The sequence below is a fragment of the Ailuropoda melanoleuca genome, chromosome 17, assembly GCF_002007445.2.
Source record: "Ailuropoda melanoleuca isolate Jingjing chromosome 17, ASM200744v2, whole genome shotgun sequence".
Lineage (NCBI taxonomy): Eukaryota > Metazoa > Chordata > Mammalia > Carnivora > Ursidae > Ailuropoda > Ailuropoda melanoleuca.
In genome coordinates, this window is record NC_048234.1 from 9,925,379 (window position 1) to 9,996,805 (window position 71,427).

General features: G+C 44.8%; 1 protein-coding gene and 1 long non-coding RNA gene across 8 annotated transcripts in view; one reads left to right on the top strand and one right to left on the bottom strand.

The window, feature by feature from the left end:
• The first annotated feature begins 23,297 nt into the window (after positions 1-23,297).
• ZNF287 (zinc finger protein 287) lies at positions 23,298-42,031 on the top strand. Of its 5 annotated transcripts, none has more exons than XM_034647359.1 (7): positions 23,307-23,561; positions 24,315-24,418; positions 24,532-25,135; positions 25,763-25,863; positions 27,690-27,816; positions 28,302-28,388; positions 35,931-42,031. In XM_034647359.1, exons 3-7 carry the CDS (start codon positions 24,730-24,732, stop codon positions 37,496-37,498), a joined length of 2,289 nt encoding a protein of 762 aa, XP_034503250.1. In that variant the 5' UTR covers positions 23,307-23,561; positions 24,315-24,418; positions 24,532-24,729; the 3' UTR covers positions 37,499-42,031. The 5 variants fall into 5 exon arrangements, with proteins under 5 accessions (XP_034503252.1, XP_034503250.1, XP_034503249.1 ...); XM_034647358.1 differs by having other exon boundaries at positions 24,315-24,399; XM_034647361.1 differs by lacking the exon at positions 24,315-24,418 and having other exon boundaries at positions 23,298-23,346.
• Positions 42,032-44,990: 2,959 nt separating this feature from the next.
• LOC109489888 overlaps positions 44,991-71,427 on the bottom strand; it is a 31,076-nt gene continuing 4,639 nt past the window's right edge. Inside the window, exons 2-5 of one of the 3 annotated variants that reach the window (XR_004621820.1) lie at positions 62,338-62,620; positions 54,823-54,964; positions 52,206-52,435; positions 44,991-47,203 (exon numbers count right to left, since the gene is read on the bottom strand). This is a non-coding gene — a long non-coding RNA (uncharacterized LOC109489888). Of the gene's footprint in view, positions 47,204-52,205; positions 52,436-54,822; positions 54,965-62,337; positions 62,621-63,567; positions 64,221-71,427 lie in introns of those variants that run through there. The other 2 variants (XR_004621819.1, XR_002143047.2) reach the window with 2 other exon arrangements.

Genomic DNA, 71,427 nt, shown 5'->3' on the forward strand with positions numbered 1-71,427 from the left:
CCTGAAACCTATCAGTGCCTGGGTCTGTAGATCAGAAACACCAGGCCAGGGGCTGCCTGGCTGGTTCAGTCAGTAGAGCGTGTGACTCTTGATCTTGGGGTTGTGAGTTGAGCCCCACACTGGGTATAGAGATTACTTAAAAATAAAATCTTTTAAAAAAATGAAAAGAAACTCCAGGCCAACAGGTGCATTGACTTCACAGACCTGGCTAAGAGGTTGGAGCCAAAGACGGCACACGCATTCTTCATACCTGTGGGAATGTCTCATCAGTCTGCAAATGCCAGATGTTGATTTAAAGTTGTTGGTGCAACAGGTCTCAGCACATTTCAGTAGGTTTGTTTTGTGTAGTGTTAAAGGTGAAGAAAATTCAAAACCATTTTAGGTGCATTGAAGGATTGAGCAAATCGGTAATGCAATTTTGTTGGGAGCCATGGGTGTCACTGAGAAGACAAATATGGAATGAATGAAGGCAGGAAAAGACTCTAGGGTGCAGAACATTTAGAAGAATTTGTATGGGGGATGCCTGGGTGGCTCAGTCGGTTAAGTGTCTGCCTTCAGCTCAGGTCATGATCTCAGGATCCTGGGATCGAGCCCTGCGTCGGGCTCCTGCTTGGCAGGGAGTGTGCTTCTCCTTCTCCCTTTGCCCTCCCAACTCATGCTTTCTCACTGTCTTTCAAGTAAATGTATAAAATCTTTAATAATATGTATTTGTATGACTCTGACGTTAAAGAGGTGTGTATATGCAGATACAGCTGTACAAACCTAGGGAAATGTGTGGTTGACATATACATGTGTGCATCTACACAAATCATCTACACAAATACACATCTGCTTCGATGCGTGAATATTTGTATATGTGCGTGCGTATGTATTTCCTAGCTCTGCCCACGCTCACTCTAAGGAAAGACACCCCACTGGCAATGAGCACACCTAGCGACCAGATTATGGTCTCTAATATTCTCCACGAATAAGTCAAGGCTCTTAGCTCAAGGGGCCAGCAGGATCGAATCTTCGAGTGCAGACTGTCTTCCTGGCTTTCTGAAACTGCCTTCTCATGTCCTCACATGGCCTTTCCTTTGTGCATGCACAGAGAGAGAGAGAAAGATCTGGTGTCTCTTCCTCTTCTTACAAGGACACCACAAGGTCACCCTTATGACCTCATTTAACCTTCATTACCTCCTTAAATATAGTCTCTCTGGGGTTAGGGCTTCAACCGTGAATTGGGGGGACGCAACTCAGTAATGCAGCATGTGGCTAATTTCAGGACTGGATCACAGTAGATACTAGACAGCCCTGGAATGTCTTCTTCAGGGAAAAGGCAAAAAACTATAAGGAAAAAAACTACTGGGTAGGTCACAAGGAAGCCATCCAGCTTAAAGTGACAGGTAGTAGCCACAGCTAGAACAATCTGAACATAAAAATAATACTGATGATTATAAGATGATACATGATAGATAGATTGACAGATAGATAGGAGACCTGGAGTGACTCCCACATAAAGGAAAATACCAAAGGCCAACTTGTAAAGTCGAAGAGATCACTAGTGTTGGAAAATTATCATTCTGCCATCATCCTAGTAAACCTGGATCATGCAAGAATCATCCACGAATCTTAAACATCAGGGAACTAGGGGGAAATTATACTGAGCAGCAGGTTGTTTCTATCGTCTTGAAGTATCTCCCCTGCACACTTCTTATTAGTTTTGGGTGAAAAGACATTGTATCATATAGATAGGGGATAAAACCTTCACTGGGTAATCAAAATTATGAGCAAGAATTTTTTTTCTTTTTACCAACTACTGCGAGGGACAGATGGACATGTGGACATCTGTAGGGGAGGCAAAACTTTATCTCTACCTTCTTAGGGTCTTTGGATAGGCCTGAGAATTAATTTTACAGAAGACAGATTAACAGAGAAAAAACCCCATAGATTCATGCAGTGTAAGTTTTGCATGGCCTCCAAGCTCTCATAAGGAAATGAAGACCCAAAGAAGGGGAAAACCCAAGTCTTATGTAACGAGGTTGAACAAAGCAATTGTGGGAAGGTAGCTAAAATATACTGGGAGGCTAAGGAAAGATAAGAATTGTGGGGCGCCTGGGTGGCACAGCGGTTAAGGGTCTGCCTTCGGCTCAGGGCGTGATCCCGGCATTATGGGATCGAGCCCCACATCAGGCTCCTCCGCTATGAGCCTGCTTCTTCCTCTCCAACTCCCCTGCTTGTGTTCCCTCTCTCGCTGGCTGTCTCTATCTCTGTCAAATAAATAAATAAAATCTTAAAAAAAAAAAAAGAATTGTAACAAAGTCTGTTTGCACAGAATTCTCTCAGCCTTGACTCCCAGTCTCTGGTGATAAAAATGTTTCTTTCCTCCCAATATAGGGAGGATATCTTTCACCTGGGATTTATAGATTAATTCCAGGGAGAAAAGGAGAGGGGAGGTGTCAGTCTTTTACCTGCTGTTTTTTCGGTGTCTTTAGCTCAAAATATGCCAAAGCAATCTAATTTGGGTGGCGTAATCTGCCACCCTTCACCTCTAGTTGTCAAACCCTGAGAAAGTCATAGGGTCACCCCGTAGCCTTTTAACTAAGAATGAATAAACTGAATCAAATTATGAATGACATAAAATAAATCTTCTTTTAAAAAATGGGGAGAGGGTTATGTGTTATTAAAATAGGTCCATGTCATCACTGACACCAAAAAGCTACAGAAATACTCCAGACTAAAGAAAACAGGGGCGCCTGGGTGGCACAGTGGTTAAGTGTCTGCCTTCGGCTCAGGGCGTGATCCCGGCGTTATGGGATCGAGCCCCACATCAGGCTCTTCTGCTATGAGCCTGCTTCTTCCTCTCCCACTCCCCCTGCTTGTGTTCCCTCTCTCGCTGGCTGTCTCTCTCTCTGTCAAATAAATAAATAAAATCTAAAAAAAAAAAAAAAAAAGTAGAGTAGGTCCTGTACTATAGAGAGGGGGAGAAAAGGTATCTGAAGTCATTTAATAAGATTACAATATGGACAATAGGATTTATGAAACTGTTTTGTCAAGGTCAAATATGTGGTTAACAAGTCTATCAACCTCACATATTTACTGTGTGTGTGTGTGTGTGTGTGTGTGTGTGTGTGTGTACCCTTGGGTTCTAGGCTCTTAGCAAAATTCAATTATATGATATAGTATTGTCAACTATAGTCACCGTGTCATGGGGTAGGTCCTGAAACCTTATTCATCTTATAACTGAAAATGTGTATCCTTTTACCAGCCTTTCCCTATTTCCCCACCTCCAGCCCAGGCGCCACCATTCTATTCTTGGGTTCTCTGAGCTCAATTGTTAGTTTCTAAAGATTCTGGGTATAAGTGATACCAGGCAATAGTCTTTGTCTTTCTCTGTCTGGCTAATTTCACTTAGAGTAATGCCCTTAAGTTTCATTCATATTGTTGCAAATGGCAGAATTCCCTTCTTTTTGAAGGCTGAATAATGTTCCATTTCTGTATATATGCCACATTTTCTTTCTCCATTCATCCATGAGTGGACACATGGCTGTCTCTGTTGGTTGTCAATTGCCGATAATGTCGTAATGCGCATGAAACTGCAGGTATGTCATCTATAGAGTGATTTTGTTTCCTTCGGATGTATACCCAGAAGTGGGATTGCTGAATCTTATGATAGTTCCATTTTTAACTTTTTGAGGAACCTCCAGAGTGTTTTCCAGAATGACTGCACCAATTTACTTTCTCTTTTCCCTACACTGCCACCAGCATTTGCTATCCTTTGTCTTTATGGTCATAGACATCCTAACAGGTGTAAAGTGATATCTCATTGTGGTTTTGATTTGCGTTTCCCTGATGACTCTGACCATCTTTTCGGGACCCTGTTGGCCATTTGTACGTCTTCTTTGGAAAAATGTCTGTTCAGATCCTTTTGCCATTTATTTTTAGTATAGTTGGCACACAATGTTACAGGTATACAACATAGTGATTCGACAGGCAATAATTTCTCTGACAGCGGCTGTAGCAACATTTTTCTAGCTATGTCTCCTAAGGCAAAGGAAAGTAAAGCAAAAATTAACTATTGGGACTACATCAAAATAAAAAGCTTTTGCACAGCAAAGGAAACCATCAAGAAACCCAAAAGGCAACCTGCTGGATGAGAGAAGATATTTGCAAATGATACATCCAATAAGGGGTTAATATCCAAATGTGTTAAGTACTTATACAACTCAGCATTCATCCTCTGCAAATAATAATCTGATTTAAAAATGGGCAGAGGATCTGAATAGACATTTTTCCAAAGAAGACATACAGATGGTCAACAGACGCATGAAAAGATGTCTTCCCATTTTTTGAGTTATTTGTTTTTCTGCAATTGAATTGCATGAGTTCCTTGTCTATTTCGGGTCCCTTATTGGAAACACGGTTTGCAAACATTTCCTCCCATTCTGCACATTGCCTCTTCAGTTTGTGGGTGGTTTCCTTTGAGAAGCTTCTTAGTTTAATGTAGTTCTGCCTGTGTATTTTTCCTTCTGTTGGTTTTGCTTTTGGTGTCAAATCCAAAAAAATCATCACCAAGATCAATGTCAAGGAGGTTACCCCTATGTTTTCTTCTAGGAGTTTCATGGTTTCTGGTCTTATGTTCAAGTCTTTGATCCATGTTGTGTTGATTGTTGTATACGGTGAAAGGTTAGGTAGGGTCCAGTGTCATTCTTTTGCATGGGGAGTTTCCATTTGTGTTTGGGCTTCTAGTCAAATCCATTTCTCCTGACCTGGCACCTGTTTTCCATACATAGTCACAGAGTTAGATATACTCTAAAATAAATTTTAGATACTCCATATGAGGGGACTTACACAGTATTTTTCCAAAACTGGCTTATTCACTTAGTATAATGTTTTCAAGGTTCATTCATGTTGTCACAAATGATAGGATTTCCTTCCTTTTCAAGACTGAATAATATTCCCTCCTGTATCTACCCATGTTCTTTATGCATTCATCCGTTAATGGACATTTGGGTTGTTTCCATATCTGGGATATTGTGACTAGGCAAGTGGGACTATATCAAACTACGAAACATCTGCACAGCAAAGGAAACCTTCAGAAGAGTGACAAGGCAACCTACAGCATGGAGAAAATATTTGCAAACCACTTATCTGACAAGAGATATACTCCTTCAACTCAGAAGCATAAAGAAACCAAATGACCCAATTTTAAAAAGGCAAAGGATTTGAATAGCCATGTCTTTAAAAAGGAAAGAAGAGGGGCGCCTGGGTGGCACAGCGGTTAAGCGTCTGCCTTCAGCTCAGGGCGTGATCCCAGCGATCTGGGATCGAGCCCCACATCAGGCTCTTCCGCTATGAGCCTGCTTCTTCCTCTCCCACTCCCCCTGCTTGTGTTCCCTCTCTCGCTGGCTGTCTCTCTCTCTGTCGAATAAATAAATAAATAAAATCTTTTAAAAAAAAAGGAAAGAAGAAAGAAAGAAAGAAAGAAAGAAAGAAAGAAAGAAAGAAAGAAAGAAAAAGAAAGAAAGAAAGAAAGAGGAAGGGAAGGAAGGGAAGGGAAGGGGAGAAAAAAGACATACAGGGGCTCCTGGCTGCCTCAGTTGGTAAAGCACACAACTCTTGATCTTGGGGTCATGAGTTCAAGCCCCGCATAGAGCTTACTTTAAAAAAAAGAGAGAGAGAGACATATACATCACAATTTATCAAGAAAATGCAAATCAAACCTCAATATCACCTCACACCCGCCGGGGTGGATACTGACCCCCCAAAAAAGACAAAAAACAAGAGATAACGTGTTGGCGAGGATGTGGAGAAACTGGAGCCCTCATACCCTGTTGGCGGGAGTGTAAAATGGGGCAGCCTCTGCGGAAAACAGGATGGAGTCTCCTTCAAAAATTAAAAATAAAACTCCCGTAAAAGCCAGCAATTCCCCCTCTGTGTATATATCCAAAAGAATTGCAATCAAGATCTCAAAAGCCCACATTCACTGCAGTGTTATTCATAGTAGCTTAGGAGAATTCCATTTGTCTTTTTTATTTTCAGAGATTTCATAAGGATCATATATATTCCATCAAAAGTGCAACACATTTAAAACTGGAAAAGAGGGGTGACGGGTGGCTCAGTCGGTGAAGCGTCTGCCTTTGCCTCGGGTGATGATCCCAGGGCCCTGGGATCGAGACCCCCATCAGGTTCTCTGCTCATTGGGGAGCCTGCTTCTCCCTCTCCCTCTGCCTGCTGTTCCACCTACCTGTGCTCTCTCTCTGTCAAATAAATAAATAAAATCTTTAAAAAAATAAAATAAATTCGGGGCGCCTGGGTAGTGCAGTCGTTAAGCGTCTGCCTTCGGCTCAGCACGTGATCCAGTCCCACATCAGGCTCCTCCGCTGGAAGCCTGCTTCTTCCTCTCCCACTCCCCTGCTGTGTTCCCTCTCTCGCTGGCTGTCTCTCTGTCACATAAATAAATAAATAAAATCTTTAAAAATAAATAAATAAAATAGGAAAAGAAATTCACGGTTATCTTCTCTGGCCCCATCCTAGAGTCTCGCATCTGCCCTCCCTCGAGCTCTCATTGCTCTCTCCCTACAGAAGACTCACGCCAGCTCCTGACCCTGAGTTGATGGGCACTCCTTCTGAAAGGTCACTTCCCCACTAGACCTGGACACTCTCTTCACTCACCCCTGTCCCCTGCGTGTATCACACCCCAGGTCAATTGCACCCACAATTTGGTTACTTAAGGAAGTTTTCCCTCACCAAACCTGGTCTACGAGGCAAAAAGTCAATACTCTTAACCTTTCTTCTGTTCAAGACAGCCTTAATCGAGCTTGGAACAAAGCAGAGTCATGTGGGGAAGGAGACTGGTTTTTGATCGATGTTTGACCCATTACATATCCGAGGGTCCTGGGGAAACGTAACGGAACCTCAAATGCTTGAGCACCTCTAGGGGCCACTCTGAAGGCCAAGAGGAGAAACATGCTCACCGTTCACAACAGAGATGTCCTTTAGAAGCAAGAAAAGGTCCCTACTCACCTGGGGATTCACGGTCAGAAGCTCAGCCACCAGCTGCCTTTCTCAATTCTCACTTAGAGAAAGTTTGAGCTCTAAGAGGGCAAAGCTGAGCAAGGAGCCCCCGTGAGAGTCAGTCTTGCCCGCAGTGCCCAGACACACCAACCAGGAATCCCCAAAGCTCCATCTGAGGGAGACCCCCCTCCTTCTTAGGGTCAAAATTCAGAAGGGTTTGGCAACTGGTGTTCATAAAGAGTATATTAATATCCCCATTTTACAGATATGAGAATGAAAATCACAGTTTTGTGCTGTCATGTTCTCTGTTGTCAGAGGTATTATTCAATTTTCTCCCTGACCCCATATTCTAGGAGACGGCGACACACGCCCCCTATAGATACTGCCCTCCAGACACAAGAAACCATTCTCGAATTTCTCAGGTTTAACTGTTCCTGCTTTGGCCCATGAACACTGGTTCTCTAATGTCCTTCGGATGTTCCGGAGCCCCCCCATATCCCCCACCGTGTGCTGCTCCAGTCCTCTGAGCTCAACAGACCCCAGTCATCCTGGCTGCCCCCCCATGAAGGAATCAGACAATATCAATGCCTCAGTCCTGACCCCCAGCTCTGCCCCCATGGATTAGAATTTCTGCCCAAGCCGCGGTGGGATCTCCTTTAGGATTCATCCCGTGTCTCGGGATTCAGGGATTCCCATAGCTCCAGGATCCCTAGCACAGGAAAGTGGCACGTAGATCCAGGTCATAATGCTTCTGGGGTGTTCCCACAATCTCCAAATGGCAGCAAGTTCATAAATCACAGAGTGAGGAAGGAGTTCGGGGGACATTAAGTTGGCACCCCCTGATACCTTAGTAGTAGATGAAATCCTGCCCCATCGGCAGCAACACCCCACATTTCATAGTTTATATATGTGAAATATTTGCAAACTGCAGTCCCTCCCTAATACATTAAGAATGACCTAAACCAGGGAGCTTGGGTGGCCCAGTGGGTTAAGCAGTTAAGCATCTGCCTTTGGCCCGGGTCATGATCTTGGGGTCCCGGGATCATCCTGCGTTGGGCTCCCTGCTCAGCGGGGTCTGCTTCTTCCTCTGCCCCTCCCCGCCCCCGCTCGTGCCCGCTCTCTCTCTCTCAAAAATAAATAAATAAATAAATAAATAAATAAATAAAATCTTTTAAAAATCTTAAAAAAAGAAAGAATTACAGAAACCACATGGGTGAACTGATAACCAGGTACCACAGTAAGAAGTAGGGAGGATTGGGGCGCCAGGGTGGCGCAGTCGTTAAGCGCCTGCCTTAGGCTCAGGGCATGATCCCAGCGTTTTGGGATCAAGCCCCACATCAGGCTCCTCTGCTGGGAGCCTGCTTCTTCCTCTCCCACTCCCCCTGCTTGTGTTCCCTCTCTCGCTGACTGTCTCTCTCTCTGTCAAATTAATAAGTAAAATCTTAAAAAAAAAAAAAAAAAGAAGCAGGAAGGATTAAGTCAGCCCTTTGAAGCCGAGATGCACCAAAGAGGAGAAAAAAAAAAAAAACCCTAACAATTCATATTGATTGAGACTATGTTCATGAAGATTTTATATGCATTTGTTTATTTAACCCTCAAAGTAAACCTGCCACTTAGGGATTAGCTACTCATTTCCAAACGATGAGAAGAACACAGTTCAGAGAGGTTTAATAACAGAATTACATGGCTAAATTATGACGTGGCTAGAGTTAGGATCTCACTCTGTCTTTTTCTGAGGCTGAAATTCTTTTTTTTTCTTTTTTTTTTCTTTTTTAAGATTTTATTTATTTGACAGAGAGAGACAGTGTGAGAGGGAACACAAGCAGGGGGAGTGGGAGAGGAAGACGCAGGCTTCCCGCTGAGCAGGGAGCCCGAGGCGGGGCTCGATTCCAGGACCCTGGGATCATGACCTGAGCCGAAGGCAGATGCTTAAAGACTGAGCCACCCAGGCGCCCCTAAGGCTCAAATTCTTAAACACGGGCGTCTTCACCGTGTACAGCTAATCCAGGTTATGCTGGGTTTTCACCTCTCCCATCAACCATCTTCGATCCGTTCTTCTTTCCGTAACCTCCTTCCAGCTTATTCCCACAATCACAGGTTCTCTGACCACGTGGGAACTCCCAGGGCATTGAGCCCCCACCTCTCCTCATTTTTTAAAAAAGATTTTATTTACTTATATGACAGCGAGAGGGAGAGAGACAGAACAAGCAGGGGGAGCAGCAGAGGGAGAGGGAGAAGCAGGATCTCCCCCAGCAGGGAGCCTGATGAAGGGCTCCATCCCAGGACCCTCGGACCAAGACCAGAGCCAAAGCAGTCGCGTAACAGCTGAGTCGCTTAACAGCGCTCCGTCCGTGATCTCCTTTCGAGATCGTTCTATTTCCCAGGCTCCTCTGACATTGCAGGCTCCTGACCGTGTTCAAGCTACCATAAACAATTCCTGCCAGTGTCCTCCATGAGGTCTGCCTCAGAAGGACTAGTTGAACCATTCCGAGATTGCCTCCACCCCTGCGCTCTGCCCTGACCGTACAGGGTCTTGGAAATCTCGAGCATGTCTTCAATGGCTTCGTGTCTTGCATTGTTAGCTCTGTGCCGGCAGTGTCTAAAAACTCATGTCTCTGTTTCATTCCTGCGCTATTGTCTCCACTATGTGCTACAGGAAGTTAAAAGGAAATGCATCTCAAACCGAAACCCTCAAACTTTCTCCGCAAATAAAAGTGACTTTTCCTCTTGTCTCCAATCTCAAATAATGGCTGCACAAGAGGTCCAGTAAATTAACCCCTGACCAGCCTCTCAAACTGCACAAACAATGCGGCACTGCGGTTATGTCTACACAAAGCTCTATTATCAGCCGTTCATTTCCACAAGGACACCCACACTGCACTCCCACCCATACCCGTAAGCTTCCGCCTTGGCGTCAATGTCAATTCCTCGAACAATGCAACGGTTGGTATTGAAATTTAAAAGGTGCTGTTTCAATCTCCAAACACCAATTGACAAATGTCGCTGACTTCTTTATTCCATTAAGAAGTGGACTTAATAATGTAATTTCGAGGGGCGCCTGGCTGGCTCAGTTGGTTAAGGGTCTGCCTTCGGCTCAGGTCATGATCCCAAAGTCCTGGGACCGAGTCCCGCGTGGGGCTCCCTGCTCAGCGGGGAGTCTGCTTCTTCCTCTGCCTCTGCCGCTCCCCCTGCTTGTGCTCTTTCTCTCCCTCTTTCTGCCAAATAAATAAATAAAATCTTAAAAAAAAAAAATCTAAATTCTACCCACCACCCGTCGCCTTGGGGCCCTGCAAGAGAGAAAGCTGAAATGAATGAACAAGCTTCTAAGACTGTTACGGGGTCATGAGCCTTTGTCAAACATGTCAATTATCTCAAATGAAAATGAGATCAGGTGAGAAGCCGATTTTTAAAGTATTAATTGATGACTGCTTCCATTAAAGCCAGGAGGGTCCATTATATAATCCAATTTCTTTTGGTATAAGCTGAACTTAAAATAATGTGATTTTTAACACGCCGCCTTTGCAGTGTTTCAATCCGTTTCCGACCACCACAGCGTTCCATGGCCTGCTAGGTTCCCCTCTGGCCCCAGGGCTCCCGTGGGACGCGAAGGCACAGACACTTCGCCGGCTCCCTCCTCTGCCTTTTGCAAACACTTCCTCACTTCAAATGCCTCCGTGAACTGCTTGCTGTTGGAAAGCAAGATTTGCTAAACATTACGCGGGAAAGTCAACAATAGGACTCATGGGGACACTCCGGACAATAAAAGCTTCTGCATTCGCTATTTAAGAAAAACGTCCCTGGAGACGCTGGGGACAAAGCCCCCAGCTGGGCCGCGGGGGTCCGGGACACTCAGCGCTTTCCTCCCCGCCACCCGCACCCCGCGCCAAGTCCCGGGCGGAACACGCAGGCCCTACGCCGTTCAGAAAGGGAGGGTTCGCGCGCCCTCTTAGGGCCCTCAGGGGGCAGCGCACGGAGTTTTGCGGCGTTGACGTGTGCCCCCTGCTGGCCGTCTGCCGAATCACTGGAACCGAATTTTTCATTTCCCCTGGATTACCTCATTTGTGGGTGTGCATGGCTCACACTATTCTCTAGATAATCCCTTTTCTTTTTGTAAGGTGGATAGCAGTGTTTTCACTTTCAATTCTTATTTTACTACTTTGTGTCTTCCCTCTTTTTGCTTTGGTCCGTCAAGGTAAATTTTGTCCATTTTGTTGAACTTTTCAAACGTTTGATTTTGTGGATTTTACCTACTGTTTTCCTATTCTCTATTTCATTTACCTGCCCTTTAATCTTTATTATTTCCTTCTTTCTTCTAACTGTGGGTTTAGTTCTTTTTCTAGTTCCTAAATGTGTAAATTAAGATGTTGATTTGAGGGCACCTGGGTGGCTCAGTCACTGAATTGTCTGCATTTGCTCAGGTCATGATCCCAGGGTCCTGGGACTGAGTCACCCATCCGGCTCTCTGCTCAGCGGGGAGTCTGCTTCTCTCTCTAGTGCTCACTCTCAAAGATAAATAATAAATAAAATCTTTTTAAATTTTTTTTAAATGTTTAAAAAGATGTTGATTTGAGAGCTTTCTTTCTTGAAGAGAATATACAGAATCCAATAAGCAAATGAAAAGACGTTGAAGATCATTAGCCATTAGGGACAAATTACAACAACAATAAGGTACCACTCCACATCCATCCGAATGGCTAAAATTAGAAAGTCACCACTCCAAAAGCTGACACAGAGGGAGAAAACCTGGACCACTGACACTTTGCTGGAGCGAATGTAAAATGGCGCAGCCACTATGGGAAACAGCTTAGCAATTTCTCAAACACGAAACATGCAACTATCATTTAACAGCTTCTAGGAAGTTGTTCAGAGAAAAGAAGACATTAATGTTCACGGAGAAAAAAAAACAACTTATACTCAATTTTTTATATCAGTTTTATTTGTAGTAGCCAAGAACTGAAAACGACCCAAAGGTCCATTTGTAGGTGATTAGACAGACATCCATACTAATGGGACACTACTCAGGAATGAAAACAAATGAAAATTGACACAAGCAACAACCCTGGATGAAACTCCAGAGAATTATCCTGAGAGAAGAAAGGCCAATCACCAATGATTGCATACTGCATTTTTCAGTTGATGTACAATTTATTAAATTATAGAGACATGGCAATGGGAGAACAAATTAGTGGTTGGCAGAGGTGAAGGGGGGGTGGCAGGAGGGAAGTGGGTGTGGCTATGAAAGGACACGAGTGGGTTCCTTGCAGTGATGTTGATGTTCTATATCCTGATTGTATCAGTGTCGGTCTCCCTGCTGCCATATTGAACTATAGTTTTGGAGGTTGTTCCCATTGGGGGGAACTGGGTAAAGGATGCATGGGATCTCTCTATTATTTTTCACAACTGGGTGTGAAAGAAAAGAATACAAATAGAAACAACACAAATATCTAGCAGTAAGGTAATTGCTTATTTACGTCACCTCAGTAAGGTGTGTTTTCTTGTGCATATACCTGAAAAATTCTAAAGGAAAATACATAAAAATAATGAGAATGGCATGACTATAGGTGATTTCTACTTTTTATTTCAATTTTTTTTTAAGTAAGCTCTATGCAGGACTCGAACTCACAACTCCCAGATCAAGAGTCACTTGCTCTATGGACTGAGCCGGCCAGGTGCCCCTTGATTTCACTTTCTAAGTTATCGCCAAATTTAGGGGTGCCTGGGTGGCTCAGTTGGTTAGGCGTCTGCCTTTGGCTCAGGTCATGATCCAGGGTCCTGGGATTGAGCCCTACATCAGGCTCTCTGCTCAGCGGGGAGCCTGCTTCTCCCTCTCCCTCTGCCACTCTCCTTGCCTGTGCTCTCTCTCTCTCTCTCTCAAATAAATATATTCTTTAAAAATTTAAATTATTACCAAATTTAGTTTTATTAACACACACAGCTTTTCCTCATTGTGATTTTGCAAAAAAAAAAAAAAAAAAAAAGGAAAGAAAGAAAGAAAGAAAAGAAAAGAAAATGCTGAAAATACAAACAGCAGGAATTAAGAATCCTCACCAGGGGAACTGGATATCTCCCGCGCTGTTGGTGGGAGTGCAAAATGACACAACCCCTTTGGGCAACAGTTTGACAGTGCCTTAAAAAGTTGAACATACACTTACTGTATGATCTGGCCATTCCAGACCAAGGTATTAACCAAGAGAAATGAAAGTGTGTCCCCACACAGTGACTTTTTCAGGAATGTCCGTAGCAATTTTATTTCAAACACACAACTGGAAATAAGCCAGATATCTGTTGGTAGATGAATGTGTGAACAAACTGTAACGTATAAGGCCATCAAGGCCAAACCAGTGACATAGGAACAAACATACATGCTGAATAAAAGAGGCTAGACATAGTACATACTATATGCTTATATCTACTTTTTTACACGTGATCTCCACAAAACGGCCAAGAAGCTATATATAGCTACTTTTTAAAATTCTAGTAAATGCAAGTTAATCACAGTGTTGGAAGATGAGTGGTCACCTGGGGAAAGGGGGAGGACACAGGGACAGAAAGAGACTATGAAAGACCCTTATATAAAGGATAAGTCAAATAATTATTCTCAAACAAAAAGCAAGATGAAGAAAGAGAATTTTATAGGATGCAGGCAATTCCGACCCCTGGTGCCCTCCCCTGAGCCCCCCGGGGCAGCCTGAACTCCCTGACAGGCAGTTCCTTCTCCACAGCTGTGGGCACTTGGAGGGATTTTCTATAAAGGAAGTGTTGCTATTTGAGCTGACTTTTTTTTTTTTTTAAAGATTTTATTTCTTTATTCGACAGAGATAGAGACAGCCAGCGAGAGAGGGAACACAAGCAGGGGGAGTGGGAGAGGAATAAGCAGGCTCATAGTGAAGGAGCCCGATGTGGGGCTCGTTCCCGTAACGCCGGGATCACGCCCTGAGCCGAAGGCAGACGCTTTAACCGCTATGCCACCCAGGCGCCCCTGAGCTGACTTTCTTGAACTTAGTCTTTATAAAGCAGCATAAGGCAGCCTCTCCTAGGAAAACAAATTTCAACACCATCACTGCACAGACGGGGGCTGAGAGCACTAAGGATATCTTAATTCTTCTCCTTTTCCTGTTTCAGGCTGAATCTGTTAGCCCCTGGATCCTGGTTATCCAGAAACATCCCTGCCCCACCCCCCACTCCCGTGGCCGTACACAGCTGGAGAAGGACAATGGGTCCAGACACCCCCAGCCTAGATGCTGGCCTTGCCCCTGCTGCTGTGTGACTGTGGGAAAGTTCTCAACCTCTCTGGGCCTCCTGTATAAAATGGGGATCATTCCATCTACGTTGTGGGGTTGATGTCAGAATAGAAAAAAACATGAGTGAGGATTTGGTAGAGGCACACTGCCCCCAGGTTGATGCTGATCACCCAATATAATAAAACACATTTTTGTTTCTCAGTTTCCATTGACACGGGCAGAGAAACTGAAGCTATGAAAGATGGGTCTCTTGCACAGTCGAGGGCAGGAGCCAGGCCTTGGGGTTCCTAGGAGAGAAGCAGGACTGGAGAAGACTGACTGGTTCACCGACTTCCAGGGAGGGAATATTTCCATTTTCCATCACCACAGTTGGGAATTTTCCAGACCCCCCTGAATTTTTAAAAATTTGCTATGTAAGCATCCTAGCATCTCCTCTGACCCATCTTCTAATGAGTGCAATTAATTTACCTCCCCTTCCAGCAGAAGACATGATGGCCAGGTGTGAAGATTCCAAGGCCACCGTGTTTGTGGGTACGGGTAAGCAAAAACAGAACAGGGCTATGCTAGGCAGTACTGCGGGGTTCAAGGCTAGCCTCTGCCCCTAACCACTGGAGGCCTTGGCTAAGTCACATTCTCTCTCTGAGTGTCCCTTTCCTCATCTATAAATGGGACAAATGCCCTTAGCCTACAGCATGGAAGAAAATGCATGGACTGAATCAGTCACATTACTGTGCAGACCTCACACCTCAGCAGAGGAGTGGAAAGGGTTTGTGCCCATGTATCCTCGCCCCCCTGGTCTCTCGCTTCCCGTCTGGGAGGTGGCCTTGGGTCCTGGTGCTTCTGGGAGGTTGGCTAAGGCTGCATCCCATTTCTACCAGACCTCCATCCAATCACATCGTATGAAGTCTCTGCTGAAATACGTGCACATGATCCCTGAAGACAAACGCTACAGAGCAAAGGGACTGAAGACTTCCTATTGGGGAAACACTGCCGTCCTACTGAGACAGTTAGGGATCAGGGCAACGAGCCTCAAGCGGTAAACATCAGGAGCGCTCTCCGCAGGCTGTTGCTAAAGAGCGACTCTTACAGAGCAGAAGCGGATTGCGGTCAAGGCCATGCACACACCGGACCTAAAACGGAGGACGAGGCTCCAAAAAGCACCAATGAGCAGCCGGAGTGGCTTGGCAATCTCAACCAATCAGAGAGAGACCCTTCTGACCAATCAGGACGAGGCCCTTCCAGCCAATCAGGATGAGGCATTTTTCTCTTATCAGCATATTGAACCCTTCGCGGGGACCTGAGCGGGGGACTTCGTTGTAAGCTGAGTCTCAGGTTTGTGCAGGGGGGTCAACTTCACTCTGTGTGACTCCTGTGTCTCCTGCAGCTTTGAGCTGTAGCCCCAATAAGGCCTTGCCTGTGCCTTTGATTTTGGGGTCCAGCCTCGTTTCTGTCGTTGGGCACAAGAACGTGAGTCCGGTCACGCTACCCTAAAACTTTTATGTTCACAGCCTTTGTGTGAGGCTGGGAAGGTTTGGGTTATAATTTCTCTGTGTTGTTCTGATGAACTAAGGGGCTCATTAAAATACCATACAGGCTTTGCTCTCCATTATTTAGATAATACTTTTTTTTTTTCTTTCAGATTTTATTTATTGAATTGAGAGAGAGCACGAGGTGGGAGGAGAGGGAGAAGTAGGCTCCCACTGAGCAGGGAGCCTGATGGGGGACTCGATCCTGGGACCCCGGGACCCCTGGGACCCGGGGCCATGACCCGAGCGGAAGACAGACTTAACCGACTGATCCACTCAGGCGCCCCTATTTAGATGCTCTAATGCTTTTTAAAATCGTTGGCCGATTTTCTCCATTAAGTGTTTGCCCAGAGTTCCTAGGTTCCTATTTTTGTTCTCGTTCTTTAACTTTTTCTTTGGCTCTAAGATTGAAATTCTTTCCTAGGGAAAGATAATGAGAAAAAAAACATTGGAGTATCTAGGAATGCATTAGCAAGATATCATGCAGTGTAAAGTTTGCAAGAATAAGGATAGTACAAGGAATACTAATATAATCTTTACCCTGATCCAATCATTTGTAATATTTTTATCTTTTTTTCCTTTTTAATGAAAGCTTCACACCCAGCAGAGCCCAATGCAGGGCTTGAACTCCCGACCTGAGATCAAGACCTGGGCCCCTATTTTTCTCCGTTTTCTTTGTTATTTGTGTCTGTTTAATTTCTCCTTCAGGATATAGGTACAGACACACACGCACAGTATTGTCCCCTGAATTATTTGAGGTTAAATTATATATGTTCTGGCCTTTAACCCCTAAATGCTTAGGAGAGATTTTCCTAAGAGCTGAAATACTCTCTCACATAAAGTTCTGCCACTTTAGTCTCCATACAATACTTTGATCTATTCTACTGTCTCTCATGTAATTTGTCAAATGATCTGAACGTCCTTTTTGCCCCTCAGTTACAGGTCGGGTTTATAGTCACTTTCACCAGTTAATTACAAAGTGACCTTTACCTTCCTTTAATCTGGAACATTTTCATGCCTTTCTCTGGGGTTTATGATATTGGCATTTTTCTAGAATACCGATTCCCCTACACTCCTCATTTTGTAAAAGAATGTTCCACGGTCATTTATCATTTTCTCATGCATAGATTCAAGTTATTCTCTCTCAGCTGAAATACCAGATCATCCTAAATCCTGTTCAGGATTTCATATTTGGAGGCACAGAATATCCGTCCATCCCCCACTGAATGTCAATTTTGGTCAATCAAGATTTGATCTGATTTCTCAAATGAGTAATCCCTGTTTGCCTCCCTGTAACTAATAAGCTATCTATGGGACACGCACAAACAGAGAGCGGCCATCTGTGAGCCAGGAAGCAGGTTTTTCCTCATCAGGCACCCAATCTGCTGGTGCCTTGATCTTAGAATTCCAGCGTCCAGAGCTGTGAGAAGTAAGTATGTTGCTTACAAACCCCCCAGTGCTTGAGTTGGAAAACCAGCATTTGCCATCATCATAGCAAAGATACTATTGCCCGATCGGTCTTCACTGCGATGGTGGCTTCCAGCCCATCTACTCCCAATACTGCAAGATGGTCCCAGTGGCAGGGCTGTTGCTGAGCCTTTCTCCAGCCCCGGGCTCCACGCAGAGCTGACAGCCTTCCGTTCCATGTAGTAGATGGGTTGGAACAGCTTGCCCAGTGGGAACATTCTGCTTTCGGATCCCAGAGAGTCCTGTAGGTATTGTGTTTCCTGCTTAAGAGATGGGAGTGAGAGATAAAGTAGTCCGTCCTTACGTCGGAGGGAATTCCTGACATGCCCCATACCCCTGGACCCAGAAAAATTTTACCTCTGTGGCAGTCCCCTGAAACTTCAGAGATTAATCGCCACCTCTGTGGTGTGTGTCTCACCAAGGATCCAACGTGCCTGCCCCTTCTTGCTCACATTTGCCAGAACCGTGGCTGAATGCTATCTACTTGATGCTGTCTTAATCTGCTCTAGCAAAGCAATCGGAGGGACTTTTTTACTGTATAAGTGTATATTATGTATTTATAAGATGTATTTTAATAACCCACTGTCATCCTCTCAGATCCATCCGGCTTTTGGAGGGGGGATGACTGTTGAATTAAATGGCAACATGATGAGGACCTCACCCTGTACCCTTTAGGTGATTAAGCGAGGCACGAATCTCTGCTGTTCCTTCCGGGAAGGGATGCTCTTTTTGATTTCTGTCTTAGTCAGGGATGGGGTAGGGAGGCAGTTTCAGAGCATTCCCCTTGGCCTTCCCAATTTGTAGAGCTCTTACCTACAAGCCAAGGAGTTAATTTGACTTGCCAACTACGAGTACATTTAATGCAGTTACATATTTATTCAGTGCTTGGAGAACCTGTTGCTGGATGGGACAGTGAATCCTGCAGACCTGCTGTGAGGCGGACCTCATCCTTATGCTCCAGGTCCCTAAATCTAGCCCTGAAACCTGTGGGAACTCCCCTTTTCCCAGTGTACCTGAGTAAATAGCCATAGGTCCCTTTGGGAGGAGGGCTGGAAAAATCATTACCAAGCCTCTTCATCACCCACCCTGTATTTCATTTGATCGTGTGGATTGAACACCAGCCCCCTCTTATCTGCCCATATGTCTCAGGCCTGTAGAGACACCACATCCCATTGTCTCCACAGCTCTCTCGGAAGATAGAGCACGCCCTCCACTCTTCCCCCTCCCTCCATCCGCTTTGATCTCCCTGCTCACTGAGCTCACAGTGTTTCTGAAAGTCAAGTGCTACCCTCAGGAAGCCCAGTTGTGTAACAAAGCCCCGACTGTCGGCCTCAGCCTGCACAGACAGCCACCACTGAGCTTCTTGATGCGCCCCCTCCACCAGCACATTCTTTCTCTCCGCAGAGGGTCTTCCAGGCCTTCCAGTGAAGCAGTCAGCTGGCACGTTTTCCAGCCTTTCATAAACCCTTCTTTCACCTTTTGCCAAAGCAATTCTGGCATTTCTGCTCAGAGTGGAGCCATCTATTCTCCTACCCTCCCAAAGTCCTTCCAGCAGTGTGTGAGGACCATCTCCTTGCATCCATGCCAGGGTATTTCTTTTTCTTTTAATAACAAAACAGTCTTTTTTTAAAATTGAGATAGAATCTGCTTGAGATTCTCTCTCCCTCTGCCCCTCCCAGCCCCTGTGTGTGCTGTCTCGCTGTCTCTAAAATAAATAAATCTTTAAAAGAAAAAAAAAGTTGCTAAGAGAGCAATCTTAAAATTTCTCATCACAAGAAAAAAAGTTGCAATGATGTGGTGATGGATATTAACTAGACTTATTGTGTAGTTATTGTGAAATGATACAAATAGCAAATCATTATGTCATACACCTGAAACTGACAAATCCTTTTTTAATTTATTTTAGAGAGAGGGAGTGCGCACACACTCAGGGCCTGGGAGGGGCAGAGGGAGAGAGAATCTCAAGCAGACTCCTTGCTGAGCGTGGCGCCAGTGTGGGGCTGGATCTCAGAACCCTGAGATCATGACCTGAGCCAAAATCAAGAGCCGGCTGATTAACTGACTGAGCCGCCCAGGTGCCCCTCTCTCAGCAACTATCAAATATACAGCACAGTATTGTTAACCCCAGCCACCATGCTGTACTCCCATCCTCCCCAGGACGTATTTATTTTTAACTGGAAGTTTGTGCCTTTTGACCACCTTCACCCATTTTGCCCATCCCCACCCCCTACCCCGGGCACCACCAATCTGTCCTCTGTGTCTATGAGTTCAGATTTTTGTTCATGTTTTTTTTTTTTAGATTCCAAATATAAGTGAAATCATACAGTAGTTGTCTTTCCCTGTCTGACTTATTTCACTTAGCATAATGCCTTCAAGGTCCATTCAGCTTGTCGCAGATGGCAAGATTTCACTCTTTTGGCTTTTTTCACTCTTTTTAATGGCTGGAAAATATTCCATTGTTTTCTATGTATAGAATATATATATATACACACGTATACATACACCCCACAACTTATCTATCCGTTCATCCATTGATGGACACAGGTTGCTCCCACGTCTTGGCTGTTGCAATGAATGCTGCAATGCACATGGGCATGTATATATCTTTTTGAGTTAGTGTTTTCATTTCTGGTATGTAAATACCCACAGGTGGAATTGTTGGATCATGTGGTAGTTCTGTTTTTAACTTTTTGAACAACCTGCATTCTGTTTTCCATAGTGACTACACGAGTTCACGTTCCTACCAACAGGGCACAAAGGGTTCTCTTTTCTCCACATGCTCGCCAATGCTTATTTCTTGTCTGTTTGATAATAGCCCTTCTTTTTTTTTTTTTAAAGATTTTATTTGTTTATTTGACAGAGATAGAGACAGCCAGCGAGAGAGGGAACACAAGCAGGGGGAGTGGGAGAGGAAGAAGCAGGCTCGCAGCGGAGGAGCCTGACGTGGGGCTCGATCCCATAACACCGGGATCACGCCCTGAGCCGAAGGCAGACGCTTAACCGCTGTGCCACCCAGGCGCCCCTGATAATAGCCCTTCTGACAGGTGTGACGTGATATCTCATTGTGGGTTTGATGTGCATTTCCCTGATGAGGACTCATGCTGAGCATTTGTTCATAATACCTGTTGGCCATCTGGAGGTCTTCTTGGGGGAAAATGTCTATTCAGGTCCTCTGCCCAGTTTTTAACTGGATTGTTTCTTTGCCATTGAGTTGAATTAATTCCTCATATATTTTGGATATCAGTCCCTTATCGGGTATGTGATTTGCCAGTGTTTTCTCCCACTCACTACGTTGGCTTTTCGTTTTGCCGATGGTTTCCTTTCCTGCTGCAGAAGCTTCTTAGATTGACATCGTTCTACTTGTTCATTTTTGCTTTTGTTGCCTTTATTTTGATATCAAATCCCAAAAAAAAAATCATTGCCAGGACTGATGTCAAAGGACTTAACTGTCTATGTTTTCTCCTAGCAGTTTTGTGGTTTCGGGTCTTATGTTCAGGTCTTTAATCCATTTTGAGTTAATTTTTGTGTATGGTGTGGGATAGTGGTTCCACTGCAATCCAGTTGTCCCAACACCATTTATTGAAGAGACTGCTGTGTCCCGGTTGTACATTCTTGGCTCCTTTGTTGAAAATTAATTGACCATATATGTGTGTGCTCCTTTCTAAGGAATTCTCCAGTACTCACTATATGTTCTGTCCTTGATCCAGCATCCTCAGGATCCGGACCCATACACTCTCCTGTTCCCACAGATACAGGTGGTTAAGGGCCTGCAGCAAATGCAGGGAATATTCCTTATCCTGCCCCATCAGGACCAGCATTTGTCGTGTTGGGTTTTGTGATGATTTGACCCTGTTCATAATGGTCAGGAGGGAAGGAAAGACTAGCTCCTTAGAGGGACATGGGTTTTATTGCAAAGGAGAAGCGTCTGTGTGCATCATTTTCAAGCAAGACCAGAAGGAGTGGGCCACTTTTGCAGGCTCAGAGAAGTCAGAGGGATTAATGTTTCAAGCCGTTTGCCTGTTTCAATCCAGATGTCCCATCCTGAGTCTCGGGGCTCTACAGGGGTATTGTTAGGGTAGTGTTCTCTAGAAAAATACCTGCAAAGAAGGATTGGGCCCCAAGAAGAAGCTGAAATGCTATACGATTGCAACGGAGGCCTCATCTGATCCTACAGGGAACTCAAGCCAGGACAACTCTTTAGAGAAGTTGCAAATTGAAGCAAGGGGTCCAAGGTCTTTGAATCCCTGCAGTGACACCATTGGCTGTGGACTGCTCTAGGGAGGAGAAGACATCTGTGAGAGGCAGCTCCCTTCAGCCAGGACAATTCCCAGGGAGGTAGTCACTCACAAGCTGTCGGCCATGAAACACGCCCCCGAGGGAGCAGGTGCCCCAGCCCTGAAGGGGATCCCGACAGCCCGGCACACTGTGCTCTAGAGGACGTGTGAAAGTTTCCAGCTTCAGTTGTTAATTTATGAGTTACCCCCTGCAGTTATCAGTTATTGCTTAGTATCTCTGGAGGCGTTACTGTTAGGGACATAGAGGAGGGGTGCATATATGGTCTGTCAGTGTTTCTATTTCTAAGTGGATACCATGCTTATTCATTCCCTCCTGATTGTTTAAAGTTCCATTTTGTCAGTTATTAGGCTTATTACCTGTATCAGTCAGGGTTCAGCCAGAGAAGCAGAACATTTTTACAAGGAATTGGCTTAATTGTGGGGGCTGACTAGGCAAGATCAAAATCCACAGGACAATGTCAGGAAGGGCAGGCGAGAAGCTTTGTTCACAGAGTTTCTTCTTCATCAGAGAAACCTCAGTTCTGCTTTTAAGGACTTTCAACTGATTGGATCAGGCCCACCCAAGTTATCTAGGATAATCTTCCCAACTTAATTCAACTGGGTTTGTGGACTTTAATGATACCTACAAAATACCTTCACAGCAACACCTAAATTCGTGTCTCACTGAATGGCAGTAGACTGTAGCCTAGCCAGGTGGACACATCAAAGGCCATCACACTGCCCAATTTCTTTTTGTTCAAATGTGCCTATTATAGTAGTAGTAAGACCCTCTGACACTCCTCCCATCAAGAGATGGAGTCTACTTTTGCCTCTGTCGTTTGATCAAATGTATGATGGTGTGATGCTATGTGACTTCCAAAGCTATGTCATCATCAGCCATGAAGCTTCTTTCTTATGCACTAGAATATGAGCTCTTGAAGCCCAGAGATGCCATGGAAGAAGTCCAACCAGCCTGAGTCCTTCACATGGAAAAGGCCACTGTGATCAAATCTGAGCTGAGCTCATCCTTCAGCCATCTCAGCCCACCCATTAAGACAGGAGAGTGAGGAGGCCATCTTGGAAATGGACCCTCCCTGCCGTTAACTCGTCTCAACTGGGCCCCCAGAAACAGTCGAGCAGAGGAGAGCCATGCCCACTGTTCCCCTTCCAAATTCCTGACCCACAGAATCCATGAGCATAACACAGTGGTTGTTCTTTAAGAACATTAAGTCTTGGATGGTTTGCCAACACGGCAGTAAATAACAGGAGCGCCTGGAATGTTTTTCTGTCCTTTTATTTTCAGGCGTTTTATGTGGGTTTGTTGTGTATGTGTAAACAGCATGTTGTTGAATGTTATCCCTTTTTCCAAACAGAATCAGATTCCTGAGGAGGGACTCAGAACCTTTAACAGTGGATGTGTATGCACATTAAAGCCCGAAAACGCACTTTGGGTTGTTCTGCCTTTCGACCCACATCTTCCCTGCCCCTCCTTCCTCTAGAACTCTGGCACCAGGTTTTCTCCGGTTAATTAGGGCGGAGCTTTAACCGCTGCCCATCCGCATCCCCCTCCCCGAGATGCTAGTAGCTCCCCGACCTCCCAATCATCTACCATACCTGCTTCTGCCCAGGGAAACTTTAAAGTTCCCGTAAAACCTTGCAGGCTAAGAAGCAAGTCGCAGTGATGGGTGGAGGAGGTTACCATGGAGACGGGTCCACGGAACGAGGCTCGGGCGGGCGGGAGGGCCGGGACGCGCCTTCCGATTGGCTCAGTGGGCGCGCAGCGTTCCCCTTGCGCACATGCGCAGTGGCGCTGAGGCGAGGTCGCGGTGGAGCCGAGGCGCGGTGAGTTCCGGGCCAGGCTTCTGAGGACTGGGCTGGAAGGTGCGGCTCCTGGCTGAGACACGTCGTGCTTTCCGGGTTAGGGAAGCGGCGGTGCCAGAACCCCCTCCGCAGCGCGGGGCTGAGCTCGCCACGCAGGCGCCCGCGCCCCCGCCGCCATTGTTGCCCCGGGCCTCTCCGGCCGCTCCGGCTGCGCGTCCGCCGGGTCCCAGCGACAGGTAATGATGTCGAGGGCGCCGGGGGCGAGTGCCCGCGCGGTCAGGCCGGAGCCCCAGCCCGTCCCCGCGCGGTGTACGCGCTCGCGGCCTGCGGAGAAGGCGAGCACGGGGTGGAGGCTGCTGCGGCGGCCCGGGTCGCCGCTGCCCGCGACCCTGCGGCTGAAGAGGAGTTAGGGAGACCCGACCGGGCAGGGGAGGCGACGGTCGCGGCTGGCGCATATCCTCTGCAGGGCCTGTAAACAGTTGGCTTTGGTTACACGACTGAGCTTGAGGAGGGTTCAGAACTGGAGCCCGTGGACAGGTGGTGTCAGGTCGCCGGGTCAGGCCTGTTCTGAGGTTTTCCTCGGGAATCCTGGTTTCAAATTTATTCATGAGAAATTGTCTCCTGTAGAAGCATTTAAAAGGGCTTCTAGTCACACCAGCCTCTCTTCCACTTTTTTCCAGTCGGACTGGCTTGTCTCTTCAGCCCTTAGATAGGGAAAAGCCAGAAGAGACTGGCATTAATATGCAAAACAGGTAAATGGCTCGCCCTTTTTTCCTTGACAGTTTCCTTGGGAACGTTGAGCACTTCATTAGGAAGGATTCTCGCAGTTTGTTCTATAGATAAGCCTTGTTGTTATTGAGAGCCAGTTCAGTCCTTGATAGCTTCGGTAACATCAGAAGAATACCAAAGCTATTTCCCCCTCTCTGTAAAAGTTTAAGTACTGTTTCTGCAAGTTAGAAGTTTGATCTATTGTCTTGCTCATGATTCAGGTCTTTGCTTCTGTTACCACCATTTGATAGCAGTCCCAAGCCCTGTCCCCAGCAGATCGCATTTTTATCTCACAAGCCTGAGAAGGTAGGGGAGGAAGACCAAGGTAAAGTCTGTGTGTGTTTATCTGTGCACACTGAACAGGCTATTACTGTTTGTGTGTGTGTATAGCAGAGAGCACCAGAGTTCTTGACTTTATGGTCTATTCTTGTGTTTCAGGGTGTCTTAACCATCCCTGCAAGTTCTGGGCTCAGAATTTGTAACTAAGGCTGCTAACTCTACCTTGACCCTGTTCTGCCCTTGGCTGCAGCGGCCCTTGATCTAATGTCTCTGTGGCTCTAGCATGAGACTTCAAGCCGTTGGCTCACTCCTGGAGATATAAAGGATTTTGCCAGATTGACTCTCCCGTCTGTAGCCATGTTAGCTTCATGCAAGAGGATGACCAGTTCTTCACGCTCCCAAGTCCTTCTCATGTGGAAGCCAGACAAGGCTCAGAGTGGACCCCACAGTGTTGAGAAGGAAGCTCTTGCTTCAAGAATCTTGCGTGACACTGAGACCTGTCGACAGAATTTTAGGAATTTTCCATATCCAGACCTAGCGGGTCCTCGAAAGGCATTGAATCAACTCCGAGAGCTCTGCCTTAAATGGCTGAGACCTGAGATTCACTCAAAGGAACAAATCCTGGAGCTGCTGGTGCTGGAGCAATTCCTGACCATCCTGCCTGGGGAGGTTAGGACTTGGGTGAAGTCCCAGTACCCAGAGAGCAGTGAGGAAGTGGTGACTCTGGTGGAGGATTTGACTCATATTCTAGAAGAGGAGGAAGGTGAGAATTGTAGGGCAGAAAGGGGAGGAATCCTGGGTGGTTAGAGAAGTCAACCAGCCTATCACAGAGCAGCCCTTTAAAGAAATTGGGGGGAGCAAAGGGCAGTGAGTGAGAACAGGCTTTAACGTGCACCCCATCCTGCGTGGTGCGCCCCTTCCCACTGCTTGAGACCAAACACTCATTGCCTAGTGTCCTAAAACAATGACCAGACACAGCCCAATTACCCGCTCGTGAGCCCTCAGGAATTTTACCTGCAGAGGTTTGAGCCATTAAGTCATTGGCTTTGTGAATTGGATTTTATAATAACAGGCTTCCAAAAAGGTAGAAAAGGGTCCAGAGCACATTTCCGTATTAAGAGACAGCATACACAATTTACATCACACGAAGCTTTAGTAGAAAATTGGGAATTGGGTACATATCCTTAGCAGTCCCAGAACAGACTTGTTTTTGAGGCCTGCATTGGTATCTTAGGACAAGTCATTGGTCCTTCCCTCAGATTCTTTGAAGTAGGGTGTGTTTTTGGTTTCGTACTCATTTCTCACTTTAGGAAAGTGTAGGCATCTATTTGGTGAAGTTTCCTAGGCTGTTCAGATAGGACTAATCTCCATCGTGGTCTCCCTTCCCTAGCTGCTCCTCAGAACTCTGCCCTTCCCCAAGAGATCCCAGAGGAAGACCCCAAAGGAAGACCTGCTTTCCAGGCAGGGTGGTTAAATGACTTGGTGACCAAAGTAAGTGTTAGTTTTTTCTGTGATTTTAAAATGGCTTCTTGGAGGTGTTTGTGTGAGGACGTTTTATGTCCTGGCCCTGTAACTTCTGTACCCCCAAAAGCCCAATCTAGGACTTAAACATCAGTTTCTGTCTTTAAATCCACCTTGGCCTGTTAAGATAAGTGACTGCCCTTTACAGGAAATAGGCTCTTGTTGCCTTCCCCTGATAGGCCTTTCCTCAGTGTTTGATTTTAAGGCAGTAACATTGCATAGAGGTTAAGGGATTGACCTCCACAGCCAGATGAGTCAGGTCTGGTGCCTGATTCTGAACCTATAATTTGGGGCAAGATACTTCACCATGCTTAGCCTGAGTGATTAAGCGCTAATAAATAGAATTTACTTCTTAGATTGTGAGGATTAAACATTATGAAACTCAGGGTAGCCTGGATTACAGTAAAGCATCAATAAGCAATAGTTCTAAAATTATTTTTCTCATTAACAAGTAATTAAAGGCCATGTTGTTTTCTGGTGTCATTGTTGATCGTGACTCTGTGTTCTATCAGGCCACCTTAAGAGAAAATTTTTTTTTTTAATTTATTTATTCGACAGAGACAGAGACAGCCAGCGAGACAGGGAACACAAGCAGGGGGAGTGGGAGAGGAAGAAGCAGGCTTCCAGCAGAAGAGCCTGATGTGGGGCTCGATCCCACAACGCTGGGATCACGCCCTGAGCCGAAGGCAGACGCTTAACCGCTGTGCCACCCAGGCGCCCCAAGAGAAAATTTTACTGTAAATAAATACATCTGAAATTGGTAGAGTAAAATTATTATTCTTGGACAATATGATTGTTTACCTGAAAACCCTAAGAAAATCAAGGGAAAAACTGGGAAACAGTAGAAAATTTGAGTGAGGTGATTACTACAGAAAACGGCACATGAGAATCATTTTCATGGGTGGCTGGCTCAGTTGGTAGAGCTTGCGACTCTTAACTCAGGGTCATGAGTTCGAGCCTCATGTTGGACATAGGGCTTACTTTTAAAAAAGAAGAAAATTATTCACTTTCTTGCATATACATTAAAATCAGGCAGGTGATAAAATGAAAGAAAAGATTCTATGCATAGTTTTCCCCACCCTCAAATTTTAAAATATCTAGGTCTAAACATAGTATAAATTTTGTAGTACATCCATGTCCTGTATCATACTGTAAGACATGAAGGAAGCTTTGAATGTTGTCAAATTGTCTCTTCTTCCTAAATTATTAACAGTGTAATTGTCAAAACCCCAATACAATTTTTATAAGGAACTTACGAAGTTTATTTGAAAAACATGTAAAAGGAATCGATTTTTTTTTTTTTAACAGAAGGAAGAAAAAGAGAAAAGAGGGATACTAACCTTACCAGATTGTGAAATGTGTTGAAAGGATAACAGTTCAACAGTGTGGGTTTTGGTCCCAATTTTATTTTAAAAAGGAAGGAAGGGCTCTGCATTTCATCCTAGAGCACACAAGTATATCTTAAAATTTCAGATTATAACACACTGAATTCTTAAGGCAGAGCTTGAAAAGCACCACCATTCAACTGCTAAGCTGTGTAAAACCCTCCTTTAGGTTGGAGCCAATACGTACACTCATGCAGCTGAAAACATAATGACAAAGTCTCTATTTTCAGACTTCCCTGTAGGACCATTCGAGTGTGCTCATCCATAACTTGGGTGAGGCTTTTAACTAGATCACCTTGAGGGTCTTACTAAAGGTCAAGATTCTGTGGTTCCCCCCAGCACACGCATCCCTGGTGTTCCCACTATCCTCCTCCTACCAGTTCTTGAACCAAGTTATATTGGCTGTTTCAGGAATCAATGACATTCAAAGATGTGGCTGTGGATATCACCCAGGAGGACTGGGAGATAATGCGTCCCGTACAGAAGGAATTGTACAAGACAGTGACATTACAAAACTACTGGAACATGGTTTCTCTCGGTAAGCATCCTCCGCTCCCGCTCTTGCCAGAGTATCAGCCATCTTTCTTTCCTCTGGTGTTAAAAATGAGTTGGCCTCTGAACACTTTGCCAAGGATGGGACCTAGAGGTGAGTGTGCTCATCCCATTCGGGCATAGACAAAGCCATGTTCTCCCTTTTCCCAAATAAAAGGTTTCTAAGTGAAGAATCGTGGAAAACTATGCCACACAGCTTCCCAGGGCTTCCACACAGCACTGCACCTTGCCCACTCCATGCTTTTCCTGTGATCCTCCCCACATGAGCTCTCTGCACATACGCTCCTGAGTAGCAGGACTTTGTTATCCCAGCACTGAAAAGCACAGTGATCTCCTTCTCCCCCTAGATCACGTCTATGAACCGTTGCTTTCCTGCAGAAGTCTGTCCTCACTGTTAAGTGGAAGTCAGGCAGTAAAATTCGAACAACTGTTTATCTCCAGGATAAAACTCCTTCTATTTCTCCTAAACAGGACTTACAGTGTACCGACCAACTGTGATTCCCATACTGGAAGAACCGTGGATGGTGATAAAAGAAATCTTAGAAGGCCCTAGTCCAGGTGAGAGAATAACTGTCATGAGACTGTTTGCATTTAAAAACGTAAGTGCAGTGAGATCTGTTTTTTAAATATGGCCGAGTCACTCCGCAGAGACGTCCTGGCCTGTCAGGAACAGTAAACTGTTTGGCATTGCTTCCTTGCAGAGGCTGCCTCCAGACACCATTATTCTACTTTTCCCCAGTGTCTCTCACTTCATCCTTCCCTGTGACCCCTGCGTCCCATCCCCCGCTTTGTCTGGCACTTTCACTGTGCCGTTGTCCCCTCCCTCTTTTATAAGCATGTGTGAGGGTCCCTAAAATTTTAATTTCAGACCTTCTCCTTTGTAAGTTTCTTGTATTCTGTTTGCCAGCAAACCCCTGAAGCCTCCAGCCTCTACTTCCTTCTTCTCTTCATTTTCTAATTTTGAAAAAAATCTTCAAAAGATTCAAAAATGTTCTCTTGCTGTGTAGCATAAGTTCCTGCATCTCCTAGCACCTAACCACTGGTGCCTGTTTCTAGTTGTTTCTGTTCAGGTATTTTGTTTTTTTCCTGTTTGCATATAAAGTCAATATAAAAATGTTTTGGGGGCACCTGGGTAGCTCAGTCAGGTAGGTGTCTGCCTTCAGCTCAGGTCATGATGTCAGGGTCCTGGGATCGAGCCCCACATCAGGCTCCCTGCTCAGCAGGGAGTCTGCTTCTCCCTCTGCTCCTTCTCCCTGTTCATGCTCTCTCTTGCTCTCTCTCAAATAAATAAAATCTTCACTATGTACGTGTGTGTGTGTGTGTGTGTGTGTACATTTTTTCTTAAAAATCCTATATTTGGGATGCTTTCTTTATATCATTTGGGGGAAAAATGTTTTTTCCTCCTTTTTAGATTTTATTTTTAAGTAATCTCTGCCCCCAGTGTGAGGCTCGAACTCTTAACCCTGGATTGAGTCACACGCTCTACTAAGTCAGACTTTTCCTCCATTTTCTAACAGAAATGGTAGCAAACTGTACACATGATTTTGTACTTTGCTTTTGTTTTCTTAAAAGCATATCTTCAGAAGTGTTCCAAATAAGGATATAAAGAGCTTCTTCATTCTCTTTTTTTAAAGAGTTCATTTTATTGTGTGTCTCATAATTTATTGAATCTGTTCCTTGGTGGGCTTTTTGGTTCTTCCCATTCCTTTCTTCCTCCGAAAGAGCTTCAAACCTACAGAAAACTTGCAGAATCCGTGCATTGAACACCTGTGTAATTTTCACCTGGAACCACCAGCTACCATCATTTAGCCACTTTTGCTTTCTCTCTTTTTGGGAGGAGTGGGGGCAGAGGGAGAGAGAGAATCTCAGCAGACTCCCCACTGAGTGCGGAGTCTGACACAGGGCTCGATCCTGAGATCATGACCTGAGCTGAAATCAAGTCAAGTGCTTAACCGACTGAGCCACGGGTGCCCCTTTGCTTTATCTGTTTACACACACACACACACACACACACACACACACACACACACACACACACTTTGTTTTTGTTCTTTCCCCTTTCCTTCCCTTCTGATATTTTTCTGAAGGATCCAGTCCAGGTTTTTTTAGAATGACCCACAATCTAGATTTGTCTGATTGTTTCCTTATGTTTAGATTCAGATGAAATATGTTATCAAAAAGACGACATAGGTGTGTACTCCCCATTGCCATTTGTCTCATCTTTGGTGATACTCATTTTAGTTAAGGTGCTGTTGAGCAGATCTCTCCATTTTAAAGGTGCATTTGTTTCTTATAATCAATAAGTAATCTGTTGAGTGATACTTAGAGGCCAGATGACTATTCCATTCTCTGGTACTATTTTATTTAAGGATTTTTAGCATCCATTCTTGATTCTTGCTTTATTACACTGCTGATTTCAAGATGCTGATTTTCTAATTCAGCCATCACTTCTACAGGATTAATAGCATTCTCCCCTAAAGAATAGTTTTTCCTTCCACCTCATTTTTGATGTGATCATGTCATTTTGGACTAATGGAATTTTTCCAGATGCAGTGTGTTATTATTAGTCCACTAATGCCAGTTTTGTTTTGTTTTGTTTTTCATGCTCAGTTGTCCCAAACTTGGGTAATACTACTTGAAAAGCTAAATCTTAATTCTTCTTATAATTTATAGCAGAATGACCTCAATGTATCCGTAGCACAGTAAATTCTTCGTGGAGTGACTTTGGCACACTCCAACACTGAAGAAACGCGCAGGACATAATGGAAACGAGCCTAGACTAGAGTCAGGATAATCTCCTGGAAGGTACTACCAGTCTGGGACCCCTTTAATTTGAGCCTGAGGAGTTTTTTAGATCATTCAGGCAGCATGCATTGGGGCTGTCATCCCCAAGAGGGGGCGTTTTATGGTTATTTTAGGGGGAGGATTTTCTCCCTCCAAAGAGCACCAGGGCTGAGAAAGTCAAGTTCCTTTTTGCCTTCTGTAGAAGTGAGATTTTTTTTAGGTTTTGTGTTCTTTTTCCAGCCAGTCCTTAAGCAGAGTATAATCCTGTATGCTCAGGAGTCCTGTCCGCCTCCCTTCCTTGTCAGGGCCCCAGGCTTTGTTTCTGGCCCCTGGACCCCTTGCACCCTCAAAATGGAAGTGTAAGGCCGTTAACCAGAGTGAGGAGCTGTGTCAGTCAGCTCCTGCTGACTTCCATCTTCCAGCTTTTGCTTGATTTTTGGCCTCTGAGGATTTCCCTTTCTTCCCAGCAAAGAGGTACGTAATAAGTTGAACCTTTGGTTAGGATATCTAATTAGTCGTACTTCGGGAAATGGAAACTTTGATAATCACAAATAGTAGTAGTGATCTTTGATGGCCATTCCTGTCTCCGGATTTTCACAGTTCTTTATTTAACCTAGCCATTCTTAAAGGTTCAACTCAAATCATACCTACCCCTGAAGCTTTTTTTTTTTTTTAAAGATTTAGTTTATTTATTCGACAGAGATAGAGACAGCCAGCGAGAGAGGGAACACAAGCAGGGGGAGTGGGAGAGGAAGAAGCAGGCTCATAGCGGAGGAACCTGATGTGGGGCTCGATCCCATAACGCCGGGATCACGCCCTGAGCCGAAGGCAGGCGCTTAACCGCTGTGCCACCCAGGCGCCCCCTATAATCCATTAACATTCTCACTTCGTTCTTCTGGAAGGAACGGTAACAAATCCTGGTTTGAGAGAGTTGTTTTTAAATATTTTTCTTATGGAGCACTTGGGTGGCTCAGTTGGGCATCTACCTTCGGCTCAGGTCATGATTTTGGGGTCCTGGTACTGAGCCCCGAATTGGGCTCCCTGCTCAGAGGGGAGCCTGCTTCTCCCTTTCCTTCTGCCTGCTGCTCCCCCTCCTTGTGCTCTCTCTGTCAAATGAATAAATAAAATCTTCTAAAAAACCAAAAAGCTATAATCCTCTTAGCTCTTTGATAATATTTTTCTAGTTCGAGTGCATTTTCATGCAAGCTATGGGACAACTTTTTTCATTTAACATACTCCCAAGCATTTTCTAATGTCAACTCTGATTTTTGTATCTGAACCAAAGTACATAAATCTACCTATTTTCACCAGTTATCAATATTCCAGTATTCCCTTACTCTAGTCCTTTATTGGTGAATGGCAGCTATCACTTTTAATGACCACATACGATTCTGTGGAATTGATATAAGGTTTTTATATTTTGATTTCCATCTTAGAAAATTTCTGAACTATCCAGTACCATTTTCGCTATATTATAAATTCCACATTTGATTATATTTCATTACATAATTCATAATATTTGAAAGTCCTGTGTTTTCGACGTGATTTCAAGGGAGAAAGATAGTATAATTTAAATTTGTTTTAAACCATCATACTGGAAACAGTAGGCATGAATAAATACATATTTGATTGCTTTGCAGACAGATTTAAGGTCAGGGATATTTTTTTGTTCGCTTCGCATTTATGTGTATGTGTGTGCTTTCATTTGGTTCACGTTTTTACAGCAAATTATTGTCATTTATTTTACCTGTTCAGTTGGGTGGCCACCATACCCAGAGTGTTGGGCCATCTTCTGAGGGAAATGTAAACGAGTCACAGGCTGTTGTCAGAGTTTGCATCTAAGTTGGAAATACAAGGAACACAGGAAGCGCTGAAGTAATAATGTAAGGCCATGTGCTGTCGTGGCCCCTGGGTTGAATCACATGAGACTGCCGATACTTGAACCATGTTGACTTACAAAAAGATTCAACCTAATCTGCACTTGAGGATTCTAAGAAAGAGGAAAACAGGAGCTGGGTCATACATTTTTTTTTTTTTCTTAATAGATAGAGAAGTTATCTTAAGAGAATGCCTAAGTCTGAGGGTGCCTGGGTGGCTCAGTCAGTTGAGCTTCAACTCTTGGTTGTGGCTCAGATAATGATCTCGGGGAACTGGAACCATGTCTGTCTCTAAGCTCAGCGGGGAGTCTGCTTCTGCCTCTCCCTTTGCCCCTCCCCCTGCTCGTGCTCTCTTTGTCAAATAAATAAAATCTTTAAAAAAGAGAAAGAATGCCTAAGTCTGGAATTTGCATGGCATCTATAGAAGGCTATGAGGAAGTAGCTTGAAGTTATGTGGATAACTTTAAATTTTAAGGTAAATATGAAGTTTGGCAGAAGATACAGTAGATTAGGAAAGGCTGGATTATTTGGGTACTGAATATGTCAAGTGGAGGTATTTTGAACTTTTAACTTTTCTCCTTTAAGCCATTGGTGCTCAAACTTCAGTGAACATCAGAACAACCTGGAGGGCTTTGTAAAACAGATTGTGTAGCCCTGTCTCCAAAGTTCCCTTTATTTATTTATTTATTTATTTATTTTAAGATTTTACTTAAGAGGGCACAAGCATGAGCGGGGAGTGGGAGGGCAGGGGGAGAGGGAGAAGCAGGCTCCCCGCTGAGCAGGGAACCCGACTCAGGGCTCAATCCCAAGATGGCTGGGATCATGACCTGAGCCAAAGTCGGTTGCTTAACTGACTGAGCCACTCAGGTGCCCCCAAAGTTTCTTATTTTATTTTATTTTATTTACCCAGTTAATTAGCATATAATGTATTGTAAGTTTCAGAGGTAGAGTTCAGTGATTCATCAGTTGCATATAACACCCAGTGCTCATTACATCATGTGCCCTCCTTAATGCCCATCAGCCAATTACCCCATCTCCCCCACCCATCTCCCCTCCAGCAACCCTCAGTTTGTTTCCTGTAGCTAAGAGTCTCTTATGGTTGTCTCCCTCTCTAATTTCTTATTTCATTTTTCCGTCCCTTCCCCTACAATCCTGTTTTGTTTCTTAAATGCCACATATGAGTGAAATCATGTAATTGTCTTTCCCTGATTGACTTATTTTGCTTAGCATAATACCCTCTAGTTCCATGCATGCCATTGCAAGTGGTAAGATTTTTTTTGATGGCCGAGTAATACTCCATTGTATATATATACCACATCTTTTTTTTTTTTAAGATTTATTTATTTATTTATTTGAGAGGGAGTTGGGCGGAGGGAGAGAACGAACAAGCAGGGGGAGCAGAAGAGGGAGAGGGAGAAGCAGACTCCCCTCTGATCAGGGAGCCTGACGTGGGGCTTGATCCCAGGACCCTGGGATTATGACCTGAGCCGAAGGCAGACGTTTAACTGAGCCCCCCAGGCGCTCCTATACCACATCTTCTTTATCCATTCATCTGTTGATGGACATCTGGGCATTTTCCATCATAGTTTGGCCGTTGTAGACATTACTGCTATAAACACTGGGGTGCGGGTACCCTTTCCGATCACTGTGTTTGTATCCTTTGGGTAAATACCCCGTAATGCAATTACTGGGTCGTAGGGTAGCTCAATTTTTAACTTTCTGAGGAACTTCCGTACTGTTTTCCAGATTGGCTGTACCAACTTGCATTCCCACCAGCAGTGTAAGAGGGATCCCCTTTCTCCACATCCTCACCAACATCTGTTGTTTCCTGACGTTAATTTTAACCATTCTGACTGGTGTGAGGTGGTATCTCATTGTGGTTTTGATTGTATTTCCCTGAGGCCGAGGGATATTGAACATTTTCTCGTGGGTCTGTTGGGCATTTACGTGTCTTTCAAGAACTGTCTATTCATGTCTTCTGCCCATTTCTTGACTGGATTATTTGTTTTTTGGGTGTTGAGTTTGATATGTTCTTTATAGATCTGAAGACTAGCCCTTTATCTGGTAAGACATTTGCATATATCTTCTCCCATTCTGTAGGTTGTCTTGATTTTTGTCAACTGTTTCCTTTGCTGTGCAAAAGCTTGTTATCTTGATGAAGTCCCAATAGTTCATTTTTGCTTTTGTTTCCCCTGCCTTTGGAGACGTGTCTAGTAAGGAGTTGCTGCGGCCGAGGTCGCAGAGGCTGCTGTCTGTGTTCTCCTCTAGGATTTTGATGGATTCCTGTCTCACATTTAGGTCTTTCATCCATTTTGAGTCAATTTTTTGTATTTGGTGTCAGGAAATGGCTCCGTTTCATTCATCTGCATGTGGCTGTCCAATTTTCCCAACACCATTTGTTGAAAAGACTTTTTTTTCCCATGGATATTCTTTCCTGCTTTGTTGAAGATTAGTTGACTCTAGAGTTGATGGTTCATTTCTGGGCTCTCTGTTCTGTTCCATTGACCTGTGTGTCTGTTTTTGTGGCAGTACTGTACTGTCTTGGTGATTACAGCTTTGTCATAGAGCTTGAACCCCGGGAGTGTGATGCCACCAACTTTGGTTTTCTTCTTCAACATTCCTTTGGCTGTTGGGGTCTTTTCTGGTTCCATAGCCCCCAAAGTTTCTGATTCAGCTTGTCTGGATGGGGACCAATAACGTAAAACATTCCCAAGTGATAGTGTTGTTTATGCCTCTGGTCTGGGGACTGTACTTTGAGAACTATTACTATGAGAGATTTACTAGAGCTATTTAAACATGGAGAACACTCCTTGAAATTGCTTTTGGAATGTCATGTGGATTGTGAAGAGTAGGTTGGAAGGAGTCAATGAGAGTCCGTGTCTGCTTTATACAGATCAATCCATGAAGCCATCCCGCGTTATCCCAGTCTTATCTGGTGTTTTCACATCTCTCCTTTTTTTTTTTTTTTTTTTTTTAGGACTTTATTTATTTATTTGACAGAGCAAGAGCACATGCAGGGGGAGCAGCAGAGGGAGGGGGAGAAGCAGGCTCTCTGCTGTGCAGGGAGCCCGATGTGGGGCTTGACCCCAGGACCCTGACTGGGATCATGACCTGAGCCAAAGGCAGCCACTTAACCAACTGGGTCACTGAGGTGCCCCTGTTTTCACATCTCTTAGCCTGGCTACTTGGCCTAACCTATTTTATTAATCTGTGCCTATGGTGAGTGGTGAGGAGCCTCTCCTTTTTCAGCAGTTTGGTCTTCTGGTTTTCTGCCCCTGTATTCTCTTTTTCCCAAGGTTTAAGTACCACGTTATGAGGTTGTCAGAGCCATAGTCTTTTTAAGCATTTTATTTATGTTCAGTATTTCGTTTCTGTTTTGGCAGTTTCCTTTCTCCAAATAGAGGAAAACTTTTTATATTGTATATTCTTTTTATCTCAGAATGGAAAGCAGAAGCCCAGGAATGTACTCCAGTTACAAATATTTCTAAACTCACAAAGACTGGAACTCAGACCGTCAAATTGGAAGAACCATATGACTACGATGAGAGATTAGGGAGGCAAGCATCAGATACCTTCAGGAAGATTCCCACTAATGAAAGAAATTTCGCTTTGAAATCAGTCCTCTCGAGAGAAGATGACTGTATGGAAGAGTATCTTAGTAAATATGATATATATAGAAATAATTTTGAAAAGCATTCAAACCTAATTATTCAGTTTGGTACCCAATCAGATAATAAAACTATGTATGATGAAGGCAGGGCAACCTTCAGTCATGTCTCATATGGTATTGTACATAGAAAGATTTATCCCGGAGAGAAGCCTTATAAGTGTAACGTGTGTGGGAAAAAGTTTAGGAAGAACCCATCCTTCGTGAAACACCAAAGTACCCATGCCAAAGAAAAATCTCATGAATGTGAAGAATGTGGGAAAGAGTTCAGGCATATCTCATCCCTTATTGCACATCAGAGAATGCATACTGGAGAAAAACCATATGAATGCCACCAGTGTGGTAAAGCCTTCAGCCAGCGTGCACACCTTACTATACATCAGAGAATTCATACTGGAGAGAAACCCTATAAGTGTGATGACTGTGGAAAGGACTTCAGTCAGCGTGCACACCTTACTATACATCAGAGGACACATACTGGAGAGAAACCATATAAATGCTTGGAATGTGGTAAAACCTTCAGCCACAGTTCATCGCTGATTAATCATCAGAGAGTTCATACTGGTGAAAAACCTTATATATGCAATGAATGTGGGAAGACTTTCAGTCAGAGTACGCACCTTCTTCAACATCAAAAAATACATACTGGAAAGAAACCCTATAAATGCAATGAGTGTTGGAAAGTGTTTAGTCAGAGTACTTACCTTATTCGACATCAGAGAATTCATTCTGGAGAGAAGTGTTATAAATGCAACGAGTGTGGAAAAGCCTTTGCTCATTCCTCAACTCTTATTCAGCATCAGACTACTCACACTGGGGAGAAATCCTATATATGTAAAATATGTGGAAAAGCCTTCAGCCAGAGTGCAAACCTTACTCAACATCATAGAACACACACTGGGGAGAAACCATACAAATGCAGTGTGTGTGGGAAAGCCTTCAGCCAGAGCGTACACCTTACTCAGCATCAAAGGATTCATAATGGAGAGAAACCCTTCAAATGCAATATATGTGGGAAAGCGTATAGACAGGGTGCCAATCTTACTCAGCATCAAAGGATTCATACCGGAGAGAAGCCGTATAAATGCAATGAATGTGGGAAAGCTTTTATTTACTCCTCATCACTTAATCAACATCAGAGAACTCATACTGGAGAGAGACCCTATAAATGTAATGAATGTGATAAAGATTTTAGCCAGAGAACATGCCTTATTCAACACCAGAGAATTCACACAGGAGAGAAGCCGTATGCGTGCCGGATATGTGGTAAAACCTTCACCCAGAGTACAAACCTCATTCAGCATCAGCGTGTTCATACAGGTGCCAGACATCATAATTGATAGATACAGGAGACTTCAGTTTGGTTTTACAATTCATTCAAATTTTATTTTGTATTTTGTTACAACATTATTCAAAACAAGCCCAAAGGAAGTGCAATATATATTAGATATCGTTCAGCAGAAGTATTGGAATTAGTAATGTGGATATAAGCTATTTAAATTTAATGTGACATTTAAAAAGAAAACTTCATTCACTTCTTAACCTTTATTTGATATCAGTTCAATTCATTCCAGAAAGAAATCCTGTAAAAGTAAGAGTACTCAAAGATCTGTAACTCATCAACTTCGTGTATTTCAAGTACTTCTCGATGAGACCTTATGAATGTAACTTGGGAAAGCTTCCATCAAGTAGGGATTTCACGCTAATGAGTAATCTTGGGATAATTGAAAAAGCTGCTTTCAGGCCTTTATTTCTTCCCAGCTTTGAAGCCTTAAATATGTAAAGGGTTCCCTTCCCTTTTCCTGTTATTGCCATAACTGCCATGTGGAGCCAGTAGGTTTGCAAAATATAGTGGAAAGTATCTTAATTTTTATGTGACCACTGTTGATTACATTTTCCTTTAAATATTGAAATACTCAAGGAAGAGAGCTTAAGGAAAGATGATCCGTTAGGATAAACTAATGTATATAGAACCCTTAGACATTTGTACAAATTTAGTTAAACAGGTAAAAATTAAACACCCAACCTTAAATTCATCTTTAAAACATACTATCCTTAGTTTCATTAGGTTTTGACTTCTGTCCTCCTGAAGGAAGAAATAAGAATAAAATTCCCATTTTTTCCCGACTCCTAAATTCGTAACTTAAGGTTCTCCCGTGGCTGCTTTACCATAGAAAGCCCATTTCTGTTGAGACACGTTTCTTGAGTGCCTACTGTGTGCAGGGCCCAGACTTCTTAATTGGATCCTTTCAGGACTTCTTATCGTGCTGAAAACCACAGCTAATTTAAGCAACGGAAAGCTTTCTAAAGTAGTGAAAGATGACAGAGGACATGTCACGGAATGAGCCTAAGAAGCCTACTAAACTGGGTTGCCAAATGTGAGCCTGTACCCCAAGACGAAGAAGTGGTGAAAGCAGCTATTCCTCACAAAGTGAGGAAAAGATCAGTAATGGAAAATAGATGTAAAGTTCACTACAGAAAGTGGGTCAGGGGAACAATCAAGGGTGAAGACTTAGCAGTTAAGACAGAATACACAGGTAACTTACAACCTGAACTGTTGTTAGACTTGCTTTACCGAAGAAGGTAAGAGTGAATAAGACCAGATTCAGCCTGTTGATAAGAAGGAACTAAAAATGAAGTGACTGATTTTAAAGGAATAATTGGAATTGGTACTTTCTCCTACATACAAGTAAAAATGGGAATTGCTCTTAAAATGTCAGAAAACATTGGAAAAAGCGTTGATGCAGTAATCATTTAAACAGTAACTAAGTTTGTGGGGTCCTAAACATAAAAGGAAAACTGGCAGAAATGCAAACAGAAATAGGTAAAAATACTATTTTATTTAATATCCACAGCATTCCACTATCAGAATATAAGACCATATTGTGAAAGCTGAGATTTCATCCTGCCCTTAATTTGTTTCTTCAGTGCCTTGCGTATGGAAAGTGGTCGGTATATGTTTGTTGAATTAATGAATAAGTAGGTAAGTTAGAGTTGAGTAATAAGGTGGAATTAACAGATACGGAGTGAAGTTGGTTGCATTGAAAATTCTTTTTTGTACATGTGTGCAAAGAAACACTAAACAAATAGTGATTCTTTACTGGGTAATAGGAACTACTTAAATTGAAGAATCAGAATTCCACGTCTTAACAGTGGGGAATATTCCTAAGCAAATTATGGGACATCTTTGCACAGGAAGTTTTCCTGAGCTGGATGAAGAAAAACTGATAGAAATTCTGGTGCCGTAAATACCAGTTTAAGCATATGTTGACCATGCAGCTTCATTTGGATGTTACTGTTGATAGGAACGCCCTACAAACAGGTGCCGAAGACCGGGCGTGCTGGCATCTTCAAGGCTTTCTTGTTGAGTGTTTTCCTCAAGAAGTTATTGCTTTCCCTTGTCCTCACATCAGTTAACCCTGATGTCATGGAATCCTTGACAAAGTGTAGGTTGTCTTCAGGTTGCGTAATCAAGTTCATGCCGTAGTTACCATGTTAGAAAATAACCGTTGTATTTAAGATGCAATTTTTATTTATAATGCCACTTCATACCTTACACAACACTTTTTTTTCCCCTCCTGGCATAAATGTATGGAGTGTTACAGTCCATAGCGCCTTTCTTTGCTTTAATTTGTATTTCCTTCGTGAGTTTTATGTAAATAATGCATTTATAAAGTCTTCCATTGATACACTGAGGCAATTGATGCCCTTAAAAATAACAGAATGGTAGAGAACCATAAATCTTTGTGTATTTTTCCCACTTTTACAGTTGTCTGATCCACATGTAATCCAAGTTTTTTTTTAAGTCTTATTTTCCACAACTTTTTTATTACAAAGGTGTTGAAATACACAGAAAATGTAATAAAGCGAACTGTATATCTACCACCTAGCTTTAAAAATTTAACATCTTTTACTGAACAATTGGAAAGTTAGATGTGACATTTCACCCCTAAATATTTCAGCATGCATCTTATAAAAGTAAGGACAGATTTTCACATAACCACATACCATTACCTACCTCGAAAAAGGAATAATTTTCAAATATCTAATGCTTCATCCATGTTTAAATTTTCCCTATTGATGTTATCAAGTTTCACACATGATGTTTACTTGTTAATCTGTTTCATCTATCGAGATGTCTCCCACTTCTGATTTTCTCCAGGACCTTTTTTTTTTCTTTTTTTTTTAATATAGCAGGTCAGTTGTACAATGTCTCACATTGAGGATTTAACTGATTGTATATGGTTTATCTTGTTCCTGTCTCCCCTGCATTTTCTGTAAACTAGCATTTAGGGCCAAAGCATTGATTGGCTTCCAGTTCGACGTGTAACATTAACACTTCACAGATGTATTCCGTGTTGCATCACATCCAAAGTCTTACTAAAATTTTGTTGACTATCAGTGATGTGAAACCTGACCACTTGGTGGACATGGTAACCACCATACCCTCCCAGTGTGAAGACAGGGTTTTCCTGTTGCGGTTCATCTGTGGACTGACACTTCGGCAGCGTATGGATATTCTGTTTGCCAGCAGCCCAGCAGCCGGTGGTTTAATATCCAGTGATGATGATAACTCCCTGAATCAGCTGTTTCACTAAGATTTGCAGAATGGCAATTTGTACGTTTACTGACGCATACTTCTGTAAGGCAGAGCTTTCTGTCATCCACTGGGAACGCACGAGACGCAAGGTCATACTTAAATTCTTCTCCTTAAGAGTTTTCAGAGTAAGGGCTTGGCAGTGATGACAAGCGATTCCATGTATTGAAAATCAATTATGGCCATTGTTTCTGTTGCTCAAATTGTCCCAAGTTTGAGTTGGAACCCTTCTAGTATCGCTCATGTCTTTTGACCATTCCTTCTTCTCTAGTGTTTCGGGACTTCATTTCCTTCTGACATCTCAGGTTCAATGCCCCAGATACGGAATGAGCCATTTCTCCAGGAATCTTGGGCTAAATAGGCGACTCTTTGGAAACAGATCTGGGCACAAGGCATGCTCGTTGCTGCGGGGGTGGCAGTAGCGAGTAGCCTTTGGGTCTTTCCAACCGCTCATAAAGGCACCTTTGCACTCATTTCATCAGTTACACAATTCTGCAGGAGACATGATTACATACTGGGACAAACTGGGGGGCAAACAACTAAGCCTTATTAAGCATACGACTAAATTGGAGAGGACGGAAATGTTCGGTGTACTAGAAAGCAAGTGAACCACGCGAGGTCTTGTGCCAAGGCCAGCAGATTTTAAGGGAGCTTGTCAGGTAATCTGGCAGGCGGGTTAATTAGCAGTTAAGATGGCAGCTTAACATAGGGTACCTAGTGTGTTTTAACTATCACAAGTCGATAATTTACATATTTATAAGCTAATCCCTTGTTCCCCCTCACATTGTTTAAAGCAGGTTTTTGATAAGATCTAAATTTGAATCCTGAGGATCTGTCTCATGCAAATCTAAGTGCTAATTTTTCTTGCTAAGTTTTTTAATTTGGCCTTCAGAACTTGAAGAGTGTTAGGTTTCATTCTTCAACTTTATCTTCCAGCGTCAGTTCACTTGCATGTGCTTGTAAATGTACTTCGTCCTCTCTGTTACTCTCTTCATGGCTGTTTTTCACTGCAATTATTAGGCCCTTAGAACACTATAGCCATTAAAAATGGCAAGCATGTGCACTCTAGTGATATGTGTAAATACGTGTGTGAGCTTGCAAGCAACCCTGAGTCCTCCGTACGGATGCGGAAAGAGCTGCCCACGACGCCCAAGTGTCTTGCCTGAGGTCCCGTAGTCCTACAGCGACAGGAGGAGGGTTGGAACCCATGGCTCCAGGACTTAGTGGGATTCTTCCTGTAGGATTAATGCTAATGGAAATCAGAGCACAAACAGTATGTATCCACAATTTTATAAAATTATGTATTTTGATGAGATTAGAGCCTTGAAAGTTTGTTTTGTCTCCCTCCCTATATAGCTGCTTAAACTCAGATCTTTAAATGAGAACAGCCTGACGAAGAAGGCACTGCTCGCTGCCCCCACTGCAGTTGTGGTCTCCCGCCCAGGTGATCTTCCCCACGTTTCAGAGCCATATAGTCAAATGTTACCCCCTGCCTCAAAAGTACTTTCAGGGGTTTGATGTAAAACAGAACTTTCACCCCCAAATCTTTTTTTTTTTAATAATTCACAGTAACTTCGGCAGGGAGGCTAGAAGCCACTCTGTTCTTCACCTGTAGTTATCGTCCTATTGGTTTTACTTTCTGTATTTTCCAGTTTCATCTCTTCTAGATCCCCACTGCCACGACCTCATTCCAGGCTTTTAAAAATCAGCTCTTGGTTAGATTATTTCACAACCAGGTAAGTGTTCACCCTGCTCCTGAACTCACCCTATTCAGTTATCTTCCACACTTTCGCTAAAGTCACGTGAAAACATTAAGGCCACCACATATGGTGCTACAGGTTAAATAGAGCATTTGACTGTGTCGCCATTTACCTGAAACTCTACAATATCTTCTCATTGTCAACAGCAGTGGATCTCGTTCTTAGCTGCAACTGGAATGACCTGGGAGCTCTTAAAATTACCAGTACCGGGGCCCCACCTCAGGGGAAGTGGATTGATTTCATTTGGGATGGAGACTGGACATCCGTACTGCTTCTGTTCCCCAGGTGATTCTAATGTTCTACAGTGCAGAGAGGGCAGAAGCAGGAAGCTATTAGATTCAGAGGAGAAACATGTTTGTGGCAGCAGAGGCGGTGAGAAGTGGTGAACACGATGCATTTCGAAGGTAGAGTCTATAGGACTCGCTAATGATTTGGATTGGGTTGTGAGAGAGGCATCAAGAATGACCATGAATAGGGGCACGTGGCTGGCTCTTGATCCCAGAGTTGGGAGTTTGAACCCCGTTGGGGGTAGAAGTTACTTTAAAAATAAAGTTAAAAAAAAAAAAGACTTTCAGAAGAATGACCCTCTTTCATACTAAAGAATATGCTTCTAACAAGGGAGAGACTGTATTATACTCACTTCTGTGTCTCCTGTACCAAGCACAGGTCTTGGCACGTAGTAAATAGTCCCCTCAATAAATGATTAGGACAACTCTGCAGGAACTTTCGCACAATAATCAAGATTCTGTTTTCAGAGGGAAAAAAATTTTTTTTTGCATGTCCAGACTGTAAAGGTTCTGGGATTTTACCTTACAAGATAAACTAGCCTGTCGTTATTTCATAGATGGAGAAGCTGGGTCATAAAAGAACTTCACTACTTATGGCAAAAGCAGGCCAATTACTCTTGACTCGCACCCCCACCCCAAGTTGCAAGATGGTGACCCTAAATGGGCCTAGATAAATTCCAACACCAACAGTGGGGTGCCTTATAGGAAAGCAACCCTGAGCCCAGGGAAATCACAACTTTTACAGTGAATTGTCAGCAAACATGCTCTTTGTCTCATCGCCACCACCCAGACGCGTGCGTGTTTGCTTCCTGTAAACACAAGGCTGAGAAATGGCCCAGGTGAATAGCAAGACCTTGCATTCTCGGTATACCCAGCGGGAACATGTAGGGATGCTCAGAGCCCTTAGCCTGTTGCCTCTCCCATTGTCCTCTCCAGTGTAGAAGACTGGAAATCTCCCACCAAGAATTCGGGGGCCTTTACGGCTTCTATGTAGAGAAGGCAGAAACCCAAATGAAGTTGCCTATTCCAAGCTTACAGAGTAGAGGTCTTTCTCTGAAGAAAAGTCTTAGGTCATTCCAACTCTGATGGATACCCAGAAGTGGAAAAGTAATCTCGCTCCACTCTACGCTGATTAAAAACTACATCTAGGATACTACATTCATATTTTACACTAGAGTAGAATACATTTAAATGGTTGTAAAAAATAAGACTTTCCTGATACATGAAATAAAAATTTTCAGTGTCAATAAAGTTTTATTGGAACACAGCCATATTCACTTAAGTATTCTCTTTGGCTGCTTTCCCGCTACAACCAGAAAGTTGTGAAACACAGAGACCGCAGAGCCTAAAATACTCACTGACCCTTTCAACAAGCTAGCCAACTAAGCCCCTACACAGTGGTCTACTGGCTGAGCCGAACACCCGACAAGATAATAAAAGGAGCAACGCTCACGGGATGTGTGGGAGGGACGTGAGAGCGTCAGCAAGTAAGCGTCAGTCAAGGAGAGCTCCGAAGCATTAAAGTAAAGGGAAATGGAGGCACAAGGCCAGGAGTCCGGGTGAAGGGCCGAACCCTGGTTCTGAGGGAGCCGGCGGTCGATGCGGAGAACGCTGCGCGAGCAATGGTGCCCTCTGCCGGCCACGCCGCGCCTGTACGCCGCCGTCCTAAATCAGTGGACACACCCCGCAGGCGGGAATGTGGGTTGAGACGTTTACCTAAGCGGGTCCAGGAGGAGGGCTTCCCCTTCTGCAGTCGCCAGTGTTCGTGTACTCTGTTTTCCAGTCTTGTTTAAGGGAACGTGGCTTCAAGCTAGCGCTTTGTTCCTAACCACCGTGTGACTCGGGCATTCCCTTCCTCTTACTTCGCTCGATCACTCAAACAAGACCGCAGGGAGGGTAGCTTCTCAGAAAGGTGTCCTCTTTGAACTCCGTACTCCTCGTCGGCGTCCAACTTCCTCCCGCCTCAAGGGGCTGCAAGTCCACCCTTGTGGCGGGGTGAGTCCCCCTCGCCCGCCCCGGGGACGGCCCGGCCTCTGGAGTGGGAGGTGGTAGCCAAAGCACCAAGCTCCCCCCCCTGCGGGAGCGGCTTGGATCTAAAACTCGTTCAAAAGGGCCTTCGGTGCAAGAGCTGCCCCTGCCTGAGCTAAGACTCGGAGTCCGGAGCACAGACAGGTCCACAGCCCACAGGAAGCCCAGGTATTAGCGCCTCGCTTGAAAGGGACTCTGGTGCACTGGGCGGGGCCGGACACGCCGGCGTTCCTGGGAAACGTGGTCCGCAGCCTCCGCGGCGCATGCGCACCTCCCCGTCATAGTGGCTCTGCTCCTGCGTATCTCAGCGCTCCTGAGCGCCCTCCCCTGGAGAGGAAAAGGGGCGGCGGCAGGAGCTGTATCGGGAAGGTGTCCGCAAGCCGCTGTAGGTTCACACCAGGCCGCCTCCAAGTGAGCTGCTTTAGGAAGCTCAGCTTTCAGGGACAGAGGGACTTGTTGACGCGGCTTCTTCAGGTATCTGCGTTGGCTGCCATTATGGCAGCTACCATCATATCCCTCCAAGAATGCCGCTGCCGTCTCGTTGGTCTCCACGTGTACCCTCGTTGTACCTGTCCACCAGCTTCCACGGTCATCCTGTCTCTTTTCGGACCTGTAGCCCGCCACACTTCCGCCACCGACACATACCGCCCCGTTACGTGGAAGCACATCTCAGCATCATATCATCTACGAACACTTCAGTGTACATTTCACTACAGATGACTCTTTTTAAACACGGTGACATATCTTTATTGCTTTTAAAAAGTAAGTCCTGGGGCGCCTGGCTGGCTCAGTGGCAGACAATACGAATCTTGATCTCCTGGCCCTGAGTCCAAGCCCCATCTTGGTCCCAGAGCCTATTATAAGTAAATAAGCCCTAATATTATCAAAAATCAAGTGAACTGTTGAGATTTTTCCTGCCTGGTGCAAATTTCTTTGCACTCTTCCGTTTGTTTGAGTCAGGATCCAAATAAGTTGTACACTTTGAAGTTAACTGGTATGTCACTTAAGTCTTTCAAAATCTCTAAATCCCCCTGACATTTCTTTTTATTTCTTTCAATGTATTTCTTGAAGAAACTGGGTCTTTTATCCTGTAAAGTTTCCTACAATCCCGATTTTGCTCGTTAACTGGGAAGATATTTTAACGTTTGTCTGCTTTCATGTGTTTCCTATAAAATGATAACACAAGAGCCTTGATCCTATTCAAGTTCAATTTTGGGGCAAAAATTCTTTATAGGGGGTTCATATTCTATCAGAAGGCACATAATATCTGGATTTTTCTTTTATAATGAAAGCACCTACTGATCGCCCTTACCTACATCTATTAATACGTCAGGGGTTGCAAAATAGTAATGTTCTATAATCTGCATTTCTTTCATTTATAAACTGGATTATTCCTATAAAAAGAAACTTCCCATCAACTGTTGGGCTACCCTGGGGTACGGTTTGTTCCCTAGGATACTCCAAAGGTGACCAATGAGGTTTTTGTTCATTTGTTTGCTTGCTAAGCGTCATTGAGTTCATGCATTTAAACTGTTTAATGTGTTTCAAATCTATTACAGTGAGTATTATTGATGTTCAAATTGTCCCACCTTTGACCTTCATAGGTTTTTCCTATACAATCTTTATAGGTTGGTTCCTGAGCCCTTTAGCATAACTATCTCTGATACTTCTTTGTATTCTGAAGTGGTAAGATGTACCAGGTTTGGGGCGCCTGGGTGGCACAGCGGTTGGGCGTCTGCCTTTGGCTCAGGGCATGATCCTGGCGTTGTGGGATCGAGCCCCACATCAGGCTCTTCCGCTGTGAGCCTGCTTCTTCCTCTCCCACTCCCCCTGCTGTGTTCCCTCTCTCGCTGGCTGTCTCTATCTCTGTCGAATAAATAAATAAAATATTAAAAAAAAAAAGATGTACCAGGTTTATCTTGCCCACTTCCTGCCCCAGACCTGGACTTCACCATTTCTTCAAGGACCCCTGGTTCCTTTCAGTGGGAGCTGGTATTTAGAGACCACAGTCTGGGTACTAGGGAGTGTCAACTCCTCCTAAAAGGCTAACCATTTAAAAAGTTTTTTATTTACTCTTCCATTTTTCTAATATAAGGAAATGTGTGCTCATATTCACCCACCCTCTTTCCAACAAACTGTAGCATTCTATATACACACGTCTCGCCACTTTTCCATATAAAAATATATCCTGGGGCACCTGGGTGGCTTATCTGGTTAAGTGTCCAACTGAGATGATAGATGATAGATAGGTAGCTAATCTGGAGATCACAGAGATAGTTCCCTTTCTTCTTTCTACAGTTGCATATACTCCATTGTTGGGAGGTACTTTAATGCATTCAAGTAGTCCTTTAATGGTAGACATTTGGTTTGTTTCTAAAAGGGGGCAAGAAAGGAGAGAAAAAGAAATTCGGTGAGACAAGTAGAAAACAAATAGCAAGAAGGTAGATTTAAACCCACGCCCATCTATAAATACATCAATATATAAACGGAATAAATACTTCAAGTGAAAGCGAAAGATTATCGGGCTGGAATTTTTTAAAATTATTCTGTATTCAAGAGACACACTTTAAGGACATGGGGGTGCCTGGCTGGCTCAGTGGGTAGAGCATGCGGCTCTTGATCCCAGGGGTCTTGAGTTCAAGCCCCAGGCCGGGGGTAGAGCTTACTTCATAAAAAATAAATTAAATAAAATAAAAAATACGGACACAAAAAAGTAGAAAATAAAAGCATAGAAAGAGATGTACCATGCAAACACTAATCAAAAGAAAGCTGGTGTCACTGTATTAATATCAGATGAAAGAGATTTTAAGGCAGGAAGTATTACTAGAAATGAAGAGTGATATTTCATAATGATATAAGGGTTAATTTACCAGCAAGATATAAAAACTGAATTTGAAATGAGGTTAACATAACCTCCAGATATAGTAGGCAAAAACTCAAAACTGAAAAGAGAAACAAATTCTCAATCATAATGTGTCATAACATATGCCTCTAAGCAGCTAGTAAAATAAGCAGATAAAAAAATCACTAATAAACAATTTGAAGAATATTCTACCACTGCTACAATTGCATAATTTGCAATTTCATTTAGACCCTTGTAAGCTGTTTGAATTTTTACTTCCACAGAAATGTATTTCTTTTATAAAAACAAAAGCTTTGAACAAACACATATAAATTACTCTATCAAATGTACAAAATCATTACCTTTTAATGCTCCTTTCAGTGAAACAAGGAATTCAGTGTTCCCCCACACACACCTCACAACTTCTCACTCCTGTTCGGCTCCCCCAGCCTTCACTGTTCTGAGAGAAAAAAACCTACCCTTTTCTTCCCCCAACATTTAAAAAAAAAAAAATCTTTAAGTAATCTCTACACCCAACGTGGGGCTTGAACTCATGACCCTAAGAGTCACATGCTCTAGCAACTGAGCCCACCAAGTGCCTCATCCCCCAACATTTTTTTTAAAGATTTTATTTATTTATTTGAGAGAGAGAGTGTGCGTGCGTTTGAGCAGGGGGAGGAGCAGAGGGGAAGGACAGAGGGAAAGGGAGAGGGAAAGAATCTCAGGCAGATTCTGCCCACTGAGTGCGGAGCCCCATGCTGGGCTCAGTCTCAGGACCCTGAGATCATGACCTGAGCCAAAACCAAGGGTCCGACCCATAACCAACTACTCCACCCAGGCGCTCCTCCCCCAACATTTTAAAAAATTACGTTCTCTCTTGGATTTTTTAAGAGTTCAGAGCCCTGTGTGGGGCTCGATCTCACGACCCTGAAATCATGACCTGAGCCCAAACCAAGAGTCCAGTGCTCAACCTACTGAGCCACCCAAGTGCCCCCGGTGGAAACGTGTTTAACCAATCATTCCTAAGAGAAAAGCGTAGCTTTAAGTCTGCAAAAAAAATGTTCATCAAGTACAGGACATTCTGGGAAAACATCTCTGATAACGTCAAAAAGTCAGAGCAAATGAGAATCGGCAACGTTCAGGAGTGGCTACGTTCAGGTCTGTGACGTTGAGCGGGTAAAGAGTGCTGCTGCCAGACTGTGAAAGAGAACGGGGAATACCGCTCATCTGACTGTTGATTTGGAACTTTAATTCAGCCTCACTTCCAAGGTTTGCGAACACCACTTGCACTGCAACAGTCCGGCCCCAGAACGGAGCTCATTCCCACTTCTTAGGGTGGCCGTTCCTCTCCTACCCTTGGTGACCTGGCGGCGGGTGTGTCCACAGTGGCCTGGTGTCAGCCGGAATGTCATTGCGCTGATCGGCCCCTTGGCCAGAGGTAACAGTACAAAGTTACCCCTAAGGAGGGGGGGGGGGACGCTGGTTGCCAGAAGAACCAATCACGTGATTAGAGGGTTGGAATCTTCAGCTTCCCCCCAGACCTCTGGGGAGGAGAGACGCACTGGAAGTTGACTTTATCACCAGTGGCCGATGATTTAATCAATCCTGTGAAGGCTCCATAAAAACCCTGAACAACAGGGGTTCAGAGAGCCCCAACCCTGAGGTGCTGGGAGGGTGGCATGCCTGGAGAGGGCATGGAAGCTCTGCGCCCCATCTCCATACCTGGCCCCACGCATCTGTCTCTTCCATTTGGTTGTTCCTGGGTTGTATTCTTCATAACAAACCAGTGAACATGAGAAAATGTTTCCCTGTGTTTCTGTGAGCCGTTCTAAGCAAATTATCAAATCCTGTGATTGTAATGAATGTGGAAAATACTTGTATTCGTATTTTATTCAACATTAGAAAACCTACTCTGCAGACAAATCTTTTCAGTGCAAAATATGCAGAAATCTTTCAAGCAAAATACACACCTTATTCCGCGTTACAGGACTCGAACAAGCAAGGATCCTTTTGAATAAAAGGAATGAGGGAATGCCTTCAGCCCAAGCTCAGCTCTCCTGCAGTATCAGAGAAATCATGCTGGGACGGACGATCCTAAAACAAGTGTAAGAGTTGTGGGAATGGGGGCACCTGGGTGGCTTAGTCAGTTCGATGTCTGACTTCATTTCTGCTCATGTCATGATCTCAGGGTTGGGCTCTGTGCTCAGAGGGGAGTCTGCTTGACACTCTCTCTCTCTCCTTCTCCCTCTCCCCTCCCCTTGCTCTCTCTCAAATAAATAAATAAAATCTTAAAAAAAAAAAGAATTGAGGGAATGCCTCAGGCCTAGATCATCCTTACACTGACAGAGAATTTACATGGAGAGAGGCTATCTGTGTACTAAATGGGGGGGGTGGTCTAAAAGGTCATTTCTTACTTTCCATCAGAGAATGCAAACTAGGGGAAAACTCTGAATACCATGAATGTAGGATGTCTCTCCATGTTTACAAAATCCTATTTGACCATTAGGAAACGTATAATGGGGGAAACCTTATGAACGCATCACATGTGAGCCAACCTTCACTTCGAGCATTGAATTCATCCTGTGTTTGAGTGCTCACACCAGAGAGAGACCTTATAAACAAAGTAAGTGTGAAAAGCCTTCATTGCAGCCCCTCCCTCAGTGCCATCAGAGGAGTCCTATTACAGGAGGACAACCCCGTGGATGTGCTGAATGTGGGACAGTTGTCAGAATAGACATCTTATTAAAGACCAGAGCAGAGAGGGTGCAGCCATTGTAGAAACAGTATGGAGGTTCCTCAAAAAATTAAAAATGGAGCTACCATATGACCCAGTAATTGCACTACTGGGGATTTACTGCAAGAAAAAGAAAACACAGGGGCACCTGGGTGGCTCAGTCGTTAAGCGTCTGCCTTTGGCTCAGGGCGTGATCCCGGCGTTCTGGGACCGAGCCCCACATCGGGCTCCTCTGCTGGGAGCCTGCTTCTTCCTCTCCCATTCCTGCTGCTTATGTTCCCTCTCTCACTGACTGTCTCTCTCTCTCTCTGTCAAATAAATAAATAAAATCTTTAAAAAAAAAAAAAAAGAAAGAAAGAAAAAGAAAATGAAAACACTAATCTAAAAAGATATAAGCACCCCTGTGTTTGCTGTAGCATTATTTACAATAGCCAAGATACGGAAGCAACCTAAGTGTCCATCCATAGAGGAATGGGTAGAGGCACCTGGGTGGCTCAGGTGGTTAAGCGTCTGATTCTTTTGATTTCAGCTCAGGTCATGATCTCAGGGATTGAACCCTGAATTGGGCTCCACGCTCAGCAGGGAGTCTGCTTGAGATTCTCTCTCTCCCTCTGCCCCTCACTGCCCACTCGCATACTCACTCTCTCTCTCTCTCAAATAAAGGATAAAATCTTTTTAAAAAGTAGAGGAATGGGGACGCCTGAGTGTCTCAGTCAGTTAAGCATCTGCCTTCGTCTCAGGTCATGATCCCAGGTCCTGGGATTGAGCCCCACGTGGGGCTCCCTGCTCAGCGGGGAGCCTGCTTCTCCCTCTCTCTCTCTCTCTGCCTGTGCCCTTACTTGTGCTCTCTCACGCTCTCTGTCAAATAAATGAATAAAATCTTTAAAAAAAAAGGTAGAGGAATATATGAAGATGTGATGTGTGCAGGTGCATGCGTGGTCGCATAATGGAATATTACTCAACCACAAAAAAGATGGAAACCTTGCCATTTGCAACAACTTAGATGGACCTAGAAGTTATGCTAAATAAGTCTGACAGAGAAAGACGAATACCATATGATTTCACTTATATGTGGAATCAACAAATGAACAAACTAACAAGAGAAGCAGAAACAGACCCATAAATTCAGAGAACAAACTGGTGGGTGCAGGGGCGGGAGGGCGCAAATTGGTGAAAGGATGTGGGAGGTCCAGGCTTCCAGTTATGGACTACGTCATGGGGATGAAAGGCACAACATAGGGAATGTCGTCAATGGCACTGCAATGGCATCGTGCGGTGACGTTAGCTATGCTGGTGAGCACAGCATAGGGCAGAGTTGTCCAATCACTATGACGTACACCTGAGACTAATGCAACATTCCGTCAAAGAATCACACTAGAAAAAGATCTTACCAACGTCAAAACTGTGAGGAAATCTTTTGACCAAAGTACACACCTTCCGAAACAATCGGAAATTCATAGTAAAGAAAAATCGTACTTTTTTTTTCTCCCTCACTCCCAGCTGCCACCCTGTGCAACACCTCCAGCAAAATGACGGCGAAACCCACAACTAGGACCGCATACCAGCCGTGAGGTTCACCCACACACTCCACTCTCTGTTTATAGCTGCCTCCCTCTTCCTTCTCAGCTGCCCGACTCTTATCATAGATTTTTGTCTCCAAGAAATAATATTTGGAGAGCAGTGCCAAGGATATGCATTCCATCTACTTCTCCGATTTTTGCTATTATTTCATGGTCTACCAGACACTTACATGCTTTGACCAAATTGCTTTGACCCCTTGTGGGATTGCTTTCACTGACCTGCATTTGGCTTCGTGCCCTCAGTGAGCATCCGGGAGGCTAGAAGCCGCGGTCGTAGGAAATGACCGTCGTTTTTATCGAAACCATGTTCTTCTCTGGGTGGCTTATCAGTGTCGTCTTTAGGACTCCCCAAAGGGACATTTCTGGTAAGCTCAAGCCAGGAAAAATTGTCCTCCCGAGCAACGGGTCTGTTTCTATCTTACAGGCAGCAGGCATCTTGTAACTGCCAACTCAACAAATATTCAAATAAATACAATCTCTTGAAAGAAAAGAACCAGAATATGTGATTTTCATGTTACTGCCAATTATTTCATCAAATAAATGGGCTACAATTAATCTTGGAGTAAAACTGTTCCATTGCCGATCATAAAACCTTCCAGAGACTTTAAATGCTGTGGATAAAATTCTTTGGTTTAAGCATTTCCATTCACAAGAGATATTTATGCTTCCAGGTCGATGAGGAGGAGGATTTATTTTTAGGAAATTTTCCCCCCTACTTTGCGTTTTCTAACCTACTCATATGATTTCAAAGACTTTTGCTTTTAGTTAATTGATAAGAAACTGAAGGTGATGAGAGGTAAAGAATGATTTAGAAATTCTGCTTGTGTTAAGGCAGAGCAATTTCTCAAATAAAGAAAGAAAATAAATCTCAGGGGCGCCTGGGTGGCTCAGTTGGTTGAGCGTCCCCCTGCTTGTGCTCTCTCTGACAAAAAAAGAGAAGAAAAGAGGAGAAGAGAAGAGAAGAGGAAAGGAAAAGGGGGAAAGGGAAAAAGGAAAAAGGAAAAAGGAAAGGCAAGGAAAGGAAAGTTAGTTGGCTAATCTACTTTATATTAATAACAATTAATTAATGTGCAAAAACCGGCATGATCATTTATGCCCACTTTGACCTCAGAAAATCTGTACTGGAGAGAAATCCCATGAAGTACGTGCAAAAGCCTTCAGCCAAGTTTCATATCTCACCGTGTATGTGAAGATTAATTCATATCCATTGCTTATTATCATATAATATATGGTGGAAGGCACTTTTAAAATGGTATTGAGGGGGGCGCCTGGGTGGCTCAGTCATTAAGCATCTGCCTTCGGCTCAGGGCGTGATCCCAGGGTCCTGGGATTGAGCCCCGCATCGAGCGCCTCCGCTGGGAGCCTGCTTATTCCTCTCCCACTCCCCCTGCTTGTGTTCCCTCTCTCGCTGGCTGTGTCTCTGTCAATTAAATAAATAAAATCTTTAAAAAAATGGTATTGAGGGACCTGGCTGGCTCAGTCAGTCAGTGAAGCATGCAACTTTTGATCTCAGGGTTGTGATTTTGAGCCCCACGTTCGGTGTAGAGTTTACTTTTTTTAATTTAATTTTTTAAAGGTTTTATTTATTTATTTGACAGAGAGAGAGCACAAGCAGGGGGAGTGGCAGGCAGAGGGAGAAGCAGGCTTCCCGCTGAGCAGGGAGCCTGACGTGGGACTCAATCCCAGGACCCTGAGACCATGACCTGAGCTGAAGGCAGATGCTCAGCCAACTGAGCCACTCAGGTGCCCTGGGTGTAGAGGTTACTAAAAAATAAAATCTTGGGGCACCTGGGTGGCACAGCGGTTAAGCGTCTGCCTTCGGCTCAGGGCGTGATCCCGGCGTTGTGGGATTGAGCCCCACATCAGGCTCTTCCGCTATGAGCCTGCTTCTTCCTCTCCCACTCCCCCTGCTTATGTTCCCTCTCTCGCTGGCTGTCTCTATCTTCGTCAAATAAATAAATAAAATCTTTAAAAAAAAATAAAATAAAATCTTTAGGGGTGCCTGGGGGCTCAGTTGGTTAAGTGGTTAAGCGTCCAACTCTTGATTTCTGCTCAGGTCATGATCTCAGGGTTGTGGGATCAAGCCCTGAGTAGGGCTCCACACTCCGTGGGGAGTCTGCTTGAGATTCTTTTCCCCGTCCCTTCCCCAGCTCACATTCTCTTTCTCAAATAAACAAATCTTAAAAAAATATAAAATGAATAAAATACTTAAATAAAATAAAATAAAATGGTATCAAATGTGAGAAATCCTCAAAGATTTTCCTCCTCTGTAGTACCCAACACAAGCAAGCCCCTTTGGGGAACATGAAGGCACATGCACACATCTCAAACATTGCCTGCCCACCCATTCTTGATGTGACAACTGTCCATCCAAGTTCAGATAACCCTCTCTCCACCACTTCACAACAAATCAAAGCTGCATGCACCCTTTGGATGCCCAGTTCCACAAGCAAGCTTTTGCAAGGTAAAGAGCACCATTTATTGTAGTGCTGGCGTGTTTCCTAACCATTGAACACGTGTGAAACGGAGCTACCGTTGTTGCTGTTGGATTCCTATCCACCTTTGTATACGGCGCCAACGAGGTTTCAGAGTGCGGTCTCCCGACCCATCTGCCCGCGCGATGTTCTGCAGTGCAGTGAGATTGAGGAACACGAGTCAACGTTACAGCAAACCCGTGTTGTCACCGATGGCGCTAATAAAACTCACGGGCTTTCAAAGAATCCAGTCACCTGGATTCAACTTTTTTGCGAGGCTGAAATGCAGGCCAAAACTTGAGTAGAATTAAACTTCTATAACGTCATAAAACCAAAGGCATTATTCTATCTTAGAGACTTACGTTCACAATAGGATTCGCACATGCCCATCACGGGAACAAACGACCTGCAGGTGTAGCTCCTGGCTGTCCCACAGCCCCGTGCAGTTTCCACTTTCTCCTGGAAACAGATCTCATGGTGTGGAGTCATGCATTGCATGCTGGGCTGGAGGAATAGAAACCAAAGAAGACCAGGAGAAGAGGGCATCTTCCAACTGAATGCAATGAGCCACCACATTAGTCCAATGTTTATAGAGAAGTGGTCTTAAGACGGTTTTGAGCAGACATTTGTATTAGTAAAAATAATTTCTGACCACTCACCTTCAATATGTATCATACATAGGTTCTGTTACATGATACATTCATGTGCTCACACCTGCTTCCAGCCTTTGACTCTAGGAGGGATCTAGAATATGCAGTGCTCCTCCTGCCACGTCTCCTGGTACAAGAGGGGGAGCCCAAGAGCAGGAAGGAACTGGAAGTTACCTTATTTTTGCACACATATATTCGGAGGGTTTTCTCTCACCGAGATGAATTTCGGAAATCTTGTAGGCTACGCTATGTATACTGTTGAAGCAACAAGTTTAGGGAAAGACCAACAAAGGCTCGTAATGTGCAGATGTTAAAAAAAAAAACAAAAAAAACAAAACAGCAGTGGGTTATGCAGCGCGCTCAGACCCACACAGAAGATGAATCTGATCAGGGCGCCTGGGTGGCTCAGTCCGTTAAGCGCCAACTCTCAGTTTCGGCTCAGGTCACAGTCTCAGGGTCATGAGATCAAGCCCCGTGTCAGGCTCCACGCTGGGCGTGGAGTCTGCTTGAGATTCTCTCCCTCCCTCTCCTCGTACCCCTCTCCCTGCTCACACTCTCTCTCTTAAATAAATAAATAAATCTTAAAATTAAAAAAAAAATGAATCTGATCAAAGATGTCAGACATGTCCCAAGTGCATTCATCATTGCATATCTACACTTTTTTTAAAAAAACATTTGCCTTTATCTCTTTTTAAAAATATTTTACTTATTTATTTGAGCAAGAGATAATGAGTCGGGGGGAGGCAGAGGAAGAGGGGGAAGCTGACTCCCCCAGCCTCATGAGGCTCCATCCCAGGACCCTGGTGTCACGACCCGAGCTGAAGGCAGACGCTCAACCGACTGAGCCACTCAGGTGCTCTGCGTATCCACACTTCTTGAGGCCTCCTGCAACCCATGGCTTGTCCAGGAAATTGGCATGAACCCAAGGGACACTGTTCTGTAGAAAGGCTGGTGGTCCTAAGCCCGGAGAAGGTCCCACTAAGAAATGAGCAGGACTGTTGACCCTGAACATGAGATGGCCCAACCAAGGGATAAACAGTGATCTGAAGAGGGAGTCATCTACAGGGATTGTGAAAATCCAGGTGATGTGAGCATGCTGATTTTTTCCAAAAGGTACAAGCAATTCATCTCCTTGTCCATTTTTTTTCTCTTCTTCAATTCACCACTTTTCTCTCTTCGTCTGCCAAATGTCAAGTTTACCCCATGTGTAATTTCTAAAATTTCAATGACTATTTTTCTTTCCAAGATTTGAAGATTTCAGTCTGTTTCTTTTTACTATCACCTGTTCCTGCTTTCTTTCTGATTACTTTTTTTAAGACTTTTTTTTTTTTTAAGATTTTATTTTTAAGTAATCTCTATACCCGACATGGGGCTTGAACTCACAACCCCGAGATCAAGAGTCACATGCTCCACTGACTGAGCTGGCCAGGCACTCCTCTTATTGTGCTCTTTTTCAAAACAGAAGTTATTCCTTTTTTTATCTCTCTGAGCATGCCACACATTTATTTTGAAGTTTTTATCAGTCCGTTCCAGAGTGTGAATTTGGAGTGGACTCACATTCCAATTTTTTATTTTCTTGGAAAGTTTTTATTTTTTTTCTCTCTTATTCTGTCCTCACATCTCCACCCATCTCATGGTTTTGCAGTTGCTTCCCTCCGCCCCCTGGCCAAGCCATAGTCTTACAAAGACATTTTCCCATCTCCTGCCCCATCATGGTCTTAGAGTTACGCAAAATCAGGTAATATGCCAACCGATGACTTGGTTGTGAAACTCTTCTCCAACTTCCTACCTCCCCAGTCTTGCAGCTTATGAAATGCCATCTCTCCAGGTGGTGGTCAGCCCTAGTTGTTTACTCTTTCCCAACTTCCTTTCATGACCTATTCTGCCCCTCACTTCCAGCAGTGAGCCTTGTGTGGAATATTTTTAGTTCTCTTCATCCCATAGGATTCAAACTCCTGGTCATTCCCACTGACTTCCGACCAGAGTCCAAGAAACCCGTGGCTGCATTTCACTCTCTGCTTTACATTTCCGCTCTTGGAATAGTTCCTCTCTTTCCTGCTTGATCTTTTCCACCTTCAAGCATTCATCTTCCCTTTGAGTTTATCCTGGTATTTGGGGTTTTCTGTTTCAATACTTTGTGTGTCACTGCTGTATGTTTGGAGCAGAGAAGGTCTCAAAGCATGGGCTCTCTGTCTTCTCCCTTGCCTTTCTTCTCTGCCCTGGGTTTTCACGTCTAGTGGCTACTGTGCACGCACAGTTGCGGCTGTATGGATGCAGTGGTATATCTAGGTGTGAGCTGATAACCCACCATTTACCGGATAGTTTAATGAGCTGCCAGATCTTTAACGAGATAGATGGGTAAGGCTTCTCACAGGTAGATTATTTCTGAATGATTTATTAGATTATGAACCGACTCTCTCTTTCATGCCTGGAACCACCACCAAGAGATCCTGGGTAAGAAAATCAGAGCTATCTCAACCAGATTTAACTGATCTCCCATATTAAGTCATGACTTCAGAGGAACGCACAGCAACCAAGTTGTTTTTGAGTGATTCTGTAATCACCAAACTCGATTATGAGTTTGATAGGTCATCTTGTCCTAGGATAGAGAACACCGAGATGCACGTTACAGCCTCACTGCAGAAAATCCAAGCCTGCGAAGGACTGGGGTGAAGCTAGTCACAAACAGCTAATCTTGGTGACCATCTACAAGCAGGATGCCTCTTATTTAGGAAGTTCCTTTTCCCCAACCCAAGGCAGGGCCTTCACCCACCAGAGCGAGACAGCCCACCACCCTTCTGGAGAAAAGCAAATGCGGCACAGGACTCAAAAGCATGAATTTGGGGGTCTAAGTGTCTGAGTCGCAATCCCGACTCTGCCACTGGTTGGCTTTATGAATCTGGGCAGTTGCTTTCATTTTTCTCATCTCTCGAGAAAGGAATAGTAATTGTTCTCCCTCCTAGAAGCGCCACGAGCATGTAGCGAAATCATGTGTGCAAACTGCTCGCCTGAAACAGCCTGTCTGTTCCTTTAATAAATCAGTAAACACAGGTTTATCATAGGGTCCAGCAATTCCACGTCCAGGTACATCCCCAATAAAACCAAATGCAGAGACTCAAAACAGGTATTGGTACACTAATGTTTACAGCAGCATAATTCACAGCAGGCAAAAGGTGGGAGCAAGCCAGGTGTCCCTCGATGTATGGATGGATAAACACAATGTGGTATATCCACACAGTGCAATATTATTCAGCCTTTAAAAGGAAGGAAATCCTGACACATGATACAACGTACGTGAGCCCCAGGGACATTGTGCTCAGTGAAAGCAGCCACTCGCAAAGAGACAATAGTATATGATTCCACTTATATGAGGTACCTAGAATACGGATCTGTCAGATTCACAAACAGTAGAAAGGTGCTTGCCAGAAGCTGAGAGGGGAGAGGAATGGAGGGTTCGTGTGCAAGGGGTGCAGAGTTTGGGTTTTACAAGATGAAAAGAGTTCTGGAGGCGGATGGTGACTAAGAGGAGGAATTGTATGTTCTGCGTATTTTGCCACAATTAAAAAAAAAAAGAAAGAAAAGCCCCATGACAAATTTCTGTTCATTTCTTTGTTCAATAAACTTGTATTGAACATTCTCCAGATCCTCTGTCAGGCTCGATTGCTCCCAAGAAGAGCTAGTTAGACAATGGTCCTGCCCTCAGAGGAGAGGCGGGTCAGACATCTAAACAGTGTGTGAAATCCAGTGCAAACAGATACTGGGCGACAAAGGCCCATGGGTGACATCAGGGGCACAGGGAGCGAGCGGCCAATTCTTCTTGGGCGGCCGCGGTGAAAGTCAGGAAGGCTTTCTAGAAAGTGTAACATGTGACCTGAATCCTGAAACCCCAAAAAAGTAGCCATCAAGCTTTGGGGGTTTGGGAGGGAGACATCTGAGCAATGCTGGGGGCCTGACATGCCCTGATGTATTCGTGGCCTTGCACTTGGCTCTGCTGGTTCTGGTGGCAGAGAAGGTCTGCACCAGCAGCAAGACAGGGCTCAGGAAGGAGCCACAGTGGGCTTCTGGGCCTGGAGAGGTGTTTGGACACTCACTGGTAGGCACTGGGAAGTGCCGAGCAGGAGACCTGCCGGATCACACTGGAATAAGAACAATCACGTAGCAACAGATCAGTGACCCTATTTGTTCATTGTTGTTTCCAGACTACCTAGCAACTGGTAAACAGCCAGAAGTCGAGTGCTTTCAGGCCTGCTCAGAAAGAATGATACACATGGGTCTGTGAATCTTCAAAGGCTTCTTCAGACCCAGATTGCTCATCGTTGGAAGGAATACTTAGCTATTTGCACACAAATCTCAGTCTGACACAAACCTGTTCCTTTGTGCCACTCCAGCCCCAGAGAACATTTCTCTATTCCTCTTTCTCACAGGGTTTCAAATTGAGCTTTATTGATTACGACCTTGTATCTCATCTTAATTAAGCAGCTTTGAAATTAAAAAGATGTGACCATCGTCACTTGGTGTTCAAGCACCTTGCACACTGCCCGCGAATCAGGAAATGAACACTTCATGCCGCCAGCTACACACAAACCTAGGGTTCACTGTCGGGGACTACAGCCCAAACCCTGAAGCTCGGCCCAAAGATCCCCATGGAATGTGAAGGAAGACCCATCAGCTGGGGCCAGAAAAGCTGTTTCCCAAGAAGTCAGAACATCGCCGTTGGGTTTCTAGAAGTAAAGCAAACTATTGGTATATTGGCATCCTTAATGCTTTGCTGGATGGTAGTACTTCCTGTTTTTACCAGGCTGCAAGGAACTCTCACCGGTATTTCCAGGATGACCCATTTCGTGAAAACAAATATCCTTCTTGGGCATCTCCCTCTTGTTCGCCCTGTCCGTACAGAACAAGAACTTGCCAGAAAGGGACGCCTGGGTGGCTCAGTCTGCCTTCGGCTCAGGTCATGATCCCAGGGTCCTGGGATCAAGTCCCACATCGGGCTCCTTGCTCAGCAGGGAGCCTGCTTCTCCCTCTGCCTGCTGCTCTCTCACTCTCTTTCTGACAAATAAATAAAACCTTAAAAAAAAAAGAACTTTCTAGGTGCTTACACACATTGTCTCATACTAGGCAAGATACCCCCCCCAAAAAAAACAACCACAAAAAGCAACCAAACCCTTATTTCTCACAGAAATTTCAGAGAATCTACACCAAATAACTCAGAAAGTGTGTTCTTGCAAACAAGCTGGTATGGTTTTGAGATCTGTATTGAGTGAAGTGAAGAGACTTAACAGAGCATGTCTCTATGTGCGGGTGTGACAAGCACCTGCAGGATCTCCGGCATGATTCGCATCCTGGGCCCGGAGAGTCTGAGGGCTGGGGTTTGTATCGCTCGGTTCACTCTGCAACTTCAAGTCAGCACCTCAGCTAAGCTGTCTGTCAATTTTGTGAGCAAAATCTAGCAGCAACTCCATGAGCTTTCCAAGTGACAAAGTGTGGGCAGGTTATTTCGCTGCATTTCGTCCTGGTTGACAGAAGATTCTGACCCTTGCTCTCGTTGTCTGGAACAATGATTCTCAGTTGGGGATGATTTTTGCCCCAGAGATACTTGGCAATGTCTGGAGATATTTTTTTTAAAGATTTTATTTTTATGTGGCAGAGAGACAGCCAGCAAGGGAGGGAACACAGCAGGGGGGGTGGGAGAGGAAGAAGCAGGCTCCCAGCGGAGGAGCCCGATGAGGGACTCCATCCTGGAACGCCAGGATCACGCCCTGAGCCAAAGGCAGACGCTCAACGACAGCGCTACCCAGGCGCCCCTGGAGATATTTTTGATATCATGATCGGGGCTGGGAGAAGTGGGGAAGGGGTGCTACGGGCATCAGGTGGGGAGAGGCCAGGAATGCTGCTAAACACCCTACAAAGCACGGGGCAGCCTCCCTCCTACCCCCAAAGAATTATGCATTCTCAAACAGTGATAGTGTCAAAATTAAGAAATTTTGGTCTAGAATTAGAATCCAAACACTGAAATGCCTAGCATTTAGTCCTCTCAGAAAGTCAAACTTTTCTGCCCACCAAAATCATTCTCTCTTTTTGTAGTCATGGCGATTAGAGCAAAGTGCAAGGTTAGACTATACTTCCCAGCCTCCTTTGCAGTTCAGTAGGGCCATGTGACTAGTTCTCACCAGTAGAATGTGACCTGCGGAGATTGCAGGCTGAGGTTTCCAAGAATTGTCTTTCTCATTCTGCTGGCAAGATGTGGATGACCACTAGGCTACGTTAGAACCACATATTAGATCCTGGGTCCCTGAATCACCATATGGGAAAGAGCCACCCATCAACTAAGAGCACATGCTGCAGTCTGTTATGTGAATGAGAAATAAACTTTTCTTGTGTTTGAGCCAATACATATCTTTGAGTCTTTTTGTCATGGTTGCTTACTCAGCTTATCTAACAAATAGCCATTTCCCGAAAGCCCATTTTGGCCCTACGTGGCCTGGGGAGCTCCATAATGGGGCAAACATGGTGGGGATCTTTGCCCCTAAAATTAGCTTGGGGTTCCTCCCCTTCTAACTGGTAGGGCTACATGTGTCAAAGCCCACTGTTGAGGGGCCCTTGCTTTGCTCGGGGCAGCACTGACTCTGGGAGTAAACTGTTATGATCCCAGCTCTGTGTGACTTCAGTTACGTTTGAAAAACCCCCCAGGAGGGATGTGGGTGGAGCATTCCTGCTGTGGCCCAGCAGAATGTTATCAGAAGTGAGGACTGGGTGTTGCTCTGACAGAAACCACAGCCATATGCACATTCTCTTGAATCGAAATCTTCCAAGTGGTGCATCTTGCCTCTGATCCATGCTGCTCTGAGCCAGGGAATCAGGGCGTAGCCTCAGGGTGTGAGCATTTCACACAATTCTGTTCCCCCAATCCCTGCCCCACCACTCCTACCACTGGCAGCGAGGGTTGTCCAAAACATGACAGGAGAAAATTCTCTGTGCGAGACGTGACAAATCATAAAACATGATGGCTCCTGAAATCCGCTGTGTGTTAAGAGTTGGGAATTTTTCAGCAAGATAAACCGACTACCATATATCTCAATTAATTCCTCCCCAGTTTCTACGGGCTCATCCTAGTTTATTTTGTTCCCGGCATTTATCGCACTTGCTTGTTGTCCATCTCTCCTTCTAGAATGTAAGCTCCTTGAGGACCAAGATGTTATCGGGCTCGGTCCCCACCTTGTCCCTTACCTTCAGGACGGTGCCTGGTGTGACCCCTGCTGGTGATGTGTTTGAGAGAGTACCTTTTGCCAAAGCTTGGAGTATGTCGCATTTCACTGAGGGTCCCTTCCACTTTTTCTCCTTATGTGGTGACTTAAGCGTCTGTGGACACTTCTTTAAATATGTTCTTGCTTGTGTCAACCCTTGCAGAAGCTCCTTGAAGTCTCTGAGACCAGTGCAGCTTTCTCCAAATTCGAGTGTGATTTCCCACTGCGTTTCGTCATTTCAGTGATAACTGGAGAGAAGGGGATTCCTGGTAAAACAGGAGTCAAGAGTAGAGAGACATAAACTGATGACAGTGGCCCCTCTTCAGAGATGGTGTTCATAGTCTCTCCTCCCAAATTTCTTCCATGCATTCCATAAATATTTATTTATGGGCAGGGGCTCAAGTCACTCTCTGAAAGCCAAAGTTCCAAGTCCTCTTGTTGACCTGTCAGCAGCATTTGCCACCAGTGATTGCTCTTTCCTATCTGGGACATTCTCCTTTGTTGGCTTCCACAGAGCAATCATCCTAATCCCTGCTTCTTCCTAATTTTGTTGCAGGGTAGACTGGGGAGACCCTGGGGTCCTGGGGCCTTGGCCCAGCCCATCCCAAAGGTGTCACTGAAGGTTCTCGGTCCAGTCACAAGAAAGAACTCAAGGACAGATGCACAACACAGCAGACAGGTGACAGAAGTGGGAAAGTCTATAAAAGCAAAAAGTACACTTTTGAGATACGAGGATGAATGAGGGAGAGAGGAAGGAGAGAGAGAGATAGGAGAGAGAGAATGTGAGCTGTACACCCTGGGGACTGGGTTTCTATCTTTTATTGACATTTGTTAACTAGGGGGCAGAATATTCATTACTTAGGGTGGAGATGCAGGGTTTCATGCTTTTTCTTCCTTATTCGGTCAGTGGGTTCCTGTCAGGGCAGCCGCCATCTTGGGGCTGCCTGCATTGATCTGGCTTCCTGTGGAGTGCTGCCCCTCCAGGTCTCTGACCTTCTGAATGGTGGCCATGATTTCCTCATTGCTGGCCTCCAGGTATCCTGTTAGAACCTAACTAACTGCCAACCCTAACAGGTTTGCTGTCTTCCTCTTTGACGTCGCCTTCAGATTCTCTTCAAAGCTTTCCCTTTCTCCTCCAGCACATGAAATGACACAATGCCCCACTGACCTGTCCTTGTCCATTTTCTCATCTCAGATCACCTCATCCACTCACCTGTGTGTTCAGTTACTGCTAAATGTGGGTGTTCTTGACTGCACATGTCCAGTAAGATCGGGGTCCTGCACTTCCGAAAGATGCATCCCAAGCTCAACAGGTGTGGAACAGGAGCCATTTTCTCCCCACTCTTGCTTACTCCTCCAGCTTCTTCTCTTTCCCATCACGATTCCCTGCCAACCATCCAACTTTTAACCAAGTCCTACCAATTCTGCATCCTCAGCACCTCTCTGACACTACCACTCCATCCTGACTACCCTCGCCTTGGTTCCAGCCTGCATCTCTATCTTCTTACCTCTAGTTCTGCACTCCCATTAGCTACCTCCATACCTCCTCTACAATTATCTTCCCACAACACAGCACTGTCATTTCTCTCTCTGACTTGAACTTTTCAACACTTCAATACCTTGACTGCAGGATTAAGTGCTAAATCCTTGTCACCTAAGGATTGGTGGCCAGGCCCCCATCCACCTCTCCAACCTCCCCTCCATCCCTTGCACCCATATCCCAACTCCATGGGACCACTGCAGATGCCTAAAGTGCCAAGCTACAGCATGTAGCTTCCTCATTGCAGAATGCCTCCCCTTAGCCAAACTGGAAAATTCCACCCATCTTCAAAGTTTTATTTTTTAAGTAATCTCTACCCCAACATGGGACTTGAACTCACAACCCTGAGATGAAGAACTGTATGCTCCACCAACTGAGCCAGCCAGGCACCTGTCACCCATCTTTAAAAAGCAGTTCACTGCGGGGGGGAGGGGAGGGGCTGGCTGGCTCAGTTGATTAAGCATCTGCCTTTGGCTCAGGTCATTATCTCAGGGTCCAGGGATTGAGCCCCACATCGAGCCGCACACTGAGCCCTGTGTCAGGCTCCCTGCTCAGCTGGGAGTCTACTTCTCCCTCTCCCTCTGCCTTCCCCCCTTGCTGTTCCTGCTCTCTTTCTCAAATAAATAAAATCTTTTAAAAATTTAAATTAGATTAAAAATAAATAAACAAAAACCAGTTCATTGGAACACCTCTTCAGGCCCCTCTTCTTCCTTTGTGACTCACTGCACCCCACCCTGAGTTTACCTCCATCAGAGGCCCTGTGACACTTTATTTTATGTATCTGATTACAAGTCTGTCTGCCCTGCCAGACTATAAATTCCATGACACAGGGGCGCCTGGGTGACTCAGTCAGTTAAGTGGCTGCCTTCAGCTCTGGTCATGATCTCGGGGTCCTGGGATCGAGTCCCACATCGGGCTCCCTGCTCAGCAGGGAATCTGCTTCTCCCTCTGCCTCTCCCCCCACTCATGCTCTCTCTCTCTCTAAGTAAAATAAAATCTTTTAAAAAATAAATAAAATAAATTCCATGACACATAGTAGGCTTTCAATATGTGTCTCATGAATACTATACGCACATGAACTCCATGAAAGGGGGACCTTGTTTTCCAGAATGTCACTGTATCCTCAGGGCCTAAAACAACGCCTGCTACGTAACAGCTATTCAACATATTTGTTGAATCTCTGAGTGAATACAAATAAAAATGTACACACCAAATGTATATCACAGACACAAATTCTAAAGATCAACTTTCCAGGAGGCTATGAACGCACGGAATTTTTTTCTGCAAAGCAAGCCCAAGAAGGCATCACTTCTCCTTCCCCTCAATGGCCAGATACCAGCCCAGCAACGTCAACTGCCTCCTGGGCCTCCCAGATGACTCACTGGAGAGCTTTCTTGGGGAGGAGTGGGAGGAGATGATGGTTGACAAAAATAACCACAAACACTTGAAGCATCATCAAGCCTCTGTCTGTGGGGTGAACAACAGGGGCGGATCTCAAGGTTTCTCCCAGGCAGGGCAAGGCAGTATCCATCCTTCCAGCACAAGTGGTTATCAAACACTCGCGTGGTCAGAGAGTCAGACAAACGTAGGGTCAATGAGATTAAATAGCCCTGCTCCTAAGCAGTCAGCCACTAGTGTTATATGTGCACATTCTTGTAAATTGTGAAGGAAACACACATGTGAACAGTGTTTATTAAACATCATTCAGTTGATAATTCCCTCTTGTGTCTTTTTAAATTTTTACCAAGAGCTTTCCCATACGTTATCGCATTTGAGGATCACATCAACCAGGAGAGAAGGGCAATTTTACTGATGAAGAAAAAGAGTCAGAGAGAATCCATGACTTACATAGAGCATACTTCTCAAAGTGGTCCAAAGACCAGAAGCATCAACATCACCTGGGAACTTGTTAGGCAGGTACCAAAGCCCAGAGAGGTTAAACCACCTACTGGAGGTCACACAGCTGGTAAGTGGTTGAGCAGGAAGCTACAACCAGGCCTGTGTGATTCAAGCCCTGACTCATAACCCTGGAGCTCTCAAAACCTGTACCACGATGGCAGGTTAAGAAGGAAGGTTGGGACAGGGCCCTGAGACAAGTCACATGGGTCTCTCCCCACAGGCCCAGGCTTCTGGGAAGAATCCCAGGTTGGGGGTTAAGAGCCTAGGGGCGCCTGGGTGGCACAGCGGTTAAGCATCTGCCTTCGGCTCAGGGCGTGATCCTGGCATTGTGGGATCGAGCCCCACATCAGGCTCTTCTGCTATGAGCCTGCTTCTTCCTCTCCCACTCCCCCTGCTTGTGTTCCCTCTCTCGCTGGCTGTCTCTATCTCTGTCAAATAAATAAATAAAAAATCTTAAAAAAAAAAAAAAAGAGCCTAGGATCTGTTAGTCTCCAACTGGCTAGGGAGCTTCCAGCACAGTCACGCCATTGCACCGGGCCCGTTGACAGCACTGAGAGTCAAGACAGATTACGGATGGGGAAGTGCCTTAGAAAATCATAACATACATCAGAAAGAAGTGAAGTGGTGTTTGGATTTTCAAGACTGGTGCATAGATCATGCCTTTGTCTCCCGGCTCCTCAGTGCTTGGACTGGCTCCAGGCTGGTGGCTCATAGAGGGTCTGGGGTGGTGGAGGTCTTTCTGGAGGTGCTTTCAGTTGTGTCACCTCAAACACCCACAGGTGCCCCACAGAGGGGGCAGGGAGTTGCAGCCCGGTGCAGGCCCCTTGTGGGAACTGGCCTCTGTTGCCTGGTGGTGTTACCTGGCTCTTCTTATACCAATCCATGAGAAAGGACAGAGCACAATGAGAGAGCACAGGCAGAAGAGTGGTCTCCCAAAGATGTCCACACCCTGTTCCCCAGAACTGCTGAATATGTTACCTTACAGGACAAAGAGACACTGCAGATGGAATTAAGTTAAGGATCTCGAGATGGGGAGATTATCCTGGAATATCTGGGTGGGCCCGACGTAATCACAGGAGTCCTTGTACGAGGGAAGTAGGAAGGTCAGAGAGAGAGGAGATGTGACAACAGAAACAGACATCCAAGTGATGTGATTGCTGGAAGGGCGGCGTGAGCCAGGGAATGTGGGCAGCCCCTAGAAGCTGCAAAAGGACACAGATGGTCCTCGTGAGCCCTCCGAAGGAACACAGCTCTGCCAACACCTTGATTTTGCCCCGTAAGACCCACGTCAGACGTCTGACCTCCAGAACTGGAACTTAATAAAATTATGTTCTTTTAGGCCATCGAATTTGTGGTGATTCATTATAGCAACAATAGGAAATGAATACAACAGCCCAATAGAAAATGGACAAAACACATGAACAGGCGTTTAACAGAACAGGAAATGCATGGGCCGGTAAACCAATGAAGAGATAGTCAACAACACATCTTAGCTCGGGCTGCCATAACAAACTGCCATGGGCTGGGTGGCTCAGAATAGACGTCCCCATTCCAAAAGGGGGAAACAGGAAAAAGGGGCGGGATGACAGGTCCTCAGCAAGTCCAAAACCTAGTCTAGGGTATTTTGTGATGGCAGCCTAAGCTGACTAGGACACCAGTTATTGAGGAGAGGCAAATGAAGGCACCAGCAAAATCCCATTTTAATTGGCAAAGTAATTGCGGGGAAAATGCATATGCCTATCAATAACCAGCATGGGAGAGAAGAAGATACAGATCAGGGGAGGGATCTTTCACATGGTGCCGCAGGTGGGGCAGCACTTTGGTGGGAAACAATCCAGCATTAATCCAAAAGCTAAACAGTTCCACTAAGAGCTATACCGGGTGTATGACAAGAATGCACAAGACCCGTTCATAAAAGCACTCTCCACCATAGCAAAAGGCTGGAAACAACCTGAATGGCCATCAGTGGGAGAGTGGAGAAATAAACCAAGGTATGCTCATAAATGGACTATTGTACACCATCAAAACGAATGAAGTATAGTGATGGGCGCAACAAGGACGATGCTTACCATGTAACCGTAAGTGAAAATAGTAGCTCTGGAAAAAATTACATAGGGCTACATACTGTTTTATAAAGTTAAAGACAATGGAAATGAAAAATACCCCTTTAGGAACACATATAAATGCAATACAACCTCCTCCAGGATGTGGAAATAGAAGGAATGGGCAAAACAAGATTGGGCATGATTTGAAAAGTTAGAATCTGGACAACAGAGACATTTGGGTTCAGTATATTAGCCTCCCTCATTTTGTGTATGTTTGACATGGCCCATTATACAAGCAAAGTTTAAACTAATATAAAGAGGGGGACGCCTGGGTGGCTCAATTGGTTAAGCATCTGCCTTCGGCTGCGGTCATGGTCCCGGGTTCCTGGGAGCGAGTCCCGAGGCATGATCCCTGCTCACTGGGGGGAGCCTGCTTCTCCTTCTGCCTGCCACTCCCCCTGCTTGTGCTCGCTCTCTCTAAAAAAAATTTTTTTAAATAATATAAAGAGGAAAGCAGGGAATGATGAACACGGGAAATAGGAGTTGGGACAAAGGGCTGGAAGAGAAACCTACCATGAAATGGTTGGCTTGGTTTCCTTCTGTTTTGGATTAACAGGCACTGATTACATAACTAACTAAATAGCTAGATTAAAGCAAACCATGCATGGGGCAACGGAAAAACAAAGAAGCAGAGGGAGGGGCACCTGGGTGGCTCAGTCGGTTAGGCTTCTGCCTTAGACTCAGGTCATGATCTCAGGGTCGTAGGATCGAGCCCCAAGTGGGGCTCCCTGCTCCCTCTCCCACTCCCCCTGCTTGTGTTCCCTCTCTCTCCGTGTCAAATAAATAAGTAAATAAATAAAATCCTAATTAAAAGGGAAAAAAGCATGAAGTCAGCTTTGTACACAGTTCCCAGCGGCACGAGGTGGATGTGTCTCTCTGGTGTCCTGTTTGCATGGGGCTACTTGGAACTAACGGAGACCTGGCCCCTTGCCCCGCCGCGGGCTCTCCTCCTCGTCAGAGGCCATTTCTCTCATCTGCGTTCCTGACCGTCCGAGAGCATCCTTTCTGGAAAAGGCCCGGGCAAGGTGTCCCAGGGCTTCGAGGTTCCTGAGAGGAGCTCGTGGAATATTTGGGATCTCATAGAGGTGGTTTCCGACTAACATGGAGGGGTTCACGTTCGTCCCCGGCCCGCGTCTCCATCAGGGACTGGAACGCATTTACCTGGTCGCGGAAAGAAGGCACCGGGTGTCAGGAAAGCTGCTGAGAGAGAAGTAGGCTAGCTGGGCCCCCTAGCAAGGACGAAGGTCTTCCTTCGAAAGAAAATGAACGGAGACAGGGCTCCCTTTGGCGCATGCGCATCGCCGCACATGCGTGCGTGCGTGCGTGCGTGCGTCCAGGGTTCTCCCAGGTCCAGTTCTTTCAGAGACACCCTAAATTCCTCAGAGTCAAGGAATGGTTCCGTCCCCTTTTGCAGCCTTAATGAGACCTCAGGAGAGAAAATTTTACTTCCTTCCTGCCGGTGCCCCAGCTCCTCCACCGCTTCTCAAAGTGCGGTCCCCAGACGCACACCTGAATGGCAGCATCCGTATCCCTGGGAACTCATTTAAAATGCCCCTGGCCCTGATTTACTGAAGCAGAGACTCTGGCGGTGGCGCTCGGGGACCTGTGTTTTAACAAGCCCCCCAGGGAACTCGGATGGCTCCTCGAGGTTGAGGATCCCTGGTTGATGTAGCCCATCCCTGGACTCCCAGCGTCTTCTCCTTCCCCGACAATATTCCAGAGGTCATTGCTTCCAGGACCTCCCGTCACCTAACTCGCCCTAAGGAACCCCAACACCGGTCACTCTAATCCCTCCCTTCTTGGCTCTGGTGTTGAGCTGCCAGGAGCTGCTGGAGCAAATCTCATGCAAGAAGGCTGCCGACCTGTCCCTCCAGCCCCGTGACTCTGCCTCCATTTGTCCCGGACAGCCTCCTGACCCATTCCTGTCACTGCGGTCCCACCGCTGGTGCCCTGTCTTCTCCCCTGGCTTTTTACAAGGTAGTTTCTACGTCACTGAAAAAAAAAAAAAAAGAAAAGAAAAAGAAAAAAAGAACACCCACTCTGTGTCACCTCCCACCCACCTTACCAGGGGCCTCGCACCTGCCCCCCCACCCCCGCCTCCTGTCCCGTGCTCCTACCTGCGTCCTCCCCCCAGATTCAAAGACAAAGAGCAACTACATGGCAACAACATTTTCAAACAGAAGTGTTTAAAATATGTCTATATTCTCTAAAGCAGTGTGAACTCGGTTTTGAATTCCAGTTACTGTCAAGGACAAACTCAACAAATTCTTTGTTTTTTCTAAACTTCAGCTTCTCTTTAAAAGGGGGTATCATATGGGGAGCCTGTGTGGCTCAGTCGTTAAGCGTCTGCCTTGGGCTCAGGTCACGATCCCAGGGTCCTGGGATCCAGTGCCCCTGCTCAGTGGGAAGCCTGCTTCTCCCTCTCCCACTCCCTCTGCTTGTGTTCCCTCTCTCAGTCTCTCTCCCTGCCAAATAAACATCTTTTTAAAAAATTAAATAAAAAGGGGTATCATAACACTTTTTTGCATGGTTATTAAGAAAATGTTAAGTACAATCAATGTAAAACCTATCACGGCAATAAGAGATTGATGTATTAGATAGAAGTATTTACTGTTCGATCCATGTATTCGATATTCTGATTTCAACGTTTATATAATCTGAATGATTTTCAAATTCCATGGGCATCTTATACTTCAAGTTCTTACAACATGAGCAGAAACTGAAATGAATGTTCAAAGGGAAATCATGATGTGAATTCCTTAATTCCAGGTTTGAAGATGAGAAAAGGCCAGTGCTTCTCTTGTTACAAAAATTACTTGCTTATGGGGCTCAGTTGGTTAAGCAACTGACTCTTGATTTCAGGATCGTGAGATCTAGCCCCGAGTTAGGCTCCAGTGTGGGTATGGAGCTTGCTTGAGATTCTCTCTCTCCCTCTGCCCCTCCTCACCCTCCCCCACCTACACACCGCCCCCATGTGCACGCTGTCTCTCCCTTGCTAAAAATACATACATACCTAAAAATAAAAAACAAAAAGTACTTGCTTAAAAGAGGATGACCAGGGCGCCTGGGTGTCTCAGTCGTTAAACATCTGCCTTCAGCTCAGGGCGTGATCCTAGAGTCCTGGGATCGAGCCCCACATCGGGCTCCTCTGCTGGGAGCCTGCTTCTTCCTCTCCCACTCCCCCTGCTTGTGTTCCCTCTCTTGCCGGCTGTCTTTCTCTCTGTCAAATAAATAAATAAGATCTTTTTAATTAATAAATAAATAAATAAATGAGGATGACCGAAAGGATAAATTCCATGATCTTCTCTTAATAAAGTGATCTATCTCCCTTTAAAAAAACAACAAGAAACAGCAGTCCCATTCACAAGTTTCTTGAAAGAACAAGCTCCTTGAGCCTCTGCAAACTGATTTCCTGAGGCTCACCAGTAGCTTCCGTGACAACAAATCCACTGCATTTTAGTGCTCTTCGTGGTTCATTCAATCATTTTATTGGGCGCCTGCCATGTACAGACTTCCTGACGCTAGGCTA

Bases quoted from the DNA above. Each gene is read 5' to 3' on its own strand.
- ZNF287 (XM_034647361.1), top strand. From the start codon at position 24,730: ATGTTAGCTTCATGCAAGAGGATGACCAGTTCTTCACGCTCCCAAGTC. The intron at 25,864-27,689 runs GTAAGTGTTAGT...TGGCTGTTTCAG, and splicing joins TAAATGACTTGGTGACCAAA to GAATCAATGACATTCAAAGA. The intron at 28,389-35,930 runs GTGAGAGAATAA...TTTTTATCTCAG, and splicing joins CTTAGAAGGCCCTAGTCCAG to AATGGAAAGCAGAAGCCCAG.